This window comes from Diabrotica virgifera, chromosome 5 (assembly GCF_917563875.1).
Source record: "Diabrotica virgifera virgifera chromosome 5, PGI_DIABVI_V3a".
NCBI lineage: Eukaryota > Metazoa > Arthropoda > Insecta > Coleoptera > Chrysomelidae > Diabrotica > Diabrotica virgifera.
Window position 1 is genome coordinate 21101651 of NC_065447.1, and position 72089 is coordinate 21173739.

General features: G+C 33.2%; 1 protein-coding gene across 1 annotated transcript; it reads left to right on the plus strand.

The window, feature by feature from the left end:
• The first annotated feature begins 20433 nt into the window (after positions 1 to 20433).
• LOC114326922 (early growth response protein 1-B) lies at positions 20434 to 59145 on the plus strand. Its single transcript, XM_028275385.2, has 3 exons — positions 20434 to 21017; positions 36865 to 38012; positions 45294 to 59145. The coding sequence occupies exons 1-3, from the start codon at positions 20690 to 20692 to the stop codon at positions 45504 to 45506; spliced, it is 1689 nt and encodes a 562-aa protein (XP_028131186.1). The 5' UTR covers positions 20434 to 20689; the 3' UTR covers positions 45507 to 59145.
• Positions 59146 to 72089: the final 12944 nt, after the last annotated feature.

Below are 72089 nucleotides of genomic sequence, written 5' to 3' on the forward strand. Positions count from 1 at the left end.
TCTCTCTTCGTCTCCTCTATTTGTAACTGTTACTCCAAGGTACTCAAATTGAGACCTTCTCAAATTTATAATCTTTGTCATTTGCCCTTAGAGTAATCCACTTTTTTTCGTCAGCATTTTCTCCTCTCATTTCCATATACTTGGTTTTTCCTTGGTTTATAGTCAGGCCATATTTTTTGCTTCTTCTTCAAATTGCTTGAACATTTTTTGAAGTTCTACTCTTAAACGTGTCAGAAACACCAGGTCATCTGCAAAACCTACACACTGTTGTCTTCTGTTAAGAATCGTGCCGATTGTCTGGATATTGGCTCCTCTAATTATCTTTTCTAGTACTAGATTGAATAAGTCTGTTGACAGGGGGTCCCCTTGTTTTAATCCTCTGTTGACGTTAAACTGATTTGAAAAACTGCCTTCTATCATGACTTTATTGACTGTGTTGGTTAACGTCATTTTAACTAATCGTATCAGTTTCTCTGATATTCCTAGTGCTCTCATTGCTTCGTATAGCCGGTTTGGTGAGATGCAGTCGTAAGCCTGTTTAAAATCGATAAAGAGCATATTATGCAAGCCTAGATTTTGTTCATAACTATTGTTTTGTAATAATTTTAGCAAAAAAAATTGATCGGTTGTTCCTCTTCCCTGTCTGAAAGCAGCCTGGTGCAACTGTATTTCTATTAAATAATTAATTCATTTAAAAAAGCTATTATTTTTATTATTAAATCATATTTAGGGGCCCGAAAATTGTGTAGTGCCTCGGGCCTGATTTGAAGTAAAATAGTCTTTGCAGATAGAGTAGTAAAGGCGACGAGAGATGGTTCCCCAATAGGAAGACGATCAGTGTGTAGACCACGAAAACGATGAACGATAATTTACTGGATGTCCATTTTAAAATAGACAGAGTAATGCCTACATAAATAAAAAAAAGAAGAACATGATATCCAACGACCGATAATGGTCATACCATTATCGGTCGTTTTTACTCTGGTGAGATCATAGATGTATATTAACATAGATCGAGCATAGGTACTGGTCGAGCGCCAGAACTCGTGTCTGAAAGACCTGAGAAGATGGTTTGACCGCTCATCCGCAGAAATTTTTCGTGCAGCAGTTTCCATACAGTTGCCATTTGGATCGCCAACAGGAAGAAGGGCATACTGTCCGTGCGTGCTGATGACAAGATCTCTAGCGTCTAATAGTGCATTGAAACGAATAACGAAAAAAAGATGGTGTCGTCACTTAGCTCTACAAACTATTCAGTATAATATGCTAATATACAGATCTACGGATAAGATCATCACAAAGGAAGGAAAAAAAATTAGGTTAAGATCAGTATAGTGCTTGATCAGTGGTACCCCCAACGGGAAAATTATAAAGTAAAACAATCGCTAACTTAGTCGAAACGTTGTGACGCGTGTTTCTCTCGTTGATAAAAATCTGTATGGAAAACAATATAAAACACTTATATTCTGAAACAATGGTACTGAATAAGCGAAATTATAGTTATTGGGTATTGTTTTTAGATTAAAAACTTTTCAAACTGAAAAATACGATGTATTTTATTGGCCCTATAAAAAGTTGATCACAATAAAATTATATGAATGCGATAACATAAAGTTTTATTTCTTAATTTACATGTACCAGTCTACACCTACAAGTTGCTGCTTCTACATTAACTGATTTGTGTGAGTACCAAACTATTTTTTAATTGCACTAGAAGTTAATAGAACGTTATTCCTACTGTTGATCCACTTATGAGTTATATCAAAGTGTAGGTACAGGTAATATATTATAATTTAAGAATATATTCTATAATTTTAATCTCGTATCAATGATGGAGGACGATAATAATTGTCAACATAAATCTGTTTAAAAATAATTTATTTTAAAATATTAATAATATAAATTTATTAATTAATAATTATTGTGATCTTAGTAATACCGTATTGGTCGTCATATAAAGTATCGATTTAGATATTAATTAGTAGGTGCCTATATTTAATGCTAAATTTGTCTTCTTCTTTTGACATCATAATTCTGGATGGGTATTTGCTTATCTGGCTATATAGTTCCACTCAGACCTCTCCTGTGCCTTTCTCTTCCATTGCATTACGTTTATAGCGTTCAGATCATCTTCCACGTCATCTACCCATCTTGTTCTGGATCTTTCTTTCCTCCTGTCCTCCTGTCCTGTCGGCTTCAACAATTTCATTTAATTAATCTTGTAATTGTTCCTTCTGATTCTCCAAGTCCTTCCTTCCTCTTACACCGGCCATATAATTTTTTTAAGTACAAGAAAAAGATTTTATTACATACATAGTTCAGAGAAATAAGGAAAAAAATATTCTGTTGGCGACACAACTCCCTCCAGGCCGAAACCAAATTTTTTGAGTAGTATGGACATCTATATTAATAACCTATATGTTTCCTGCAGCCGATTTTGATGATATATACAGTTATAAACAAATAAAGATCAAAAAGCGGTAAATTTTCGCTTTTTCGTCAATTACCAAAAAGCTGAACATTTTAAACAAATTTGAGAGTAAGAAACTCATAAATCGTATAAGAAACTTCAATATGGCGTTGGCTGAATATGTCTATCCTTATTGGTTACTTAGAACATTGCAAAATAAATCATAAAATTTGAGTTTTTGTAAATATTCATTACTTATGTAAAAATTAACTTAAAACCTTCTTATTACACGGAATTCTGAGACTTCTGGTGCTTTAATCATACCCTAAATTTTAAAACAATTGGTCAAATAGTTTAAAAGTTATTTAATTTGTTTATCCCAAATTAATTTTTTTTGCAACACTATAAGTCGGAAAATTATGAAGTTACAGTAATACTTTGGATAGTTTATGAAAGAAGAAGATTTACACTATTAATTTAATTAAAAAAAAAAGACAAAAAATAATTCTAAATATTGCAAAATTATTTTGCAATAACATGTGAATTAAAAAAAGGGGGGGTTAACTTCGTCCCTAATTGTCCTAGGACAAATGTTTTCCTTTTTAAAGGTATACAAAAATTCAGTCTTTCTAAATATGAAAAAATAGTTGTTCAAAGGGTAACGGTTAAAAAGATATTCTAATTGTTTATAAGTAAGCAAAAAAGAATGTGTGTGTACTTTGTACGCACGTAAGAAGTTATACTTCTACTACATATTATGTGATTTTTAAGACAATATCAAAAATTAAAAAAAAAATAAAAGAATAAAACGCACACAAACACATTGAAAAATGCCACAAAGAAAAAATGATTTCTGAACGATAATAATTGTTGGCAAAAATTTTAAATACGCATTTTCTGAAAAAAAAAATTATATAACAAATATACTTACAATCATAAAATGCATAAAAAAATAAAAAAATAAAAACTTGCATCGTGAATCGAACCCGTGAATTTCGGGGAGCTTTGATTCGTAATCGAAGCCTAGACTCACTCGTCCAATTCCACATTATTTGTCATGTGGAAAAATAGGGTAACTGAACGTTTTACTCTTTGACAGTTGTTTTGAATATAATTAAATTATGTAGTTTAAATTTTGTGGAAGAGAATATTAAAATATAACAAAACAGTAAGAAAACAATATATTAGATGAAGATTGGTAGAACTTTTGTTGGTAATCAAATTAATTATGTAAATCAAAGCATTACATACCTACTGGATAAATAAATCTACGCCAAAAAATCATAATTTAAAAATAAAAATCGGACCTAATTTGGGATTTCTCTCTAAAATCCCCATTCTTGAGAAAATAAATGTACAGCAGAGCGTCGATTATCCGAACGTCGATCAACCGAACGACCGCTTATTCGAACTATCGACTCCCGCGTCCCGCACTCGAATACCGAGCAATCGTTAGTAATTGACGCTTAAAATATCTTCAATTTTCTTCAATATTGTATCCAAAAATAATTATGTTGTTGCAAAGACTGCATTTTTTTGTTTAGTTGCTAGTTGTCATTATCAAGATATAAATAAATATGTAGGTATTATAAATATGGCTTTTATTCACTTGTGGATAAATATGTATAACTATAAATATGTATCAATATATTGTAGTTCGATTATCCGAACAAATCGGTTTTCCGAACACCTATGTCCCCCAATTAGTTCGGATAATCGACGCTCTACTGTATTTCAACCTAATCCAAATGTATAATTACAATATGATTATAATAAAAACTACTTACCAAATTAGAATGAGTTTTCCTTGTCCAAAATAGTCAAAAAGTCCAAAAATATAGCTATATGAAAACTATTTAAAAAGGCAGTATAACTATTAACTAACTTTTGTTTGTTGTTTCTTTTCACACAAATTTTAAAACGCAACAACCATAAATAATCTAACTACAGCTGTGCCACAGCCGCCATATTGAATAATTTTTGACATGTCATTTGAACATCCAATCAGAACAAAGTAATAATGCGCATGCGCCCGGATCATAGGTTTTAACATATAAAAATTCACCCTCATATCGCCGGTAAAGAAGTATAACTTCAAAAAACCGACATGTTTTCGCAAAATAATTTTACAGTGTTTAAAATTACTTTTTGTCATTTTTTTTTTTAATTAAGTTAATAGTATAAATGTTCTTCTTTCATAAACTGTCCGAAGTGTTACTGTAACCTCGTAATGTTCTGACTTATAGTGTTGCAAAAAAATGAATTTGGGATAACCAAATTAAATAACTTTTAAACTATTTGACCAATTGCCCTGAAATTTAAAATATAATTTAAGCACAAGAAGTCTCAGCACTCCGTGTAATAAGAAGGTTCTAACTTAATTTTTACATAAGTTGTGAACATTTATAAAATCTCAAAATTTATGACTTATTTTGCAATTTTCGAAGCAAGAAATAAAGATAGACATATTCAGCGAAGCCATATTGAAGCTTTTTATATGATTTATGAGTTTCTTATTCTCAAATTTGTTTAGAATGCTTTCCTTTTTATAGTAATAGACGAAAAAAGCGAAAATTTACCGTTTTTTTGATCTTCATTTGTTTATAACTATGTATATCATCAAAATCGGCTGCAGGAAACATAAACGTTATTACTATAGATGTCCATACTACTCAAAAAATTTGGTTTCGGCTTGGAGGGGGATGTCACGAGAAAAATCTTATTTCTCTGGACCAACATTGCTACAGTTAATCCATTTATGAGTAGGTACCTATATTTCAAAGTGTAGGTACAGGTAATTTACATATAATTTAAGAATATATTCCATAATTTGAAGTTCGTAAAATGTTGGAGGATGATAATTACTGTCAACACAAAACTATTCGAAAATTTATTTTAAAAGAGTTACAATACATATTAATAGATTATTTAATTTGGAACTTAATACTTAATACCGTATCTGTCGTAATAAGAAGTGTCAATGAATCAATGTATATGTATATTAATTAGTACATTCAGTTCTAAATTCTTCGTCTTCTTCGTTTGACATCATAACCATAAATGGGTCTTTTCTTTGTGTGTCTTGAAATGTCCATTCACACTTTGTCGCACCCATCTTGTGTTATTCTCCTCCATTGTCTGACGTTCATAGATTTCATATCGTCTCCGACGTCATCAAACCACCTCGTTTTGGGTCTTCCTTTCTTTAGTCTTCCTGTCTTCCTGGTTTTTGGTTTCTTCTGCATTATTATATTTTTTCAAGAAATAAGCAGTATCACTTGCTAAGTAGTTTTTCAATGTGTTGTAGCAAATTTCTGTTCTCAGATAATTTTCTTTACTTTTTGCAATTAATCTAAAAACTCTTATGTTTCCGAAACATTTAAAGACAGTTAGAACAACTTCCTATTTTGCTTAGCAATTGAGGAGTTTGCTGTAAGAAGGATGCAGCTCCATATTTGGTAATTGTTGGGAAATTGAAAAAAACTGTTTTTTAATAAAAGTTTTTATTTTAACCCGAAAGACATAATATCAATCGATGACAAACAGATTTAGTCAATACTTAAGACTATTTTGAAGTAAATAGCTTTTGAAAAAATAAGAAAAAAATTGAAAAAAGTTGGACCTGCATCTTTCTTGCACCAAACGCGTGAAATAATGCTTCTTTACCACAGTTTTTGAGAAAAAAAAACAAATTCCCAACAAAAACTCTTTTATTCTGTTACAACAATCAAACGACTATGGTTTGCCTACTAAACAAATAAGAAAAAATCAGTAAAAAGAAACAGGTTGGTGTCAAAAAATAGCATTCAAACAAAAATAAAACATTAAACACACGGGCAAACACATCCTTCATTCATCTACCTTAAAGCCACGCAGTAATGATAGCGACAAACAAGTCAAAACAAATCAGCTGCCCTGCCGGCCCAGCGCCAACAGAAAAAGACCTTGCATTTCACGAAAATCACCGAACATTCACAATCGTTTGGTGCAAAAAGGATGCAGGTCCGGAGCTGCACCCTTCTTGCACCAAATGACTGAGGAGGCAGATTCATAAAGACGTATAATTCCTTTATTTATTATCGGATCTGCATCGTTCTTATACCAGTCAATCCGCCAATTTATTTTAATTATGGCATAAGTTTTCACCCATAATGGTCTAAATATGGAGCTGCATCCTTCTTACAGCAAACTCCTCAATTTTGCTTGTTTATTGGCGAATTGATACCTCCACGGAAGGATGGAAGGTTGTCACTCCATCTTTTGCGCTGCCGCCCGATACTTCTGCCGATTGGTGATTTATCTCTTGCTATTTAGTGTACATTCGTTTTTACACTGTACGTTACTTTTCTTATAATGTATTCGCTCCTCTTTCGATCTCTCAGAGTATTTCCTGTTATTCTTCTCAGTACTCTCATTTCTGTCGTTTCTAGTAGATAGTCTTTGTGTTGTGGCTGCCACACGTCACACACTTAGTTGGGGTTTTCAAAAAATATTTTTTATAGGTCCGTGGTTTGAGTGTATAGTGTATGTAGGAAACAGAGGTTGAACCTCTCAAAATGGACACAAGTCCGGTTTTGCAGTAGCCAAGGGGGTAGCCCTTCCTGTACGTTTTGCAAAAAATTTATTTAATAGTAAAATGAAGAGGACTATATTTTCTACTATTTATTTTCCGACAGCATATGTATATCACCCACCGTTTAGCGGGGGTGGTGCCCCAAAGTTGACAAGTTTTTAAAAAAGATGTTTTTAAAAAAAATTATTTTTCCCTAACTGTAATGAAAATTGAGTAGAAACCCTGCGGAAATTAATTACAAATAAGTGGCTGGTTTTTTGGTATAGGTTTCATTTAAGGGCAATTGCAAATTGACAGTGATACATTTTAAAAAACCCCTTTTTATACCATCTGAACCGCCTATGCTAGAGTAAAAAAACTTTCAGCGAATATCCATGTACTGGTGTTATTTACAAATTTCTATAATGCACTCCCATTTTTTTCCGGAACCACCTGAAAAAAAGGAGAATTAATAAAGGAAGTGATTTTCTTGGAATCCTTCAAACACCATGCCCTTTATTAAAATGCTTCATATATCATTTTGTGCACGATCTTATTACCCATGCATGGACACCAAAAGCGATTTCTTAATGCAACCTCTGTAGCCAAAAAAAATAAAGGGGGGTTGAAAAAAAATTTTTTTTTGCTTTCTGACCAATATAGACATATGCTCCATCAATAGGGTTTTTCATAAATATATATGATTATTGTAACATCCCTGCGGAAACTACCTATATCCTTGAAAATAAACTACCCTATCCCTTGGAGAGCATGTTTTGACGATTTTCTCATTACCTATATATTTTTTTAAAATAAATCTTATACAGAATTAAAGACCACTATTATCTCTACAAATAAGGTTCTATGCATTTTTTTCGTATATAAGCAACCGTTACGGCACAGTGGCGCCGTAATCCTCAGAAATGCTATGGCGGGCTCCAGTTTTTTTTTTTTTTTTCGTCACCTATTCATTTTATGGATAACGTACTTATGGAAAATAAAAAAACACACTGTCTGCTACACATTATGACCTATACATATTTTATTTTCTTTGCACCCTAAAGCCACAGTGGTGGCCCAAAATCAATGTTTGATTATTTTCTTTATTAATTCTCCTTTTTTTTTGGGTGGTTCCGGGAAAAATATAGGGGTGCATTATACAAGTTTGTAAATAACACTAGTACATGGATAATCGCTGAAAGTTTTTTTACTCTATCATAGCCGGTTCAGATGGTATAAAAATGGGGCTTTTAAAATGTAACACCCTGTAATTAAAAAATTTGCAATTGCCCTTAAATGAAACCAATACTAAAAAATCAGCCAGTTATTTGTGATTAATTGCCGCAGGGTTTCTTCTTAATTTTAATCTAACATATTTTTTAAAATTTTGTCAACTTTGGGGCGCCACCCCCGCACCGGTGGGTGATAGACATATGCTGTCGGGAAATTAAGAGTAATAAAGTCCTCTTCGTTTAACTATTAAGTAAATTTTTTGCAAAAAGTTCAGCAAGGGCTACGTTTCGCAAAAACCACAAATTACCCCCTTTAAAGGGATGAAATGGGATAAATAGAGATTTAAAATAGATGAAATATTTTATATACCAGAAAAAAAATAAAACCGGACTTGTGTCCATTTTGCGAAGTTCAACCTCTGTTTCCTACACTAGTAGGTATGTACCTATCTACATAAACAAAATGCATTTTTTGGGAAAACTGAGGTGTATTTTATCAAAAACCATATTTCTTATTTTTTTATATTTCTCCGTAGGGTGCCATTTTCAAAATCAAAAAACTTGTTTTTTAGGGGTTTTGGGGGATTTTACCCATTTTATAGACTTCAAAATATATCAAATCAAGGTTTTTATATAGGTTATGTATATTTTGAAGTAATTGAGTTCTTTAGGATCTTAGAAAAGAGGAGCAACACGTCCAAACCCCTTAAAACCGTGGATTTTTTTGTTTTTTTGGTTTAAATGTGCTTTGCCCAAGTTTTGAATATCCTAAAACACTCAGTTACTTCGAATTAGATATATAATATAACCTATAAAAAAAATCTTGATTTGATCTATTATGAAACTATAAAATGTGGAAATCCCTAAAAATCTCTAGAAAAACAGTTTATTGGGTTTTTGACAGTGGTCAACGTCAACCTTATGGAAAAATCTAAAAAAAATAGTTAAAAATATACCTAGTTTTTGATAAAATATACAAAATGAAAAAATGGACCTGCAGCCAGTCATAAAAAAAATATATAGATGCGCTTTTTTCGAAAAAAAATGCATTTTGAGATTATTGTATATGTACACTCAACCTACTAATACGAGTACATTTTCTAAAAGCCTCAAATATGCGTGTGAATATTTTTAAATTTTTAAAGTGTTTGCATCTCACCAAAAAGAAAAATAAAACGAAAAAATTACGTGAAAATAGTGTTAAGAATTATTTTTTAATCACATTTAACGTAAAAAAAATGAAAAAAAATTAATGCTGGGAGTGAGGACATTTTGTCTATCAACAAGGGGTACCCTTTATTCCATTTGGATGTTTCACTATGTATACATATTATAGTCCTGTCGCCAGGGGGGGTACAACGGCCTCCTTAATTCAGATGGACTTACCCAAGTTTTTTTTATTTATTTTGACCCGTAGAATACGAATTTTTTGGGTAACAGTTGATCCGGATGTCGATAAGATTGTTATAGACAAAGAACTTGAGGATTTACATAACAGTGATTTCTCGCAAAACAAAACATCTTTTTGTATTTTTTGGGTCATTCTAGGCAAAATTTGACAAGTTTTTTCGTAGGATGCATAGTTTTCGAGATAACCGCGATTGAACTTTCAAAAAATCGAAAAATTGCAATTTTTGAACCCGAATAACTTTTGATTCAAAAATAAAGTAGCAATTCTGAGTCAAGTAGCAGTTTTGATTATTTTCATTGCTAAAAATTTATTATTTTATTGGTAAACAAAGCTATAAACACCTAGTGCGTGAGTGATGTTTTCAATGATTTCTCATTTAAAATCTAACGAGTAGGTAGAGTAGCTACAAGTGCAAGCGAGGCAATTTCTACGTAGCATGCGTTAAAACGCATGTATTAGGCACGGGAAACACTATGTGTTTATAGCTTTGTTCAGCAGTAAAAATAATAATTTTTAGCAATGCAAATAATCAAAACCGATATAATTTGACTTAGACTTTCAAATGCGGTAAGCAGAATTGCTACTTTATTTTTTAATCAAAAGTTATTCGGGTTCAAAAATTGCAATTTTTCGATTTTTTGAAAGTTCAACCGCGGTTATCTCGAAAACTATGCATTCTACGAAAAAACTTGTAGGAATATTTTTTGCTTAAAATGACCCAAAAAATACAAAAATATGTTTTGTTTTGCAAGAAATATCTGTTATGTAATTCCTCAAGTTCTTTGTCTATAACAATCTTACCGACATCCGGATCAACTGTTACCCAAAAAATTCGTATTCTACGGGTCAAAATAATTAAAAAAAACTTGGGTAAGTCCATCTGAATTAAGGAGGCCGTTGTACCCCCCCTGGCGACAGGACTATTATGAATACGCAGTTAATTGAAAAAAATTTCTAGCCGAATAAATGATAGTTTTAGTAAAGTAAAGCTTAAGTAGTGTATCTTTAATCTACAATAAATAACTAAGTATATCTGAATAAGATTAAGTAATATTAGATAAGTAAAAAACTAATGTAAATAAAAACATCCGCTTACTTTTATATGAAACAAGATTTTAACAAAATTAACTTTAACGTTTACGTAAAAAATTTGTTTGGCGAAGAACAGAAAATATCTGAAAACTGGAATATAACCTACATATTTTTTTCTTTTTCAACGTGGGCACCTAATTGCATGATCTTGACTTTATCCAATATTATAATATGTACACGGATGTATTTGATCCACGTGCCCACGTGCGGATTTAATATATTTACCAGCTTATAACCCCCTTACCATGATTACCTATTAGATTGTTTGTTATTATTTTGTTTTTATTTTGTTTTATTACATATTATGCGTTTTTCTAGTTTGATTTATAAGGAAGCTATCTACAACAATGTCGTAGTTTTTTGGTAAAACAAGAAAGAGTTTATTTCCAGCTCCCAGTTTAATGGAAGTCAAAAATTTTCACGATTGAACGGAGGTCTGTCATTTTAATACACCGTGACGGAATCGCAGAAAAATCTATACTAAATTTACAATCAAGATGCAGTTGAAATAAACAAACCAAGACACGTTAAATACTACTAGGAGCACTCCCGACCATTATTATCATAGTCGTCATTAACCAACTAATAGTAAATTTGTTAACCACTGGATATCAGCCTTTCTTGAATAGGTACTTCCACAGTTATCTGTCTTCCGATGATGTCTTCCATTTCTAACAGCCTTTTTTGTGGGTCCCCGCTCGAGGAGACCCAGTGAAAAGGCTTTTTATTTTAGTTCACATATTGGCATTCATTCTTGATGCGACATGTTATGCCCAATTACACTTTAGGGCAGCTATTCTTTTCACAGCATCTTTCCCGATCTTACTTTCAAGAAGGGCTTTCCCAACTTACGTTTCAATAGTAAATGGTAACACAGTCAGTCAATAAAAAGCAAGGATCCTTAGCGGTAATGTTCTTTAATATTTATAAATATTCAAAGTGAAAACTAAGCAGACTTTCAAACGATTAAGAATCTTTAGATACAAATTAGTAAGAAATATATTTGGCCTCACCCCGTTACAAAACCAGAACATGAGTACATGAATAATAACAATGAACCACAAAGTAATCCAGCTAATTATACAGTGCATACATCATTAGGTTTGACAATTCACGAATGCTAAACTGGCGTGACCTTTTACGAAGAATAATCTCGTTTTAAAAGTAAGTACCTAATAAAAAATGGAAGCTTTAAGAAAGAAAAAGCAAGGAAAATCCGTAAAGGATGGATGCATGATGTAGAGTAAAAGGTACTTTACAACATGAAAATCAGGTAATGGAGAAAGAAAGTAACTGAGAGAGCAGATTGGAAGAACATTAGGAAGTATTGGAAGAAGACCAGACCTTTCTGAAGCTAAGGCTGAACTATATGGAAAGGTTAGTCTTGACTAACATGACATATTGCTAGAGACTTGTAAGACTGGTATGGAAGGAGACTCCTATAGGCAAAAGACCACCCGGACATCCCAGAATGCGATGGAGAGATACCACCCAAGCAGATCTCCGAAAAATGAACATTCCATTTGACCTTAGGTTGATGGAAAACCGAACAAATTGGAAAAAGTTGTACAGTCAGTCAGGACCCACCCAGAGTTGTAGCGCTACATGATATGATGATGAACATGACATATTATATTATAAACTTCAACTCTCATAAACAATACTTGCGCCCAATTAATGTGTAACTGATCCCGTAGATTCCTTCTGCTTTTTTGTGGACAAAAAAAAATAACGAGATAGTGAATTGTACAAATAAAAATTCTGAGCAGGTCCTGTAATTCCTGGAATTAGACAGAGCTATATGCCGAGCTATACAGCTGTATTAATGTATATTGTCCTTGTGATGATATTGTCCTTCAAAACTTCAATGTAGCGTTTAGAAAGATCTCATAAAAAGTATTGAAATCAAATAATGAAAAAATAATTAAGAATATTGATAAAAAACTCTCGAATAGTTTGATGAACCTCAATAAACGAGAGATCAAAACGGTCACTGAAATGGTGACTGGACATTGCCGTTTAAGAAATCACCTATACAAGCTAGGTAAGGTGAATGAACCATGGTGCAGAAAGTGCGAAATGAAAGAAAAGACTGCCATACACATCCTATGCCATTGCAGTGTGCTAGGTGATGTAAGGCAGGACTTCACTGGTCAAATGAGGTTGGAACCAGAAGAGATCCTAAAACTGCGAATAAGAAAACTGTTGGCCATGGTTGAGGTCACAGGACTTATTAAAGTTTAAGGTGAAGAACAGGGTTTAGTACAAAGGTCTTATGACCAAGTGCCAGAGACTAACGAGTCTCGCCTGAGTTCAGAAGAAGAAGAAGAAGATGCATTGCTAATACTTTTGATGCAAGTAAATATCAAAGGTATGAAAAATGTTGGGCGAATGAGGATTTCCTTGCAGCTCAGTAGACCTCTTCAGAGCAGCTGCAAAAAAAGTATGGATAGTAATGGATACCTATGAGGATAACCGATATAGGTGAAGACACGACAAGAAGAAGAAGAAAAAAAAGAGGCTTATTTTTCAGTAATAATTGCACGTTTTAACACCCCATTTTTCTGTTAAGATCATTCAGTTTTATATATTATTGAAATTGAATCATTTCTGTTAGTCAAGAAACAACAAAAATACAATAGGTAATACTTATGTAAAACCATAAGCACAATTATAGCGAAAAGAGATCAGTAACTAACCAAAACATTCTTGATTGTGTAATCAGTAGCAGGGCTGCGTTTAAGTCAAATGACGCCCTAGGCAATTCTCTAGTAGCCGCCCTTCAAACAAGTACCATTTTTGCGAAAAAAAAAAATGCAAACAGAATTTTTTATTTAAATAAGAATATTAGGTTCTGCAAATAATGTTTGGAAATGTGTTAAAAATTGTCTTTATTTTTACATCAGGCGTAATGTTACATATTACTATTATAAGTATGTTTGAGCGTTTTGGCCTGTGCCCAATGCATGCGTTTTAACGCATGATACCTAGAAATTGCCTGTTTGTAGGCGCGCCTACTCGTTCGATTTTAAATGAGAGATGCATTGAAAACATTACTCAAGCACTAAATATGTGTTTGTAGAGGAACTGGTCCGAATATGGGCTATGTATTTAATATGGGCCACCACACTACCTAGGAAACAAGTCTATCTATCTGTTAGAAAATGCCCAAATATACTAGAGGGCCCTCTCTTGTCATATATTTACAGATTCCTCCACCAGTGCATATGTTGTTGTTACACAGTGTAGACCGTTTGATTTTGACTCTTGAAAAAATTTTATTGGGTAAGTTTATATAAAGTGATATTTGTGTTTATGGACATTATTTCGGAATTGATATATTTTGCTTGTGCGACAGAAAGAGGGAAGAAAAGGGTGTTAATGTAGATTATGACCAAAAAGTAATTACAAAATCATAAGCTAATATTTTTCTTGAACGTACATATTTTGAAATATGGGCCCCTTGCGTGACGTAAATATGGGCTAGGGGCTCATATTCAGACCGCCCGCATTGATCTAGAAGAACTATTGGAAAAAGCCTTTATGAAATGCCAGACAGCAGAAATACCTAAGAATGGGTTTAAAGTAACAGGACCAGGGCCAATAAATATAACCATTTTTTCTGATGCTGAGAAACTTGAATCTGAGAAAACTTGTAACTCGACTGGAATTTATTTGGAAGGATTGACAGATCACCTTGCGCAGAAACTATTTCTTTAGAAAATATAACAGTTCGTTCAGAAGATCAAGGACCAAGTTATTCTAAAGACCCAGATCGACCATTAAGGAACACAGCGAACGCAACAACTAAATATGCCAGAACATTGTTCAAAAATGTTCATCAGTCCATTCGTTCATTCACCTGCCCCATCAGTTACGAACCGAGCGTTTTTAAGAGGAAGGAAAACTTCTTGGTTCTCATGTTATAACTTTATCTCCGTATAAATTGGTTCGTAAATTATCAATTGAGAATATAAGACAATCAAAAGAAGGGAAGGAAAAAAGAACAGTATTTTCAGTTGAATTAAAAGAAAATGTAAAGATAAAGGAAGGAAAGGGGAAGCTAATAGGGGAAAAATATAAAGAAATCCAAGAGAAAAAACAAAACCAAATTCAGTTCGGATGAAGAAGATAAAGAGGAATTTTTGCCCGCTGATGAAGACCTTGACATAGCGCAGATAGGACAGTAATCTCCTGAAAGCAGTGGAGCCACATGTCTATTATGTATGTAAAAAACAGTTTTCTGATGATACTAGATAATGGAGAAGAAACTGGTTCAATGTTTAATGTGCAATCTCTGGGCACATGAATAGTGTTCCGGAGCAGAAAGAGACTCTTATCTACGTTTGCGATTTTTGTAGATAATTTTATTTTATTTTTCAGAGATATTTATTATTCCTTAATCATGAATAATTGTTGGCTAAGTTATGTCGTATTTTTATTGTCAAAAGAAAATTTTGATAGTTTTTTAATGGGGCCCATATTTCAGACAGTCTGGCCTGGTTAGAAAAATATGCCACACTTCATATTATTACCTGTAAAATAAATAAGCTTTATAATAAAAAATACATAGTTAGCAGTTTTATTTCTAAGGTCTTATAGCATGTATACATGACATTTAAACAGTATTATCAAAATATAATAAGCAAGTTTCAATAAAAAAACAAACGGGGGGCCCATATTCGGACCAGTTCCTCTAGCTTTGTTTAACAATAAAAAAATTAATTTTTAGCAATGCAAATAATCAAAACCGGTATAATTTGACATGAACTTTCAAATGAGGTAAACAGAATTGCTATGTTATTTTTTAATCAAAAGTTATTCGGGTTCAAAAAATGCAATTTGTCGATATTTTGAAAGTTTAACCGCGTTTATGTCGAATACATGCATCCTACGAAAAAACTTGTAACAACATTTTTTGCTTAGAATGACCCAAAAAATAGAAAAAAAGTTTGTTTTGCTAAGAATCGCTGTTAAGTAATTCCTCAAGATCTTTGTTTATAACAATCTTATCGACATCCGGATCAACTATTAACCAAAAAATTCGTGGTCTATGGGACAAAATACATAAAAAAACTTGGGTAAGTCCATCTGAAGTCCACTTTTCAATAACAATTTTCAATTATCGATATTGTGAAATATAAAGGTACCTACTTGTGAAATATAAAGGTATAAAATAAATAAAATGTGTGATATCTGATGCTTGCATCTTAGATTCTATACGATGCAGAGCATCTAATAAAGAATAGCTTTTTTTCTTAAATATATCCGTTTAAGCTTGAGTAATATCCTCTAAAAGTGGTAGTAATTCTGTAAAACTACGAAGTTTTCAAAACTTATATCTTTTGAGACATAATCAGGGCCGTAACCACAATGTTGGGGGCCCCGGGGCAAATGTGATCTGGGGGCCCCCTACCGGGAGGTCTGGGGAATTTACCCCCAGCGCAAGGGGGGATCAGGAAAAATTTTTGATATTTAACCCTTTGAAAGCGCATTTTCTCTCCTATGTGAACACCACACTCTCTTCTTTTTTCCAGCATGTCCTGCAACAACTATAAAATTAGCAGCGCTAATGATTACAGCTTCATCTGTATGTGACATTGCGGACGGATTATCAACGAATGCGTTCGTTCGCTACAATGTAAATGGTCTTACTTTGTACCGAACGAATAACCAAGCGAACACCTACGAATTCGTTCCTTCGTTCGTGTTCACTCTGATTTAAAAGCACCTTAAGGTGGCTTAAGCTACTGCAGTATGAGCCAGTGGCGTGCTGGAACTTTTCAAGCGGCGCCCGGTGATTTTATAGAAAAGCGGCCTCCCAGCCTTCTTCTTCTTCTTATATTTATATAAATATGACTGTCTGTTTTTTCAATGTGCCTCTAGTAAGTTGTCGTTCCATCGTTTTCATGGTCTTCCCACTGATCGTCTTCCTATTGGGGAACTGTCTCTCAACTGTTTCTCGCTATCCTTACTACTCTATTTGTTGTCATTTGCCTTATGTGGTCATTCCATTCTATTCTTCTGTTTCTTATTCAGTTATTAATATTGTCCACCTTGAATCTCCGTTGTACATCTGTACTTCTAGCTCTGTGTCCCATGAAGTCTTACCATCGATTTTTCGAAGGGTTTTCATCTCCGCTGTTTCGATCCATTTTTTGTCCTCTCCGTGTCGGGTCGTGTTTCTGCATTGTTCTGATGACTATTTTGTAAATTCTGCCTTTCATTTCTTTTCCGATATTTTTATTCACCTGATCTTCCACTTCTGTTTCGAGCCTTCCGTAGCTAGATGATTTGATGCCTAAATATTAAAACTCCATCACTTGTTCTATTAGCCCTCCAGCTCCAATTTACATCTTAATGGATTTGCTGTTATAACCATAAGTTTTGTCTTTTTGGGGGAAATTAACATGTTAAATATTCTGGCGTATGTTAAATTGGTGCAGCATACGTTGTTAGAAATGTTTGATCTCCTGCGAAGAGTTGAGTACGCAAGCAATAAAGTTGGTGTGAAAATCAATAAAGGTAAGACATATTCGACACTATTAAACTTACTAACATTGTTACAGGAATACCAGATAGTAAACACCTTTGTCTATCTCGGGTCTAGTATAACTGACGATGGTAACTGTGAAGAAGGAGTTCGTAGACGTATTGGTATGGCAAAAAAATACGATGAGTCGCCTAACTAAAGTTTGGAAAGACAGATTTATCTCTCAAATTATCAAGATGAGACTGGTGAATGCCCTTGTATTCTCAATATTTCAATACGGGGCAGATACTTGGATTCTTTGAGTCCAAGTGTGGTGCTTTTGAGAGCGGATGCCTTTCAGATGTGTTGCTGGAGAAGAATGCTGTGCATAACTTGGACACCTCATAGGATAAACTTTTCCATTCTAAACGAACTCGAAATTAAAAAAAAAAGACTCTCCACAATATATTTTCAACGAATTCTGCAATTCTTCGGTTACGTGGTTCGCGTAGGTGACGATAGTTTGGAGATATTAATTGTTTCCGGAAAATTAAGAGGAGGACCACCAACTAGATGGTCCGGTCAAATTAAGAATTCAGCTGGAAAGTCATTCTGCGAAGCTCTTAGAGCAGCTAAATATAGAGAGTAATTGAATAAAATTGTTAGGAATATTGGAGGAAATTACGATCCTCAGTAATGGGGAAACGACAAGCGAGAGAAATACGTTGAAAATCATCTTCACTTTGAGACATTAGTATTGCATCGTCTGCATAGCAGATTTATTTAAGTTGTTTTTCCATTTATAAAAAATATTATAAAATCTATATTATACATACATATTTATATGTTTCTAATGGATCTATCTTCGCTAATTTCAAGATAACCGTTATACACCGCCTGGTTCTGTCCACTCAGCAAAACCGAAAACATCCAAAAATACTTAACGAATTTTTCCCAGAAACACATATCTGAACAAAATATATAGGTACAATTGCTGAGTCGTATTTTGTGTAAAAGTTTGTGTTTATATTATCCGCCGAATAATGCCTATTCATGACTCAATTGAACGTCTTAATTTAACCGTTTTGAAATACAGGGTGTGTATAAAACAGACAACTGGAATTAAAGCAATATTTTTCAAATGCCTCGAACACTATGTATGGAAATAAAATATTTTTGAAATGTTTTAATATCATTCAATTAGAAATTAAAAAAAAATTTTGTTACATCTAAATCAAACTTATTTGACCGGCCTCAAGAGGCCGCGGCCTCTCGGTAACTGCACCGATTCGTTTATATGGCCAGCACGCCACTGGTATGAGCCAAGCACACTCAGTGAAGCTGGTCAGTGTACTGGTGGGACTGATCCTAATGTACCCATTTTATCTTATGTATACCTTTCTTTTCAATATGTGGTTCCTTTCACGTACCAAGATATGGTCTGGGGTAAATTGATTAAGACAAAGTAGCTGGGACCTGGGGCCCCTATTCCGGTTGCATTTTAGTTTTTATTTCGCCAAAATAACTAATTTCCTCAGTCACAATTAATATGTTTACGAAAGGTCTCGGGGGCCCCAGCTTAGCCCGGGCCCCCCTCTTCCAATGGCATTTTCCAATAACTAAAAAAGTAATCAGCTACCTCGATATTTCAGTGTCCCGAACATGGTCTATTTCTTGCTTATTTCCCTGGAGTATATCTGTGCGACGACCCGAACCTTATCTACTTGTAATAATACAGTTTGAAAATCCCAACTCTAACTCGATGTCCTACTGAAGACAAGTAAAATCTTTAGCTTCTGCAAAATGTGCAATATTGAAGTGTCCAATGGCCCACCGCCTTTGCCCAGCTGCCGGCGGCCTAATAATCACTCAATTTATGACCTCCGTACTTTTTGAATGAATAGTGTTAAGATAACAGAATGCTACGTTTGTTTTATTTTTGTTATGAATGCAATGTGTTTTATTCTATTTAGAAATGAATGCCCACTTCTATTTCATTGATGGATGAACATACATACTTGTTATTCGATTTTAATTTTTATATACAAATATTTTTTTGTACAGTATTTTTGCCGCCCTCTCACAGTTTGCCGCCCTAGACAACTGCCTATATTGCGTAATGGATAAATCAGCCCTGATCAGTAGAATGAGAAAGGTCTCGAAAAAAGTTAAACGGCTAAAATTTAGAGCCTTATTAAACAAAAAGATCCATGTAGGCAAACAGAAAAGAAATAGATCTAGTTTATTAGTACCTATTCTGTTTAGTCAAAAAAATGCTAAAATATAATAAACAAATTTAAGGCACCTAAGTACCTAAGTACCTAAGTACCTAAGTACCTAGGTACCTAGGTACCTAGTACCTAAGGTACTTAGTACACTTTAAAAGACCAAAAATGAGCATTTTTTCAAGAATTTTTTTTTCAGAACTTTTATTAAAAATGAAAATAAAACTTTTTACATATTAATACCTATGTACTCTCTTAGAGAGTACAAAAATATATCTTTTTTCATTTATGCACGTACACTAATATTGTAGAGGGCGCCAAAGTCGAGACCTCGAACATTGTTTAATTTTTTAATGTTTTGTATTTTGAGAACGATGTCCGAAGTGGAAATCGAAACGTCAAATAAACTTATTTTTAAATAAAATTGTGGCTTATTCCAAAAAAAAATTAGTAAACTGCAGAAAATAATTTGCTTTCTATAAATAAGTATTTATTTAATAGCAAGAGCAAGTGGCATGTTGCCTAAAAGTCGAAAAATTAATGTTTTTTTAAATTTTGTACTGAATTTAACTCAAAACAGAAATGTATACGAATATTTAAATGAAATATTCTAGATATTCTAAGTGAGTATAATTTTCCGGACGGTAGTTAAAATATGACCATAATTTTCAGAATAAAATGTCCATTTTGTTAATTTATTTAACATTTAAGTAACATTTCGATGCGTTTTACGGCCAAACACTAAATTTCAATTAAGAAAATGTCATCGGAGTTATGTCCACTGACAATTACACCTATCCATCTGTTCCGAAAAACCGAAATAACATCAAAGCGGTAGCACCTACGATCATTTCGCCTAGTGTAATGAACCCCTCGAATAAAAATACAACCTGTGGCAGCCCACCCAGCTGTTCGGACTACTAAAAACACCTCAAAACCCCCAATTAGTTGTTAAAATACTTGCACGCTCCCCGTAGCACGAGCAAGCGCCAGTGTTACGTCACGCCGACGTCACGAAGTGGGGAGGTAACCGGTGGAGGGGTGAGCACACTGCCTCTCTCTGTTATTGGCCAACCCCTTACTTACGACTTCCTAATATGGAACAGTGACTTCATTCATAAAAGTAAAGTCGTCGCGTTCGCCGATCAGTTCCCGATATCAGTTCGGTGCGAGTAGGTGCGCGATTCGTAACTAGACAGCAGACAGAGCGTTATTTCTTATAGTTCAGTGCGCGGATATTCGCGCTTTCGTTGAAAGTGCCCGGGTGGCGTAAAAACCAACCAAAAAGTGGCAAAATGATCATGGACACTTTAGACACGCTGCCTAATCAGCACCACCACCACCATCATCACCATTCTTCTGCATTTTTACTGACGGAAAGTGCCGCGGCTGCAGCCGCTGGACATCACTTTAACGTGCTCAGTTTTGACACATGCTTATACAAAACAGGAACTAGCAGTAACAGTGGAGGTAGTCCGATACCCGCTTCGATTTGTTCCCCGTGCGAGGACCCTTCTCCTTCGGAAGCGCAACCTGGCGATCTAAACACCCCCGTCACGACTTCCAGCGACGCTCCTTCCTTCTTCGGACCTAGTACTGTCGTGGAACCACCACCTATAACAGGTTAGTCCTCAAAATGTAACAGGTGCAAAATATATACTTTGCTCTGGGCTATATTTACATCGACCGCAAACCGTGGCATGCATACAAGTGGATAAAAATAACTCTTGCCGGTTATAATGTTATGTCTATAGTCTTGGAATCGCACAAACAGACCAATATTGAGTTACGGAATTTAGGAACACGTTCCACTTCGACGTACGAGTCTCTCCTACAATTTATTAGCACTTAAAAGATGAAATATAAGTGCTTGAGTTTCTGATTTTTACGATCTCGTCAGCAATAATGCCGAAGTTAGCATACATACGTTCACGGCCGTGTCTTTTATTGCTTATTAACAAGCGTTTTACATCACTTTTATAGACTCGTTGTTTGTAGTTTAAAGATTATTGTTTTCTTAAAATTTACTACGGCCTTTCAATAAAAACAATATTCTCTTTCTCTGATTCATTTTCGATCTAACCAAACATACTCCCGTATCTTTGTTTACTTCCCAAGCATTAGTCACAAAATCTACAGAACTATGTGCTAAAAACTTATGTCCACTTAACACTATCATCAATGAGCTTAAATAAAGAATTTAATTTGATTAGCAAAGCCGTTGGAGTAAGTACTAAATATAGACGCAAACGTGAGAAACTTTGTCCATTCATTAAATTAATATCAGAGTCGATAATAAATATCGCTACAGTCGAATTGTTTTACTTCCTCTCTTCCAAGAAAAAAATATTGATCTTGAATTGCTCTGCAAAGCGCACGAAATTTGAGAACAGCTGAGTGACAAATTATTGACATGTAGTTTTATATAACAGGGTGTAATCTTTGCCGAACTGTTTTGTTATTATTGTTATCTCTCTGGTATTATACTTATCGGATTGGGTATTATGATCTAATAAGTGATGTAATGTGGCATTATTTCATTTTATTTCTCACGCTACCGAATAATATTAGCGTCTGTATTTTTAAACGGCCAAAAAATACGAAAAGTTGACTTTTGAGATTAATTGCGTGTTTTGTTATTCAATTGGAATGGAGTTTTCTTTATTCACTTCTCTTCCTCTTCTTGTATTGCCTATTCGTTTCGGATATTGGCCACCGTCATAGAAATCTGTACTTTGTACACTGCTACTCTGAAAAGATTTGAGGTTGTTGTGTTGAACCACATAAGCAGATTTTTCACAGAAGCACATACGCAGATTTTTCAGCCTGGAAATCCTGAGCCTTCCTGCTCCTCGTTTTCCTTCTAATTTTTCCTGCAAAATTAGTTGCAGCAGTCCATATATATTGCTGTTCCTCATCATGTGACCAAGGTATTCTATTGTGGCAGTGGCGTGCTGGCCATATAAATGAATCGGTGCAATCACCGAGAGGCCGCGGCCTATTGAGGCCGGTCAGATAAGTTTTTTTCAAAAAAATTTTGGATGTAACAAAATTATTTTTAATTTCTAATCGAATGATATTAACAAAACATTTCAAAAATATTTTATTTCCATACATAGTGTTCGAGCCATTTGAATAATATTGCATTCATTCCAGTTGTCTGTTTTATACACATCCTGTATTTCAAAACGGTTAAAATTAAGACGTTCAATTGAGCCATGAATAGGTATTATTCGGCTGATAATATAAACACAGACTTTTACACAAAATACGACTCAGCAATTGTATATATTTTTTTAGATAATATGTGTTTCTGGGAAAAGTTCGTTAAGTATTTTTGGATGTTTTCGGTTTTGCTGAGTGGACAGAACCAGGCGATGTATGGCGGTTATCTTGAAATTAGCGAGGATAGATCCATTAGAAATGTATTTATGTTTAATATAGATTTTATAATATTTTCTATAAATGGAAAAACAACGTAAACCAATCTGCTATGCAGACGATGCAATACTAATGTCTCAAAATGAAGATGATTTACAACGTATCTATCTCTCTCCCTCTCTTGTCGTTTCCCCATTACTGAGGATCGTGATTTCTTCCAATATTCCTAACAATTTTATTCCATTGGTCTCAATCTTCAGCTGCTCTAAGTGCTTTGCAGAATGAGTTTCCAGCTGAATTCTTAATTTGGTCGGACCATCTAGTTGGTGATCGTCCTCTTGATCTTCTGCCCGGAACGTTTCCAGAAACAATTAATATCTCCAAACTATCGTCACCTCTGTGAACAATGTGACATAAGAATTGCAGAATTCGTTACAGAAATATTTTGGACAGACTTTTGTTTAATTTAGAGTTGGTTTAGAATGGAAACGTTTGTCCTATGAGCTGTCCAAGGTATGCGCAGCATTCTTCTCCAGCACCGCATCTCAAAGGCATCCGCTCTCAAAAGCACCACACTTGAACTCAAAGAGTCCAAGTCTCTGCCCCGTATAGAAGTATTGAGAATACAAGGGCATTCACCAGTCTCATCTTGATATTTTGAGTCTTTACAAACTTTAGTTAGGCGACTCATCGCATTTTTTGCAATACCAATACGTCTCCTAACTTTTGCTTCACAGTTACCATCGTTAGTTGTACTAGACACGAGATAGACAAAGGTGTTTACTATTTGGTATTCCTGTAACATGTTAGTCAGTTGAATAGTGTCGAATCTGTCGACCACCATTATTTTTGTTTTAGCTTTACTGATTTTCAGACCAACTTTATACTGCTTTCGTACTCAACTCTTCGCAGGAGATCAAACATTTCTTACAACATATGCTGCACCAATTTAACATAACCACCAGAAAATTTAACATGTTAATTTCTCCAAAAAAAAAAAATGCGTGGTTATAACAGCAAATTCAATAATATGTAAATTGGAGCTGGAGGGCTAATAGAACAAGTGATAGAGTTTTAATAACTAGACATCACACTAGCTACGAAAGGGTCTAAACGGAAGTGGAAGATCAAGTGAATAGAATAAACAGAGCAGCAGGTTGTCTGAATGACACAATATGGAGAAATAAAAATATCGGAAAAGAAATGAAAGGCAGAATTTACAAAACAGTCATAAGACCAATAGTGACATAAGCGGCAGAAACACGACCCGACACAGAGAGGACAAAAAACCGTTCGAAAAATCGATGGTAAAACTCTATGGGACACAGAGCTAGAAGTACAGATATACAGCGGAAACTCAAGGTGGGCAATACTAATAACTGCATAAGAAACAGAAGAATAGAATGGAATGACCACATACGCCGAATGACAACAAATAAAATAGTAAGGACAGCGAGAGACGGTTCCCTAATAGGAAGACGATCAGTGGGAAGACCAAGAAAACGATGGAATGACAACTTACTAGAGTCACATTGAGAAAACAGACAGAGTCATGTTTATACAAATAGAAGAAGTATTTTTGTCTTATAAATAAGAGATAAAAATTCTGATAATATAAGATAAAATAAGGATGGGAGGCCGTTTTTCTATAAAATCACCGGGCCGCTTGAAAAGTCCCAGCACGCCACTGTATTGTGGCTGTTTTTATTGTGGTTAACAACTCTTTTTGTTTTTGTATCCTTAATAAAACACCCTGATTAGTAACGTGGTCGGTATGAGATATCTTCAGGATTCGACGATAAAGCCACATTTCGAAAGCCTCAATTTTCTTGCAGGTGACGTCTATGAAAGTGGATTCAACTCCGTATTGTTTTTGTTTTATTTCAATATGTTTTATTTTATAATATTAATGATTTGTGTAATTTCAGTAAATTGTAGTTATTATTGTTTTTTCTCTTATACTCCTTGTAAGCTTTCTCCATAAAATTGTAAAATTTTCAGTGACAATAAAGCATATATTATGTTATATACAACAGTATCGGAAAGATATCTATTTTTATTAGAACACTCTTCATTAACTCTATGAAACTATTTATTTATTTTTAATGGTACTGCAGCTGAATAGCATTGCTATTGATAAATTACAATAGGTATCTAATATCACAACATCCAAGGATCAATATTATCAAATCTAAAACACGTATATTTCAAAATATTAAGGAAAAAGTCCACTACAAGGTGGCATTTCCTTTTTTTATGTTTTTTAGACAAAAAAGTTAATTGTTTTTGTGTTTACAAACATTTTTTACCGAAATGTAAAAGGTACCTATCCTTCGCACTGCACATCATTGTATCATATACATTTAGTTAGTTTTTTGTATTGATTCTTAATTATAGGATGAATGAATAATTACGTCAGATCTAGAAGGCCGAAACGCATGTTTAATATAGGTACATAATGATATTAGTAATACTTAATATCATATTATTGAGAATGTCTGAAAGAGACAACTTAAATATTACGAAATTTTGTGTTCAAGGAAGACAGTAAAAAAACAACTAATCTCTGCTCTGCTCTCCTGCTATTCCTCCCAAGGGCGGAATCAGGGAGGGGGCCATGGCCTCCTCCGAGAATTTAAAAAAATCTAAATTTAAAAATTTGCAGACTGAGCTAGAAAATAAAAATACTTTAATAACGATAAGTTTTGAATGCCTTTATGGCACTCAAAAGTGTATGAAAAGTGACTTAAAACACCATTTAAACCCAATTTTTAAAAATTGTCCTCAGACCCACGGTATCTCTCCCAAAGAAAGTTCATGGCCCCTCCCGAAAATCTGTCCTAGATCCACCCTTGGTTCCTCCCCTAACTATACCTACTAATTTACTATTATTATTTGTATGTATTTACCTATAGGTCAAATAAAGCAGAAACACACTGTTTTTACATTGGAAAATCAGTTGGTAGCTTTGTGCATAATTCAAATTATATTAAAACATATTTCAATGCGCTGATGTAAACAGCTGTTACCAACTACTGCCCACACGTTTATACAATTTATCAATTAGGTGTTTCATAATCATGATTTTAGTAATACGGAAATGATTCCAACTGACATATCCTTATGATTGCCACGGTAATTAAAAATGTATGCGGGTGTTTTGGTTAATTGAAGTAGATGGAAGTTGAAAAAGATGCTGCCTTTTTAGTATTGGTATATTTTAACAAAAAAAAATATTAAAAATGTTGGTCTAGGGCAGCGGTTTCCAACTTTTTTTTTATCTTGAGCCACACTAACTTAAAAACTGGTTCAGCCACGGCACACTTGGGTAAATAATCTCTATAATCATAATGAGTATAATCAAATTTCGAGGCACACCTACAGGCACTTCAGGGTACACCAGTGTGCCGCTCCACACTGGTTGGGAACCTCTGATCTAGGGACATATCAAGAATCAAGAACCGCACAGAGAAGAGATTTGCAATTTGATGATTGCCTACTTTTTGTGTGAATGATTAAACCAAGAGACACTTGTCATTTTTGATGATTACCTACTGCTAAAGTTGTATATTTCTTTTTTTTTTTATTTAGGATGATTTCGTAGTCATTTTTCAAAGATTTGTTAAAGAATAACACCTAGCGCTTAATATTTTAATTTTTAATCTCAAATTTAATAAATGACAAACAAAAATATGTTGAATTTAATTTTTGCTGTCATTTACGCCTTCTGTTTTTAAAATCATTCCATTAAAAAATTTGAGTTATTAACTCGATAATGACAGAATATTCTATATACCCCAACGAACGAGTCCAAAAGAGCACTAGAACTGCGTTCCCTCTCTTCATTTCTTAAGCCCTTGTTAGGGTTTTTAACTTTCTACCTTCATTGGCCGCGATTCTGTGCCATATGTTGCCAGTTGTTACCGAATAGGTAGGTAGGTATACAAGAACATTAAGAAACAAGCTGAAAATGCGAGCATTATCATAACAAAAGCTTTGTTTATATACGTATTTAAATTCATAATATAGAAAATTGCTATTACGAAAAGCTGTTTAGAATTAAAAATTATGTTTTAATGTGCAAATATATCATCCTAATTTAAATTTTGTGAACTATAAAGATACTTTACTCGAAATTCATATTTTTTACATAGGTACCTCGTATAAAATTAATAAAATTTGGTTCATGATGGTTGCATAAATCTTAGACCAAGAAGAGATTTTTATGAAGAATAACTTTTCTTCGTCAAATTAAAAATACAAGAGTTATAAATGAAAATGGTGTTGGTATCGATAATTTGAGAAAATTCGTCAAATATTTTTTTCCATTAGAAGGATGTAATTTCATATATCAGAACATACTTTTTTATTCCAAACCACATTTTAAATACCAATTTTCCAATATTGTAAAATAAATAATACATACATGATGATAAAGATACTTTTTACTGATGAACTTTACTTGGATCTACAGACCGAGCGAGTCTCGTAAATTCCACGGGTTTGCGCCACGCTTCACGCAACCGTATTTACGTACTTGTATTTTGAGTTGTGTGGTCGTGCGCTGGTCGAGTGGAGTTATAATAATTATTTACCAAATTTAAATATAATCGTTTCTACTGATTCATTATTAATATAGTATAATATGTATTATTGCTTTCAAAATATACTCAAATTGTATTTTTATACATTTATTACACATATTATTTTATATAATAATTAAATTCACTATAAAATGTCATTTATATTTTATTAATAGCTAAATAATTTAAAATTTAATTTGACATTCACGAAGTGTCAAACTCAAATGTAAATAATAACATTTGCTTTGCTTAACAAATTCAGATTAAAAAAGTAGCCTACTTCCTAATCAAAGATTTCAGCTGACGTTTAGTGCGTGGTAGGAAATAACCGGATTGTGACGTCACATTTTAGAGTTTGAGGTCGATTATTTCGAAGACGGTTAGAGATATCGAAATGCCGTTTTCAGATTTGGATTCAGAAGACAAAACTGCATAAGAATCCATCGATACATCTGCTCTAAGTATTGCAGGAGCGGCAACGCAATAACACACAGACTTTTGCAAATTTATAAACGAAAAGTTTTCGTTGAAAACAGTTTGATTCTATAATAACATAGTACAAACACAAACTGTAAAATATCGTGACGTATGCAACAGGAAAATATTATCAACAAACATGAAAATAGTCGTGATCTACAAATAAAAAAAGTAGGTAGGTATTTTCTGAAATTCGATATACAATAATTGAATCGTTTATTTCAGAAAGGGGTCAAGTGACTAATTTTGACAAAATGAGCTTTTGGTGAATTTTTTTAATTTAAACGTAAATACAGCTTTTGTTGCAGAAAGGAATCAATTGCTGCCATAGTATTGCTTTGGCAGCGCAGAGAAATTAGCGTTTAGTGCATAAAGGGGCCATGCAACGCATGATTCCTTGTTTAAAAATTGTGTAACCACCAACTTTATTTCAGAAAGGGGCCAAGTGCAAAAAATTATTTATTTTTTTCTTAAACAAATTAACAAGATAAATTTTTGAAAAATACAATACTTTTTGACAAACACTACAGGTTATTAGTGAGAATTTTTATTTTATATAAATAAAATTTTTGTTGAATGTAAACACGTTTTTTTTTTTGTTTTTCTCAAAAGCAGGTTTTTGTGACTTGACCCCTTTCTGAAATAAACGATTCAATTATACCACATAAATATTTTTGAATAATCGTTTAAATCAACAAATAACAAAAAATATTTTCAGTAAGCAAAATAACTTAAAAACTTAACAAAGATTTATATATAAACTTACCAACAGAGGCACATCTGCACATGAAAAACTTCCAAACCTTAAAGTTGACCAGGACACCTGCAAAATAATAATGTCCTGTAAATTTGTCTGTATGAAAAAGAAGAGGAAGACATAAAGAAAGTAGAAATGTTATGAATTTGGTTAATAAATCTAGAATAAACAAAATTTTATCAATATACTGAATCATAAGCGTAACCAGGGAGCCCATTTGGTTGTAATTTGAGCTCTATACGCTTAACACCATTACTATCCCATACTCCCAGAGACCATCCAGTAGTTGTAACGCCCCCTTAGGATCATCCTGCTTACACCGTTGTACTGAATCAAATTGGTTGTTTTTTGTTTTTCATACAAAAACGTTTTGAGATATATTATTTACAGAAAATTCACCATTCCAACCTGAAAATAGGCTGAGGAATGAAATATTTATCTTATTTTATTCTTGTCATAAAAAATATGTGAATTCAATCTCAAATTGTATAGACGAAAATAAATATATTACATACTGCTTAATAGTTCGGTGATATCATCTAGCAAAAATGTATTGACAATGTAAGTCTTACTTAACTTAGTCGAATCAACAATAAATTATACATGCGCTGGAGCATTAAGTGTTTTCCCATGCATTCGATCAACTAAACATTCGTACTGCTACTGTAAAATAACAAATAAATAACAGGCTATCTTCCGCATTAAAAATCAGCGACTCAGGCAAAAATGTTGGTGATGAGATAACTATTTGAGATGATCAGTTTAGGGCTCCCCAAAAAATGCCGGTGCCCAGTTTGCTATATCTCGGAGATTTAATAATTTTTAAACAGGTGTAAACAAGAAAATAATAGGTATAAATCAATACATTTGGAGCTTAATGTCATTTTTTTCCGAATTCTGAGAAAACTAATATGTAAGTATTTTTGAAAAATTTAAACGCATTCAAAAAATCAATTTTACATTATTACCGAGTGCCGAAAGTGCCTCAAATCTTCTGTAATGTTTATTTTAATAAGTTACAGGGAAAAAAAGAGAAAATTTAATGTCATTTTTAATGTCAAATTTTTCATTCAAATGAAACTTTTTGGTTATTCTAAGGGACTTTCGGCCCTCGGTAATAATGTAATCTTGCATTCTGCGTTTAAATTTTTCAAAAATATTAATTTTCTCAGGATTCGAAAAAAATTGATGCATTTAAATAACATTGCACCAAAATTTTGCACCTACCCCCTTAAGATGATAATCCAACATATATTTGTCATATTTCGTAACAGTATCACAGAAATAATGACGCTATTTCTATGGAAATCGAATGATCAAAAAAGACAACCATATAGTAGAAAGAAAATGAGATAAGTGACGAGTGTGTTCCATTAGATTCAGTGTCGGCAATGACGGACAAAAAATTCACTTAACAATTTCTAGAATGAAGAGTGAGGTACAACTTTGCAGACTGTATAGAGAAAAACATGTAGGAAACTGAATAAAGATGTAAAATTGTTCTGAAACTGCTTTCTTTATCGCATCTCCATATTTAGCAAAATATTGTTATGATTAAATTAAAACACAATTTATAAAAATAAACTCTTTGATAAACATTTCGGCTCTTAAGTTTTATTAATGTTTTCAGTAGTAATTGCACAAGAGCTCTAAAATTATCGAATTTTTCCCGAGTGAAACTTTGACAGTTTTAATTTAACGACCCGAAGGGGAGTGAAATTATGTCAAAGTGTCACGAGGGCAAAAATTCGATAATAATTTTAGAGATTGAGTGCAATTTGTAGCGATTATTTCATGAATAAAACTGCTCTTAACGAAAATTTTATTGTAATTTATTTATGTAAGTACAAATTAGTACAATTAAACACACAGTTGTTATAAATATTTTTTCTACGGCCGTGCTTAAACATCCACTTTCTAGCACACATTTCATTTCCGAAAGTTGCACTTTCCCGCACGGCGTGCGTGAAAGTAAATTTTCCCGCACGGCGTGCGGGAAAGTAGAATACCTTCTAATATGGCATTATAATATAGGTAGGTACATACGACAACCCATTATTTAGATATTATTTACTAATTTATTTCAAATTTATCTTATTGTGTTCATGTTTTAATGAAATTAACGCAATAATTCGATGAAATAAAATTATTTTGACATATTAATTAAAAGTCAAATCAGTAGAAAATTACAATGGTTTTAAATCGTCGTCATGGAAACCATTATCGTCGTTGTGGTAACCCATTATATTGAAAGTTTGGTTTTGACAACCTTGTCAAAGAATTAATTTGTGTATTTTCACTCCTAAATAAAAATTGATATGACTATTTTTTGTGGCTTTTTTCCAAACGTACGGCCCTAGAAAAAATATTGTTCCTAACTCATGCGGAAAGTGTCTTCCCCGCACTCGACTGCTTGCCCGAACTCCGCTATCGCGTCGCTCTGGTCAACGGCAGACTCGTGCGTGAAAGTATCACTTTCCCCACTAGTTAGGAAAATAACTATGACGGTTTAAATTAAAACATTAATTGTCATTAATGTCACTGAATGTATTTTTTCGTAGCAACGAAGGGCATCTCACGTAATATACTTGACGATGGGATATTATCAAAAATTATCGGGTATAATATCACAAGAGAGTGAGAATAAATTGAAAATAATGCGACAGTTTTTAGAAAATTTGTTGTCTGGCAATAGACACGACATGCGACAGCCCGCAGGGCTCGAGTGGCTATTGCCCAATGACAACAAATTTGAGTAAAAATGAAGCATTATTTTCTTATTTATTCTTACTGTCGTGTGATATTCGTAAGATTATTTTTTAATACGTATATTATGGATATTTTCTTAAATGTGACAGTTGTCAAAACTAGGAAACTGGTTGCCAATAAACAGAAACAATCTACTTAAAAAAATTCTATCGCTAATTTTCTACAGTAGATAATTCTTAGTATAATTTTAATCTGATTGGACAGAATTAAACACGTGATCAAATATCTTACTATACGATTGGAAGTTAAAATCATTAAAAAATAATCAGTTTAATTTTTATTTCTGTAGCTTTCTATTGGTCAGAATCTCCTATGAATGAAATAATAAAAAAAATGTCCTATTTACAAGCCAAAACGTCAAACTAATTTTGTAGGTTTATTTTAGAATTTGTAGTTGTAGATTTCCAAAATTAAACATATAGATAATGATAATCATTCTGCTCAATTTTAAAGTAAATTTTTTCATTACTGAAGTGTTAATATTTCGGTCTTTAGTAGATGCATAAAACAATTAGCCTAGTCCCCTCCTCGTTCGTGTTTTACTGACTACATTTGGCCATTAAATTCAATTAGTTCACCGAATAGACCAGATCCTAGCGAATTTCGTGTAACTCTCCCAATAAATTCCTGCAACAAGTGTCACCATCTGCGAAAATGTGGGTCTAGCCCAAGCCCAAGCATGGTGCTGAGCGACGGCGCAACCTCATCGGATATGATCAATACTGCGGCAGGCCATTGATAGAGTTTGAGCGCTGAGGATTTCATTCAAGAAAATTTTACTATGATGTAACGCCATCATGGCGGGTCTGTTAATGTCAAGTGCATGGTTCATTGTCGGTTTTAATCGATAGAGTAAACTGCATTGCGAGAATCAATTGGGGAATGTATGCCGAATGATATAGTTGCCCTCATTTTCTATTATTCTAGCTAAAATTAAAAAAAATTTGGTGCAGTATGTTTTCTGAATTTTAAAAATTGAAATAAATTGAATCTTAATATTTATTTGTTTATTTATAGATTTTAATAAAATTGAAAAAGTTTACATGTTGTATTGTATAACGGACTCCCATTGTCGCGTAAATGGACACTTCCAACTATTTACTGTGACTGCAAATCACGAGCCACTATGTCGTAACGCTACTTTCGTGACGCTCGTCTCAGCATTTTACTATAGAGAAAAATGAATACAACGCCAGTACCTATAGAAGGTTCGCTTGAAACATGTGTAAAGGTATAGATTATACTCCATTCAAAAATTATCGATAGTATAGTTTTTATGATACGACATAAAAACCAGTGACAAATAAATGTTCTTTGATTAAACTGAACAGAAAAAACTGATTATAAAAAACGCAATGACTCGCTAGGAAAGATTATGCACCAAGAACTATCCAACACTCTGGGACTTCTTCAAACCAACGATCTCCCCTATTATCAATTCGTCCCTGACAGAATCCTTGAAAACGATAACTATAAAATATATCGGGACCGCACTGTACTTGCAAATCAACCAATGGCAGATAATAGACCGGTTCCCAGTTCCCATCATCATCTTCCAGTCTTCTGCATCCACACTGTTACACATACCATGCTAGAGTGCAACAGATGGATAGTAGAAAGAAATAGAATGGAAAGAGAGACAGGTGTGAATTTTTTGACAGTGCGAGAAATGATTGAGAGAATGATTGAAAATAAAACTGGTTGGACTAGCATACACAACTATATCCGTGTAGTGATCAAGAAGAAAGAAGAGGAGGAAAAACAGCTGTACCAACGATACGGGTGAAATATATGGCGAGTAGAAGGCAGAGGGAATAAGTTTTGACGAGAGGCGAATAAGTGAGATATATTGTATGAGACAGATTGTGGGAAAGAAGCTCAAAAAAAAAAAAAAAAAACCCAATCTTGGGACCAAAAAAGGGGGAACGGGGAAAATGAAGGGCCTCCTTGCTTACAGTCTGTGGATAAATGAAGGTAAAGTGCTTCGGAAGCGATGTCGACCTTGCAGCGGCCATTCCGTTTTCGGAGCGCTGGATGACAGAGGAGGGTCTGGTTTAGCAGGTAGGCATTCGGCGTAGCCTCGGCGACGAGAGCGTTTTAAAGCACCTCGGGAACTATCGCTGGTACTACGAAGAATGAATCCTGCACTAAGGTCAGTCAGGCGGCGTTCTGGACTGAGGTGTCTTTTGAAGATTCCAGACCCCCCCTCTTTAAAGACGAAAAAAAAAAAGTCTTCTGCATCCAAAGTTGCATAATTTCTTCCAGTTCTGTTGGTCATGAGCTTCCTGCAACCAATTCCCAGCGTTTCTGTTGATGTCGTCTGTCCATGATGTAGGTATATGAGTCTACCTTCGCTTCCACTGTTGGCTTGTAGCCGGATTCCATACCAACTTAATCTTTTTAACACCTTAGGTATCTGGGATGACTAAGTTTTCTCCTTAAAATGAGTGGGATCCTTTTATCTACATCCAGATTTAAGCCATTACCCTATATGGCTTAAATATGGATAGTAAAAGGTAAAGCAATCACCGTCAGCTATTATGTAGATGTAGATACCTAATTATTAAAAGATTTGGCACAAATAAAGCACGGTTAACATGGATTTGAACCATGTATTTTTTAAAGCAGAGCAATGAGAAATGGAATATGAAAGGAGTAGGTTATTTCTAAGTGGATACGTAGTATTTTTTCTGTGTTAAGCTCTATTGAAAGTGTGATTTTTTTATATTTTTTGGTAAGAAACCAAGATTAATCGTATTCAAATCCGCTTATCTAAGCCTGGTTTTCTTTCAATTTTATCTTAATAGTCTTTAACTAGTTCTTTGATAGATCCTAGATCTCTCCCCTCAAATAGCGTGTAGAAACAGATTTTTTGTTCAAATCAGGCATACCGTCTTTGTTTTTCTATCTAAAAATTTCTGTGTTATATTTCAACTAAAACTGATATCTAAATATCTAATATCCTGTTGATATTGTTTATTTTGTACCATTATCGATGGCTTAAATAGAACTATGTTAGGACTCTATCAAAGGGGAAATTATGCGCAAGATATCGGAGCTTCTAAAAATAAATAACAATGAAACGAATAACGAATAGAAATCAAGTTAACATACAGGGTGTAACAAAAATTCAGGTCATAAATTAAATCACATATTCTGGAACCAAAGATAGTTCGATTGAACCTAACTTACCTTAGTACAAATGTGCATATAAAAAAAGTTACAGCCCTTTGAAGTTACAAAGTGAAAATCGATTTTTTTCGATATATCGAAAACTATTAGAGATTTTTTATTGAAAATAGACATGTTAAATTCTTATGGCAAGAATATCTTAAAAAAACTAACACTGAAATTTGTACACCCCATAAAAATTTTATGGGGTTTTTGTTCCCTTAAACCCCCCCAAACTTTTGTGTACGTTCCAATTAAATTATTATTGTGGTACGATTTGTTAAACAATGTTTTTAAAACTTTTTTGCCTGTTAGTATTTTTTCGATACGCCACTTTTTATCGATATGTATTTAATTTAGTTTTGTTTGTACCTAAAAATGTAAATTTAATTGTAAATAAATTTTCAGATTATTATAATCGTACTTAACCATATACAAATATGCGGTGGATTCGACATATATTCCAAATATCTCGATAAACACTGGCTTATCGAAAAAGTACTAAGAGGCAAAAACGTTTTAAAAACATTGTGTTCAACTAATGGTACCACAATAATAATTTAATTGGAACGTACACAAAAGTTTCTGAGGTTTAAAGGGTTTACAGGGGAGGTTTAAGGGAAAAAACCCCCTATAACATTTTTATGGGGTGCATAAATGTCACTTTTATTTTTTTAAGATGTTCCTGCCATAATAATGCCACATGTCCGTTTTCAATAAAAAATCTAATAGTTTTATTTGAAAAAAATCAATTTTCATTTTGTAACTTCAAATTGCTGAAACTTCGTTTATGTGCATATTTGTACTAAGGTAAGTTAGGTTAATTCGAACTATTTGTCGTCCCAGAATATGTGATTTAATTTATAACCTGCAAACAGTTGGGAGTCTTTGGGCATGATCTCTTGTATTTAACATTTTTGGATGTTTTTCAACTTCTATTGATTCTCTGATTACAAGTTTGATCCTGTTTTTAATGTTAGCTGGCATCGCTGTTTCATTTAAGTTTATGTCCGGTGTTTATGACATGTTGTGCTAGGGTAGGGATGACGTCTTCTATTCTTTCGATGGCATTTCTGCCAAACTTTCTTTTCTTCGTAATACGATTGTAGTGATGCTTTTCTCGTCTAACATGTATTCTTCGATTGATCTATGCGATGCACGATTTGTCGCAGTCCTTACATGGGATCTTGTGTATTCCGGTATTTTCCTGTCCATGCTTGAGCTTTTCCTGTCGGTTTTAAATATAGTCCTTATTCTGGTTGTCCTTAAAAATATGTTGCTATTATTTGTCGTGCCCTTTGTAGGTATATGGAGACGAGGTATATAGCATGGTTTTTCCAATCTGTTTTTCTTTTTCTACCGGATCTCTGATTTTGTTTCGGAATTTCTGTGCCTTTTCAATTATAGACGTGGAGAAGCCATTTTTTCTTAAAGCTGTTTTATCTTTGTGCATTTTTTCGTTCTTATGGTGCTCATCTGCCAGTTTTCTGGATCTTAAGATTAGGGTTTTCCTCTGGAAAGTTTGAAAAATCTCTATTTTATTAATATAAATTTCAGAAAAATTATTTAAGTCAAAAGTTACTTAGATTTGAGGAAATCTTATCAACATATCAACTTACATAGTTTACTTTTTTGGCGTCTTGCCATAATAACAAACTTCAAACTCACTACTGGTTTCCATTTAGATGATATTTTATTGCAGCACGACAAAAATGTCCGATTTATCAACAAAAGTCATTAACTTGTCTGATTAATAAAGTATTGTTCTTTAAGAACGTGTTCCTAAAATTAATTATTAATTATTTCTTATTTTTGACTGAAAAACATAAATTTAAATAAATAATCGATGATTTATGCTTCCTCTACTACTTTATATCTACAAAATATCCATGATTATAACATTTTTAAGATGTTTTTAGTCGATTATATATTAGAAAATAGCTTTCAACTGTTAATTTTGCCAAATCCATTGACAAAACATATTATGCGCATAAGTTTCTAATTTAAAAATCTGATATGCCTATTAACATTTAAAATATAACTTGTTTTTACTCGAGCCTAATGCGACTTTGAAAAATAATTTGAATATTCCATTCATTATAAAAAACGAATAAAATATCCTAGTAAAATGTAGGTTAAGTTAATTCTACGAGGCAAAAACAAGTCGTATAAATAGAAATTCTTTATCTGAAAAAGTATCAAATTCACAATAAAAATTCATTCACAAAACACAAGATGAATGAAATCTCGATATCAGCATCAGCAGTCTGTCGTTTTATGTTACCCAAGTTGCTTTTTACACTCATTATAAATTTAATCTCGTTTATTACAGGTTCCTTGGATCCCGAAGAATTGTCAATCGAGCAACAACATACCAGCCCACACCATTCGCCTAGCAGTCATATCACGGAGCGTGCGACGCCTCAAGATTCCGCTTTATCGCCGAGTTTGAGGGAAGAAGAAAACACGAATCACAGTACTTTAAGTATGTATCCGCATTCGAGTAACAACAACATGGCAAAATTACAACACCGCACCATCTATACATCAGCTGGCAGTCCGAACATGTCGGGTAGTATACAGATGCAGAGTGGTAGTCCATTAGGAATGCCCAACCAGGGTATGGCTCATTCACCGTCCGCAGTTAACCAATGGTTATTGTCTTCAGGTGATAAACCTATGTACCCGTCGATGTTTGGTCTACTACAAGGTTCATCGCAAAGCCCTCAACAGCAGTATCCTTCCGCTACACCCAGTCCGGCAGGACCACAATACGATGACAGGTCGCAAACAGATCAACTCATGTTCAGTACGGATTGCGGCAGTAACTTGGCGCTCAAACAACCACCATCTTATCCAAGTTGTTCGGGTGCCAGTACCAATATCCAGCTGGATATGCAGCAAGATCTAGTATACTCAAGGGTGGGCCAGCCAATGGGCACGCCCAAGTACCAGTGGGAAAGTCAGGACTATGGCGGCCAAAGTTCTAGTGCATTAGTGATCCCAGGGCCATCTTCTCTCATTCCGAAACAAGAACCTTTTAGTGGCTCGTGTAGTGACCTTGGACAGAGTTCTAGTTCGAATTACAACGTGCAATTAGCCGAATACAACCCTTCGACGAGCAAGGGTCACGAGATTCTTAGTCAAGTTTACCAACAGAGTCCGATTCCTCTGAAACTCGTACCGGTGAAACCCCGGAAGTATCCTAATAGGCCTAGCAAAACCCCGGTGCACGAGCGGCCGTATGCGTGCCCCGTAGAAAACTGTGATCGAAGATTCTCGAGGTCGGATGAACTCACGAGACATATCAGAATACATACGGGACAGAAACCGTTCCAGTGTAGGATCTGTATGAGGAGTTTTTCGAGGTCGGACCACCTGACGACGCATATAAGGACACATACGGGTGAAAAACCCTTCTCGTGTGATATCTGTGGCAGAAAGTTTGCGAGGAGCGACGAGAAGAAACGACACGCAAAGGTAATATTCTATAATTTACATTTTTTCTTCCCTCTCCTTCTTCTTAGGGTTTTTTCTACTATGATTTCGCCATTTTCGTCCTCCACGTCACTCTATTCTGCCAATCATCTTCTCAAAGATCTGTACTCTATCATAGCATTTACCTATGTACGCAGGTCTTCCTCTCCGTCTTGTTTCCGATGGATCCTAGTTCAATATTCTTTTCGGTCACCTGTGCTCTTAAATTCTTTTGTACATGCCCATAGATACCACTGCAGGACTCTATTTTCCATTTTTTTTTTGTAATTGAGCATTCTGCTTCCATTCTGTTCCATATTTCATCTGTTCTTATTCTATCCTTTCTGGCGACTTATAGACATCTCCGCATAAAGTCCAATTCAACTGTTCGTATTTTATTTCATATTGTTGTTGTCATTAGCCATAGTTCAGCCCCGTACTGGGTAATATTCAGCACTATGCTCTTAAAAATCCTTTTTGTGTTTTTTTTGTTAGAGTGTTGTTCCATATCACTCCATGGAGTGCTTTCGTGGCTTGTTTTACACTATTTTCATGCACATAATATATATATCTTTCTTTTAGTACCATCTCGGCTTATCATTGAGCGTAATTACTTAAAAGTCATACAATTCTTCTCTCGGATCGAATACATAAATATTCGCTCTTACACATATTTATCTTAAGTCCCCATCATAGCTCATACGGGATAATTTATTTATCAAATATTCCATATCATCCCTGCCAGCTACAGCTTTTGAACTGAGTAGAGAGCTGTGGAAGAGTTTGCTATGAAACTCTAAGGACCTCATTGCATTCTTTATGTATGAATAGGAAAAAAAAGTTGTGACTGGTTAATTGATACCCAAGTCTATGCCATAAAACCAAAAAAAAATCCCTGCCTTGTACAAAAAATACTTGATCATCAGCGAAAAGCAGTGAATGTAATATATTCTCTTGTAGGTACCTACTGGTATACCCATTGTTCCACATTTTTTACATCATCTTTTCAAAGCCTGATTTATGTAGATAAATTATGTTAAAAAGTGTAGGTGATAAGCAAAATCCCTGTTTGAGGCCCTTTGTTGCGATTATTGTTTTTGTTATTTCATGCCTAACTTTATTTGCACCTATGTTTCTTTATACAGTCTGTGTGTTACATTCGCCCATTTCTCTCTAACGTGCATTCTTCTCATTGCTTCTCATAGTTGTTAACTGGGAACGCTATCGTATGCTTTCTCCAAGTCGATATAGGTCATATGATGTGTTTCAATATGTTTCTTTTATATGTTCCTTTATATCACTTATCTCATGAAGAATACAATATTATGTAGACATGATCTGGCTTTTCTGAATTTTGGATTCCTCTCATCTGTAATCTCCTTCCCTGCTTCAATTTTTTAACTCACTTTAAAAAAATTGCTAGAAATACAACAAACTATTTTCAAACAACAAAGTACTCAGACTCCAAGAAGGTATTACAAAGTTTTTTTATTAAAATGTAAAATATTAAAAATGGACGCGTTTCGGCCCAACATGAGCCATCATCAGCAAATACAGGAATAATCACCAAAATAACTGACTTAGTATCAATTTTAAATACTATCGGAGAAAGTCATAAGTTTCTTAAAAGTATAACTAGCAAAACTATGTTTAGATGCCAATTTTTAAACAACAAACCAATCTTAAATTCCATCTTTGCACTACACTATTGTGCGCAATCTTAACATCTCATTTCATATTCCTAAGGAGTTAATTTGCCATCAGTTGTAGCTGTTCTGCTTTCTTGTACGGATCTTGTATTGTAATTTCAATTTTTATATCTGTCAATCAGTTTCTTGTGTTCAGAGAAACAATGGCATTTGTGATTGAAGTATACAAGATTAAAATCACAGAAAAGGGTGAAAGATCTATTTGATAAAAAATAAAAATAGAGTGTGAATTGTAAGTTCTATAACTATTGGAAAAATTTATTCAAACAGCAAAAAACAATAAATCTTGTTACGCACGGGGAGCTATACTATATTATTATAAATTATTTCTCATTATAACATCTCATATCGCTCACTAGAGTAATGGGTAATGAGTGAGCCTTCATACACGGAATTATGTAATATATTAAAAAACAATAAAAATAACAATAAAATGTGATATACAAAAGGGATAAATCACAAAAATACACTATTAGTACCTACTACACTCACCGGTACAAAATTCCGCCACACAAAATTTTTGATTAAGTTTGACAATTTATAACTTTATTATTTTTGCTCCGATTTTTAAGATTCTTGCACCAGTTTGTAGGTACATGTATTGATATTGTTTGGTATTATTCCGGTAACACAAAAATTTTGCTTGCATGGCATTATACAGGGGTGAATGGAAACGTTGTATTTTCTCCTATCTTTAAAACATTCTGTGGAATAATGGAAGAGCTGATTTTGTTTCATAGTCCTGTCATATTATCCCAGAGGCGTCGCTAAAGATTGTTTTTTGAATTATCCGAATATCTCTTTTCTTGTAAGAGCTGCACCATTTTTTGTAAATAAAAACACTGATGGACTAATAAAAATAGAGGTGGGATTGATAAGATTAGAATGGCCCGCATGCAGCCCAGATCTCAATCGTATTGAGGATTTATGGTATGAATTAAAAAAAAAGAATGTGTGTGTACTTTGTACGCACGTAAGAAGGTATACTCCTATTATGTGATTTCAACGAAATTGATATATGTACTTTAAACAGTTTATTTATATTTTATTTAAATATTAAAACTAATTTTAATACTTACTACTTTCCAAAAAAATTTATTAAAACAATACCAAAAATTAAAAAAATAAAAGAATAAAACACACACAAACACATTGAAAAATGCCACAAAAGTATGATTTCTGAAATCATATAATTATAAATTGTTGGCAAAAATTTTAACTAAATACGCATTTTCTGAAAAAAAATTATATAATAAATATACTTACAATCATAAAATGTATAAAAACAATAAAAAAAATAAAAACTTGCATTGGGGATCGAACCCGCACATGTTAATGTGCTTAGATTTGTAATCGAAGCCTCTACTCATTTACCCACTTACACATAATATCCGTCATGTGGGAAGATAGGCCAACTGAACGTTTTACTGTTTGACAGTTCTGAATTTAATCAAATTAGTTTGATTTTTGTGGAATTAAAATATTAAAATACAACAAAGCATAGAGTAAGAAAACAATATATTAGATGAAGATTGGTAGAAATTTTGTTGGTAATCGAATTATGTAAATCAAAGTATTCCCTACTGCTACTAGGTAGGTACATTTTCCAATTTCCAAATAGGTAAGTACCTACCTATGTAATTTTTTATTACAATACTGAAACATTTACAATTATGTACCTGTTGCTTTTAAAAACTATTTAAAAAGTCACTACAATTATAAACTTGCTTTTGTCTGTGTCCTCACAACAATAAAAACTAATATACACAACATTTGTTTACCCATAACCATTGACGTATTAATAAAATACCCGACATTTGAACAATTGTTGACAGGTCATTGTAATTACCCAATCAGAGCTCGTATAACGTTTGAGCTGCGCTCAGGACCAAGACTTTTGATGAATTTGCGCACATATAAATTCGCATCCTAGGCCTAAAGAAAATTTGGTACAGTTATGTTCCTGTTAGAGGAATGTCGGGCTATTCCTCAGGCAAGGATAACACATCTTTATTGGATGCCAAACAGATTGCGAGCAGTCGTTGCTGCGAGAGGTGGACATACCCGCTATTGAATTGTTTTGTTTTGTTGGTAATTTTGTTTTGTGTGGTTAATTTTAGTGCGTTTGATATTTTTAATTAAAAAAACCTTCAAATCAGTGTTTTTATTTAGAGCTCTTACAAGAAAAGAGATATTCGGATAATTCAAAAACCAAAACCTTAGTGATGCCTCCAGAATAATACAAAAGGAGTATGAAACAAAATCAGCCCTTCCATTTTCCACAGAATTTTTTTATAATTAGGAGAAAATACAATGCTTCCATTCACCCCCGTATAATGCTATCTAAACAAACATTTTTTGTTACCGAAATAATAACAAACGACATCAATACTCTTCTTCTTCTTGTGCCACTCCTATCGGAGATTGGAAATCATCAAAGCTACCCAGACTTAGTTTACAGCTGACCTGAAAAGTTCATTAGTGGTGCAGCCAAACCACTCTCTCGAATTCCGCAACCATGACATTCTTCTACGACCTGGATTCCGTTTTTCTTCTATTTTTCCTTGCATTATATTTTGAAGTAATGCGTATTCACGACCTCTCATAAGGTGACCCAAATACTCGAGTTTTCTTCGTTTTATCGTTAACAAAATTTCTCGGTCTCTTCCTATCCTTCGTATTACTTCAAGATTTGTGATTTTTTCAACCCAACTTATCTTCAGCATTCGACGGTACGACGGTAGTACCACATCTCGAAACTTTCAATATTTTTTATGTTGTTCTGTTTGAGAGTCCAGGCCTCTACACCGTATAATAGCGTGTTAAATACGTAGCCTCTTAGCATTCTTAATCGTAGAGGGATGCTTATATCTCTGTTGCAGAAGAATTTTCTCATCTTTATGATGGTGGCCCTGGCAATTTCGATACGTCTTTTTATTTCATTGTTTTGGTCTCCAGTTTCGTTTATTAAAGTTCCCAAGTACATATTTGTAACTTGATACTTTTTCAACTTGAATGCCGTTTATACTAATATGTGCTGGTTGTGTCATGATTTTACTGAAGACCATATACTTGGTTTTTTAATATTAATGTTTATGCCATAATTGTTGCAAGCAATATTTATGTTTGTAAGTAATCGTTGTAATTCTTCTACTGTTCTTGCAACTAGTACAGTGTCGTCTGCGTATCGAATATTAATTACAACCTCTCCATTGATTACGATTCCTTCATTTGCTTGCAAAAGGGCTTGCTGACAGATGCTTTCACTATATACATTAAATAGCAGTGGTGACAAAATGCATCCCTGTCTTACTCCTCTACGTATTTCTATTGCTTTTGATATCTCATTTTCTATTTTGATGTTAGCTTTCTGATTCCAATATAAGTTGAGAATTATTCGCAGATCTTTATTATCTATGTCTTTTCTTTCAAGAATGTCTCTTAGCCTATCGTGGCGTACTCTGTCAAACGCTTTTTCATCAATACATGTACCTACAAACTGATGCAAGAATCTTGAAAATCGGAGTACCAATAAGAAAGTTATAGATTGTCAGATCAAAAATTTTGGGTGGCGGAATTTTGTGCCGGTGAGTGTTGTAAAATATGCAGTACTGAAACAGAATAAGCACAAAAACCAAGCAATACGTTTGTCACTTTGCATAGCAACTGAAAGTGGTTAGAAAGGAGAGGGGAAACATCACTAAAATAAAAATAGAAAAAAATTTGGAAGAACAATTTTTTTGGCTAAAGAAACATTTGAATGGCATCAGTGACAGAGCGACTATAACGTGGTTAAAAGCATGTTAGTTCATGAATAAGCTTTCTCATTTGTATTATACAAACTAGACCTGTTAATTCATTTTATTTATAAAATTAATTGGTTCCAGCTAATTTAATGTTATAAATCATATTAGTCATCAATCAGTGAGTCAAACTTCTACTGTCTAATGAACATGTCAACTTTTACCTGGCAGTTTAACAAAAATTCCAAGAACTATGATTATAAAACCTGTTGGCTGTTGAGGCGAGATCTCGTCTCGAAGTTTCGTTACATATTATCAGTTACCTATAAAAATGACTTTTTTTATTTACACCTTTCGATTGGATTGATTGTAGTGCGTTTGAATATAAAGTCAAAGTGGATAAATATACGATTGTAATAAAAATATTTTATAGAGAACGGGACAATGGATTTAATTTAGATTCAATATTGTATAGTGAGTACCTACTTCAGTGGATTTCGTAAGCTGGATATTGAAGTCTGATAGCGGTCACGTGCGTACGTCAATAAATTTAAAGGGGGGGTTTCTTTTTTCGACAAACATTTATTGTTCTTCCAGTCAGTTTATCAGTGCATTGATTATTGTAGCATTCGTTATTTGCTCTTAATTTTGGTCTCGGACCTGGTCTGACCAGATGGACTACTTCATGTAGAGTTTCCCAGAAGAGCCTTCATTTGACTTGGATTTTATTACAATTTCCTTCCACCCATTTCTATTTGTGCATAGTTCCCTCCAGTTTCTTACTTCCATGATTTTGACAGCTCTCATGACCTGGTCCTCACTTCTCCCTCTGGGTTCCCCTTGCTCTTTCAGTTTCTGGCTTCCATCTGGTAACTTTCTTATTCAGTAGGTCGTTTTTCCTTCTTTAATCTTCTCCTTTCATTATGTCTCTTATTTCATGGTTCATTCTTCTTCTCATTTCCCCGTTTTCCATTACTATCGGGCCCATAATTTTTTTGAATATTGTTATTTCGAACATTCTTATTTTTTTTTTCATATTTATCTCTGAGGCACATTGTCCCAGCTACGTATGTTAGTACTGGTCTGATTGCAACTCTTTATATATTCAGTTTTGTATTTCTGAGTAAGTTCTTGTCCTTCATTAGCCTATGGTATCTTCCGTATATTTTATTGCCTGCTACTATTTGCTCTTGCTCCGTTACTTCTTCACTTCTCTTATTTTTACCATTCACAATTACTACCAAATATTTAAATCATTGAATTCTTTCAAAAGGGTAATTTTCTGTCTTGTTATCTTCTCTTCTAGAGCCGATTAGATATTTTGTTTTTCCTTCGTTACTTTCTAGACCTCTTTTTCGTGCTTCATTTGCCAGGATTGTTATTGCTTCTTTTAATGTTTCCTTCTCTCTCCCCATAAGAAGTATATCATTAACTACATATGCTACTATTTTTGTTGAAGAGTGTATTAATTCCGGTGACCTTGACTGCTCCTTCCACTGCTATATTTAACAGTGTGGTTGACAGTGAATCGCATTGTCGCACTCCTATTGGTAATTAGAAATAAACTTTTTTATTACTTTTGCAAATACTTCTTTCGCTTTTATTATGTTTTTGCTCAATATACGAGTATTCCAAGATTATCTTCATTGACTGTGCTCCTTATTTCTGGGGGGTTTGATGTGTTCTGTTTTTTTTCTCTCTCTCTCTCTAGTGTATCTTCTTAAATACGTCTTGTATATTATCAAATAAATGGTTAAATGTACTTTACGTATCTCTTATATAAGAAAGTTACAATTTAAACTGATTTATAATATGGTTTTTTGTTGTTCCAGGTGCATCTAAAGCAGAGGATGAAAAAGGAAAGCAAGCTTGGTAGCAGCTCGTCCCAAACCTCGTCCTCGGTTCAACAGCAGACCTCGCAACAGACCTCCCACCACCACCACCTTCACCCGCACCAGCAGGTGGCGCCGCATCTACACCAAAGCCACACGGTGACCAGCGAGGACCCCATGAGCCTTCCCCCTGTCGTCACGACGACGCTTTGAGAAGGCGAAACCGGGCCACGGCCCGGAGAATGTGTACTACTCATTCAAGATTACTGTGATTTAGAAATCGAAGAGACCAGGATCATTATCGTTCAACTCGAGTAGGATCCAGGGTAAATTTTGTCGAGGCCAACACGTGACACATTGGTGGTTCAAGATCTTCACTTAGGTACGCTCAGCAATGTCTACGTTGGTTCATTGAAGATTATTTTAACCCTAAATTGCAAACTGTAAGATCAGATTTTATCTTTGTACATCCTAATATTACCAAACGGTAAGAGTTGTTTTTTAATAGACATACCTACATAAGATAAATCCAGTAGGTACTACTTTTCAATGAAAGACTTGCCCAAATATTTTTTCTTATAAATCTAAATAAATCACATATACTAAATAAGTTATTTTTCACCGTGAATTCATTATTTAAATTCAGCAATATATCTATGTTATTTTCTTAAATTGTGCCATAAGTATTATCTTAGTTTTGCATTTTAATAACTTTTACAGGCTTTCAATTAATGATATTTCTATGATTTGCTACATTAGTGTCCTTTTTCCATGAAAAATTTCTTTAGCCATTATCCCTAGTCCTACTAGAAACTCAAAGACTATTCGTATTAGTGATTATATGATTTGTTACATACGTCTATTAGCAAAACAACTCTTATATCAAATCTGCTGAGATAGTAAAAGGGCTACGAGAGTTCTAGCTATTTTCCCATGTAAAATCCCATAAGAAATCGCTAAGGTCCGTTCTGGTCATTTTTGACGCTTTTGACCTGACTACAGGCTGACTCGATCTGACTCGATGCTGAGTCGAGTTAGCGGTGAGTCGGCGTCGAGTCAGCCTGTAGTCAGGTCGAGTCAGCTTTGCGCAAAAACCGTCACAATGACCAGAATGGACCTTAGCGATTTCTTATGGAATTTTACATGGGAAAATAGCTAGAACTATCCTAGCCCTTTTACTTGAGATCTAGGATTTTTCGTGAAAAGCGAAGATGCACTGAAGATACCTGATTATTTTGATCTCTAGAGGCCTATTATATAGAGCCGAAGTATGTCTTTTAAGTCTGTGCCATTTTTTCTTTTAAAAACAGTTACAGGGTGTTTACCTACATAAAGGTCTAAAAGAGGCCTTAAACACGAGAGATATTCTTAATAACTGCTTTTACTAAAACTATTTTTATTAGATTGACTTCTACTACATGTGTAAGTGTGTTGCCATTGTATCGTACACCCTGTATACTAATTATTATCAATAAAGTTAAAATTGGCTATTTGATAATAGTAAAACTATGGAAGACAAAATTATAAAGAAAAAACGACTGATAGAAAATAGATTCAAAGATGTTATCAAAAACTTTTCAACTATTTTTAAAAAAGTAGTTGGATACATTATGAAATCGGCGTCCAAATATCTTTTCCCCCTTTTTTAGCTGTCTTTTGCCAACTTATTCAGTTCTATGAATAATTTTTTATACTTGAAACGTATTTGGACGATGCTGTATCACTAGAAAAATGAAATGTCACAGTATTTTGTTCCCAGTTCTGTGAAACACAGACTGATAAAAACGCTCTAAATAGGAAGGTTGTTAATAATTGAAAAAAAACTTATTTTTGTAATTTTGGAAACTGGTTGTTGATATTGTATATTTTATTTTAAGTAGTGTTCTAAACACACGATCATAGATTTTTTAACATTATAGAAACAAAGTAACAAAGAGCTTTAATTATTAATATAGGTTAAATTTCAAAGTTCACTTTTAAAATAATTTTTGCCAAATAACAAAAAATGTTGACGTTACATTTCAAAACATTCCGTACTATTTTTATCCATTTCGTCTTTTTTGTTCTTGTTCGTAGGTATTCTATTTATTTTTGTGTAGCTTTTAAGAGAATGAACTAAAAAACACGTCAATATCTTTATGCAGTTTATAGACAAGTTGTTTTCCAACGCACATTTGTAGAGGTACCACAAAAAATTCTTACCAAAGAACAAGAACTTCTGAAACACTTAAGAAGTGTTTTATCTGTTTTAACAGATCTGTTTACAATATTTTCACTTGTACAGGGTTTGGTCTTAAGGTGTATTAGTATAAACTGAAGTTTTTCATTGCTCATTTTACATATTTTGTATATTTTTATGTAACAATTATTGCTTTAAACAAACATTGTACATAAAAGTGACAAAAAATTTTCAAACACCCTGTATAATATATTCAGATTTTGGTTACAAACAAATAGTTTATTTATCATAAAATCCTTAAACCCATGATAAACTATAATTTAGGGGCATTTATAAAGAAGGATTTGTTCGAAAATCGCTACTTTACGGGGACATAGCCCATAAAAAAACTATAACACTGCACTGCACTGGGTACATATGAAAGAAAATAAAAGTAACTGACGAAACGACCTGTTCAAGATCTCCAGCGGGGATTAATTCATTTCTCACGCATGTATGTTTTTCGCTGGTAAAACAAAACTCCCTCCTCGTGACAACTTCCTATCTAGAGAAATCTGACATAAGGCATCTGCCAAATGACTACAACCACTCTTAACTCTGTTAGCGGCAATTTCCTATGCAAATAAATGATTCGATTTTGTTTATTCCAATAGACGCTTTCAAGACCCAGGTATTACAGAGAAAGCATTATTTGATGGAATTAAGATCGTATAGCGAGAGATCTACCGAGAGGAAGACCACAGATGAGATGGGTTGATGATATTAAAAGAATAGCGGGAACAAATTGGAAATATGTTGCTCAGAATAGATACCGATGGAAGGAGTTGGGAGAGGCCTATGTCCAAACGTGGACGATAGAAGGCTAAGAAGAAGAAGAAGACCGACATTCATTGTATGATCGAGGCGAAGATCGGTGGGATATGCGCATTTTATCAATGAAATTCGATATTTTTAAGACATTCCAGAAGCCGCTACAGATAAAATGTTTTAACAACCCATTAATCATTCAGAATTAGTCGACGGATATTAGTACAGTTAAAATAATTAAGACAATAACTGGACCATAATGATTTAATGAGTGAAATTTAAAGTTTTTTCTACTTTAATGACAAAAAAACAAGCTCATTAACAGAACCCAATTAAAAATTATTTTGCACATCATATTTGAAACATTATTTGGTTGAAAAGTCTCATTTTTGTTGGCAAACAAATATATTAATTTGTCTGGACTAAATTACAGTTCTGTTTATCTTAAAAGGGATATGTTACTATCAACATTCACACAGTGTTGCCAAACTGAATTTTATTATTTTGAGTGTAAATTTTCCCAGCGATCTCCGAGGGTCTTTGCACTCAAGAAGAAAGCAGTTCGTATGAGTTTCTTCACTTATTTTGGAAGTACAAGAAAAATTATACACGCATGTGTCAAATATGAAATTTTCTTCTAATTTTCCTGTATTTATTGATTTTTGATCAAATCCTTCTGTATAACTGACCTCAACAAAATATTGTTGCCATAAATGTTGCCATAAATGCTAAAATATATAAGAATTTTTTGAATGTCCTCATAAACCAGCCTGGAAATAAGGAAAATATCAAGATTGCCTTAAGAAGTGTCTTTAATATAGTAAGATTTCAACACAATGCTGTGCGAGTACTATTCTAGTTACCATTTACTAAAGTCACTTCATCCTAAAAGCGATGTAAAATTTCAAAATCATTGGTCAAAAAAATTAAAAATGTCATTTTTTATTTTATGGTTTAAATGCTCATAATTTTCTTTGTCTCAACTTTTCCACACTTTTACCTAATAAAACATTTGTCCTACTTCTTGGTTTTAGTTTCTGACCATGACTTCTCAACATGACTTTATAAAAGAGCACAGCACACATCTTATGGAAAATATAATGTCACTCAAATGCAACAAAATTAACATGAATAGATTCGTCTCGAAATTTCAATCATTTCATTTTTTGCGCCAACTCATAATTTTGGTTATCAACGGCATAAATTGATAGAAATAAATCTAAAATCAAATGGGTATGTACGTGAGGGGATTTCGTAAATCGGCAGTTCATAAATCTTTCTGTAGGTATTAAGGCAGAGGTTTACTCTTATTTTATAGATAATAAAGTAGATATAATTTGGTCAGTCGTACCAAAGTATATAGTTCCTCTAATCGGCTTAGCTCACGCTGGGTTAAGCTGTTTGCAATACGAAGCTAGGAGAAATAATCCCCGGGCAAATAATCCCGGACAAAAAATCCACTCAAATTATCCCTGGACAAAAAATCCCCGGACAAAAAATCCCCACAGAAAATCCCGGACAAAAAATCCCCAAGACATACTTGCTGTCGAATAGTTCTCTAAAAGTTTTCCTGAAATTTTAACAAATTTCGAATTCCAATTCCATGCTGAAAACTTTAAATTATGCATGACAAAAAAGTGAGTTTTTTCAAAAATTGTGGAAAATATGGCGAATGAGCTAAGACCCCGTTTTCATGACTGGCGCTTAACACGTGATTACAACTACTACATACATTTTACTTGAGACCGTTCACATGCCAACACGCGTCTTAATGACCTAAAACGCGAGTTAGCATGTGAACGGTCTTCAGTAAAATGTATATAGTTGTAATCGCGCGTTCTAAAAACGCGCGTTAAGCGCCAGTCATGAAAACGGGGCCTTAGCTCATTCCGCATATCTTTCACGATTTTAGAAAAACCTCACACTCTCTTGTCATGTAAAATTTGAAGTTTTCAGCATGGAATTGAAATTCGAAATTTGTTAAAATTTCAGGAAAACTTTTAGAGAACTATTCGACAGCATATATTTCTTGGGGATTTTTTGTCCGGAATTTGTGTGGGGATATTTTGTCCAAAAAAATTTGTGGGGATTATTTGTCCGGGATTTTTTGTGGGGATTTTTTGCCCGGGGATTTTTTGTCCGGGGATTTTTTGTCCAGGGATAATTTGTGAGGATTTTTTGTCCGGGATTATTTGTCCGGGGATTATTTGTCCGGACCCCTTGCAATTAGGGCTTACAATACCGAGCCAAAATCTCAATACCGGTATTTGGTATTTAAAATTTCAAATACCGGGATCCCGGTATTAAAACCGGTATTATGAATAAAAAATATACACGTTATATTTATACTATCCTCCAAAATATATTGATACAAAGATTAAGTTACTGTGACATAATATATTCAATATAGATTACTCTGTATGTAGACTGCTATATATTTTGAATTATAAATAATTCAGAAAATAAGTGAGCCTAATTTATACACCACAATACACAAAAAAATGAAAAATAGATCTAAAAATTTAAAACAATTCTGATTATCTTACGGCTTATTTATAAAATAAAGTAGTCTAATTTTAAAAATTTAAGAATTTTTATATAACTCATTTCAGTGGCGGCTCGTATAACTTTAGGAAGGTAGTGCCAGAATCCGGGCAGCTGCCTAAATTTTTTGTGGCGGTTTTACGATATGGTCAAAAAGGATATAAAAAATAAATAGAGTATCACGATAAGCTGAATTTAATTGGGTTTTTATATTTAACTTACCAAGCATTGAAAAGCTAAAAACGTTATTCATGTGCACTTTAGATTTTTCATTGGATTTCAATTTCTCCCATATATGTACAAGATCATCGGTGCCTTTGTTTGACCAAGTCTCGTCACCTCCAAACAAAACGCATACAAAACAGAAGAGTTTATTAGTTTGTTCGCAACCACACAACCAGCTATTTTTATCATAAATAATTTTATTAAACTTACGACAGCGAAGTTTTTGTCCATTTCCACTTTGTTTTTCAATTTTTAAATCGGGTAAAGGCCGACCGAGTTCTTTAATATGTAGTTTTTTTTTCTAACGAAAAACCACCAAAAGAGTTTTTTAATATACTAATTTGATTCATTGTCAATAAATAAATTAAACGTAGAAAATAATCAAAATATTATTTTTATACCTACGACACCCACGATCACAACGCACTAACTAATAATTACAAATTAAAAAATATAGTAGAGTATAAACACAAATATACAATACAGTAGTAGACAATAAACACAATAGCGTCAAGCGAACGCGTAAAGAAACTAGAAATATGTAGATCTAAAACATTGTATCTTAAGATCCACTAACTTCCTTTTCGAGATTTCGAGCCTGGCACGGAGACTCCAATTTAAACGTATGTTAAAAGTGCAATACCGCTCTCTCTCTGTCACTTACACAGGATGCTCATACAATCTTTCTCTTTTCTCACGAGCCACTATGCCGTTCGGCACTGGGATTTTTATGATTTTCATCCTTTATCCGGTCAGCTGTGGGTGGCCAGAGTCGGTAGATTTGCATTGCGCTACACAGTTGCCAGATTTGATATAATTTATAAAAATAAAGAGAAATATTCACAAAAAAAATAAACAGGCATTAAAATGTTTTTAAGATAAAAAATATGTTTCTGCATAGTTAGCAAGGTAGTGCCATGGCTCTATGGCACTACCTCACGGGCCGCCACTGACTCATTTTATGTATTTGTATAGACGAGATTTAATAATTTGCTTGTAGAAACTGGTACAACCCTTCGCCTGAAATTAACGACATTCACGCTTTTAGAAAGCGCTATACTTGACTTGTATATGTGTAATAAACGTGTTTTATCTTCAAAAATAATGTCTTGTTATAGCAAAATAGTTATTTATGCAACAGTTCGTGAAGTATGCTTTTTGCGAACGCACGCGATTTTTAGAACATGAGCGACAACGGAGCGAGTGCTATAAATCGCGTAAGTTCGCAAAAAGTACTTCACGCACAGTTTCAAACAATATTTTATCTACGATAAACAAATAAAAAAGCTGTACCTAACTCTTCGTCACTGTAATTCATTTCTATTCTACAATTTTTAGAACTGTGACATTTAAAAATTCTATCTACCTTCAAACCACAAAACTGTCAAAACTTTTGTTCTAATTCATTGCTCATATTGTCATCACCATGACAACGCGAAAGTTAAGGATTTTCACCATGACAACGCGAAAGTTAAAAACAGTGCGAAAAAGTAAATCCCGTTTAAAATACATTGTTACTTCACGCACACTTTAAATTCTTCACGGACTGCTATCTATAATGACAGTTTTCACAAACTAAAAACTTATACATAATATGCCATAGAGTAGATAAAATATTTTAGAAGAAAGTTTATTGTGCATCAATTCACTTTTTATAAATTAAGCTAGTACCGAAATACCGGTATTTTTTATTATAAATACCGGTATCGAATACCGAACAAAAATCGTCCGGGATTCCGGTATTCGGGATCCCGGAATCCCGGTATTGTAAGCCCTACTTGCAATACCGAGTAGACTAATAGTATTTATAAATGACTATTTTATGAACTTCAAAAATGTGATTTCCATAAACTTTAATTATAATCTACGCAGTTATTAATCAAAATTCAGAGTTAGCGCAATTATATATATGACTGTAATTTTGAGACGAATCTAATGTAAAATTTATTGAATTTGAGTGACATTATATTTTCCATAAGATGTGTGTGGTGTCCTTTGTGAAGATTTTTTTACAAATACATTAAAACAGAGACACAACAAGCCAAATGCTTTGAAAGCTGCTTTTCCCTAAATTATCAATTTAAATAAAATGATTTCCAAATACCTTTACTTGTGAATATATTCTTCCTGGTTGTCGTCACATGTTTTCATTCAAATGATGGTAACTACCGAAAAGTTGAAATACACTCAAAGCCTTTACAAAACATTCTTAAAAACTGCCATTTTGGACGTTTATTTATGTTTACGTTCCAATTTACACGTTTCATCCATTTAATACCAAAACTTTTGTAGATTTTTGCCACACGCGTACGTTGTGACAGATTTAATAATTGCGACAATCATTTTTGTAATAAAATTGTTTTTACGTAATTTTCCACGTGACTTTTACTAAATGGCGGTCTGTACTCTTTATAAAAAACTATGAGTAGAAAAATCATACTGTATACTGTGGTGCTATCCACCCAAAAAATAGCTGAAAACAATATTATAGATCTAACAGTTTCGTTCAAAGTATTTTATAAATGTGTATATTGTAAATTGTGTACATAGAAGAATAATTTAAATTAAATAACATTATTAAGTTTGTAAATATTGAAGATTATAATTATTAAAAATTGTTAAGAAAGTCGGCTGTTGTAAAAATAACTGTTGTTGAAAGAGCTCATTCACACACACTGCTCGAAATAATTAGGGGAACAACGAGTCTCTCAAACGTTTAATAGTTGCACTATGCTAATCCATTCATCAAGATCTGACAAACTTTTCCTCTTTTCATTTTACTCATTTTACTATCATTTCCTCTTTCCCTGTTGCTGGGCACTTGCAAATAATCTTATATACACGTACCAATGTGATATAAAGTTGGTAACATTGTGTTCTACTATATTTTATACAATGGAGATATTTTTACAAAATCTAAATGTTGGCACCTCTGCTTCCACATTTATTCGTTAGCCAGCATTGGCGTTCTGACAATGATGAATTTATTTGTTACTGCTTTAAAAATCTCGTCTTTGGTGTTGCAAACAAGTCCATATCTTCACAGCACAAACATCTCCACCATCCAAAAAGAAAAAAAAAGGCAAAAAATCCTCGGACAAAACTTTTTCATCCTCCAACGTCTGAAATGGTGAATAATGCTATAAAATTCCCAAGGAAAGAGGTGTTCTTCTCTTTCACCAAAGAAGCTGTGAAAATAATTCATCATTCATCCAACAATGGTAGCGTCAGGATATTTCAATGTAGCATCTACCTCATCGTCGTCTCCTGGATCTGCAAAGCCTAGTGCAGGAAAAAAAAAGAAAGCTGAAGGAAATACTAAACCCAAAAAAAGCCGCCGCTACCAAACGTTCTGCTACTAGGAAAAAGCCAAAATCTGCAAAGAAAATGACAAACCTATAAAAGCCGCATCATAAACAGGGCAAAAACCGGCCAAGACAAAGAGAGTTGAAAATAAGTCAGCAGCTAAAACTGCGTCATCTTCATTCGCAGTTCTGCCTTCTGTACAAGCGAAAGTAAAAACACCAATTAAAGCGAAGAAATCAAATAAAGGCAGTCCCACGAAAATAGGCACCAAAACCAAAGACCGTCAAGGCGACAAGTACACCAAAAGCTAAAAACGCTGCTCTAATATCTCCAAATTATTAAAAACTCATGTGTTTGGTCTTAATTTCCATGCTATATTAGAATAATCGTTACCTCATTTTCCTCGATTTCGATTTAAGCTGTTTGACTAAATGCCTGTATTAGTATATCTCATAGCAAATCATCATCATCATTGGCTCTACAACCCATAATGGGTCTTTGTATGTTCTAGGATCAGCTTCTACTCCTTCCTGTTGGAAGGATGGAAGATTTTCCTTGGTTCATTCCTTTATTTTCCAATTTCGTACTCTTAAAACTTGTAAGTAGTCTTCCACCTGGTCCTTAAATCGTCCTCTGGGGCTGCCTCTTCTCCTTACTCTAGCCGGTCTTTGGTTATAAATGTGTTTCGACGTTCCCATCAGCCCCATCTCGCTCGTTCTCTGCAAGTGGCCTAGCCACCGCAACCTGTTTATTTTGGTGGACCTACCAATACTACAGTACCATTATAGGTTCCCTATAAAGGCGGGAAAGCTCAAAATTATAGCGCCTTTATAGCGCCTATGCCATAACTTGTTTTCCTGCATGCCTTAAATATGTCTGAAGATCTCGTAGCAAATACATTAAATCTCAAGTAAATCAACCTGATTTTTCCCTCACCTGAATATTTTTTTAAATTTTTTAGTTGTGAAAATTAGAGGTTTAAAGTAAATATTTGGGTCTGCTTATATGAGCTTTATTTTTGATCGTTTGACGATAAAAATGTGTTTTTTTATTATTTGATACTTCGACATTTGGATTCGATTAGTATTATTTATTAAACAACGTCCTGAGAAACCCACTAGGACTTCCTCAATTTTTTCGAGCACTGTATATCGGGAGACCATTGAACGATCTCACAATTCACACAAAAATCATCTTGCCAAGTAAAAATTTTTAAAATTATTATCAAACAAGTAAAGACGTGAAATTTTTCAATGGATGTCCTGAATTTTATCTCTTCCCTCATTTTGCACATACCTGTCTAACTTTAAGTATATTTTTATATACAAAATATTTGGCTGAAAGGTACAGCTGTAAGATCATTGTTAATTAGAGTTTTATAATGGTTTCTAAAACATGGATTTAATCAGAAAGAACCGAAGTGAAAGTTTACTCAACATTAGAAATCAAAAATGTTAATAGGTACCTTTAAATTTTGGTTCTTTTAACTACCCAATATGGTTTTTATACTAAAAATTGATACAACTTACACAATGTTTTTGTTTCAGTTTATAAAAATATGTCAGGATTAACAGTTTCAACATAGGGTTTACATTTTTGTTTCAGATTTTAACCAGAGGATTCCGAATATAAATTTGTTTGTCCAATATTGTGTTTTTAATTTTCTGTATCATCTTACATACACACTCAAGCACACTGCATTAATAAAGGATTTTCTTCTGCCAGATGTCTTAAATATATTTTGTTAAGTTAAAGAATCCTATATTGTTTCGTACATATTTTTTATTATTCTTTTGTCAGCTCAACCTTTATGGCTGCAAGTATTATTTTTATCTTCATAAGTTTTCTTCAATACTGTATGTCCATGTTATCACAACATATTGTTGTGATATTGTTGATTCCTGTTGTGGAATTGTTTAAGTTATACTTAGAAAAACCATTCGCAGAAGCATTAGCAGACTCTAATAAGAGTATGATAACCAAACGATAGTTGAGACCTTGAGATTAAAAGCAAGGCCAGAGTAGAACAAGCCAGAAATGCTTTTTTGAATTTTTGAAACTTCGTAAATTTCTGACTGATCACAAGTTGGATTTCAACCTAAGATACAAGATGCTAAGGTGTTACGTTTTTTCTGTTCTCTTATACGGAATTGAAGTATGGACTTTAAAGGCCAGATCAATGCTTAGACTATCATGGAAGGACAGTCAGAAATGAGAAAGTATCAATAATAATAGTGGGACTCCAGAATAGGGAACTTTTTGATTATGGGACACAAATCTGCTTATTAGGACCCATATTACTTTTCAGCAACTAATACTGGAAAGAAAGATAAAAGGTAAGTGAGGTCTAAGACGTAAGAAGACTGACTATATCTAACAGATATTAGGTAGTAGGTATTAAATTCCTGACAAGACAATGTACGGCAGACGCCATAGCAGAAATGCACAATATCTTAAGAAGCAGAGTTGTATTTACCATTATGTGATGTACTTTATATGGTTTAAAATGTATGTAGATGCTCTCTTTCCAGCTTGCCCTATTTTCCCTTTTCTTTGTCTTTCTCTAGAAATGCACGGTGGAACATAAAAGTTCATTAATATACGGCCAAGTGTTTATGGTAGTAACCTAAATGGTTTTTACGATTATCTCTCGAACGGTCTATAGTTGAGCCATTTCATTTCAGTTTAAGCTACCCCAAGTGCCTGTAATGAGAGGTGAATACTTCAAAACACGTGTAGAGCAATGGAGCTTGAATTGAACAGAAAGGCTTATACTTTCATTTTAAGTAATTATGTTTCCTTTGCTATAAATATAGTATACAAATCGACAAAATACACAACTTCAAATCATAAATACATTTTAATATGTTAAAATAACAAAAAGGAATATTCCAAAAACTTCTATACGTTTTATATTCTCCTATTAAATTTTTATTAAACCATATTTTAGTGTTAAGTGAACTTTTCTCCAGTTTTCTACTTCTAAAACGATATTGGGTCAACTTTCGCATAAGCTCGAGCAAAAAATGTCACGTCATTTACCTTTTGGTGTAGGTCAATAGTTGACCTTTTGCCATTTTCTGCTAATAAACTATCTCGTCCGACTAATAGAAAGCAATTTCAGACCTGGTGAAACAAAACGCAAACGCTAAGTGTGTTCTACTTTTTTGTGCTGTTGTTGTTAACGTTGTTGTTGATCGGTTTCGTTGTTATGTCTCGATGAAAACCTTATTTTTTTTCTTTTACAACTAAATTGATTATAGTTACTTTCATTACTTTATATTTGTGTTAGTAAGAATATACAGGGTGTTTCAAAAAAGATAACACCGTCTCTAGGATAGCTAAAAAACTGAAAAATAAGTTTTCACGATACAGGACGTTGAAGAACAACATTTTACATCTTTTTTACAACTTTGCCGAAACTACTGTCAATATTTTAATACAATTTGGTGGAATTTAAGAGGTAGTTATTGTGCTTTTTTCGACTTACAATTAAGAATTTTATATTCATCATTGGACCGCATACGGATAATGGTCTGAATTCTTGAAAGAAAAAATTGGTATGCCACTGAGATATTTCAAATTAAAAATTATTTTTCAATTCCTCGTTCAATTTATTACAAAAAATCTATCTTGTCTTTTTCATACGCGTTATAGGTAAACGTTAAGATATTTTATTTTTTTGCATGAAAATGGCGAGTCGTATGAAAAAAGGAAAGATAGATTTTTGTCACAAATTGAACGAGGAATTCGAAAATGATTTTTAAATTTAAATATCTCAGTGGCGTAAAATTTTTTTTATTTAAAATATTCAGACCATTCTTCGTATGCGCGCCGATAATGAATATAAAATTCTTAACTGTATGTTGAAAAATGAACAATTACCTCTTAACACCCACCAAATGTCATTACAATGTTGTCAGTAGTTTCGACACAATCGTAAAAAATGTGAAATTATTTTTTCTTCAACGCCCTGTATCATGAAAAGGAATGGCGTTATACATTTTTTTTTAAATCAAACCCCAATTATTTTTCAGTTTTTTACCTATCCTAGAGAACGTGTTACCTTTTTTTGACATACCCTGTATAGTAAAAAAAAACAATTTGTCATTTTTAACTGAACAAATGCAGTCAAATTATTTTTTGCCTATAACTTTTATCTTCGGTTCTTTCTGATTATGAAAAAATTTTTTACTACGTTGAAAAAAGCAAATGAATTACAGCGAATAAAATTTTAATTATTGTTTATCACTTTTATTGTTCTTTGGTCTCGCACTACGGTTAAATTTTTGAATTTTTGAATTTTCATCAATCAAGGAGGCTGTTGTTTCATTATTAATGTGATATTTGACTACATATTTCGATATTAAAACTGTTGTCACCCCCACCCAATAAAGAAAACCCTAATATGAGTGACAATGAGGTGGTTCCGAAATTTTTAATTCCACCAAAAGGAAAAAATCAATGGCCCTTTTATTCCACCAAAAATTACCATCTTAAAGTAGTATTTAGCTTCACTAAGATAAACGAAAAGAAGTATTAAAATTTCATTGAATGATGCTTTCAAATTGATTTTCTATTCGCTCTAATATTTTGTCAGAACTTGTGCTTTTGGTGGAATTAAAAATTCTGAGCTACACTGTCACTTTATTATCAATTGTACATGTTAATTGTTAAATCTTAAGAAACTTTACTAAAACCATAAAAACAACGTTGATGTGTAATACATGGTTGTGTCAGCTATATAAATCTTACCGAATCAGAAAATAAAAAACTGCTGATTGAAATATTTTTTTGTTTTTTATTTAGAAGTCCCCTACCCTTTTAATATAGGAGTAAACCCAAAGCAAAGATATATTTAAATTCAATCGACATATCCATTTAGAATTCTAAATAGATGAAAAGGAAAAGTATTTTGCTGATTACGTTAAAAAAGCTAAGTGATTGATGATGATAGGAAGCACCGTTGTACAATGCATCGCAGTCCAATTCACAGAGAAACAAATTGAGGACTACCAGCAAGGATTCAGGAAAGACAGATCCACTACAGATGCATGCACACAAACAATCGAGAAATGCTGGTCAAAACCTTTTGACTGCATTGAAAGAAATAAATCATTTAATGACATGAAAAATCTAGATTAACAAAAATGCATGGATCCCGAGCTGAAATAACAACAGAAGAAATACAATTACAAAAGAAACATTAGTGCGACAAGGCGATTATTGTCAAACCATACTCCACAGTATTCATCATAACACTAAAAGAAACAGTCAGAGGAATTATAGGAACTATAGGTACCTAGGTAGCCGGTGAATTGCTCGACATGAAAATTGATCGAAATACAATTTGCTCGAATAAAAAAAATTTATAAATATCTAAATATTTATTCACAATAATAAAAAAATATAGACATAAGAAAGATATTTTAAATAAGACAAACTACGTGGTTTTCCACGTATAATATAATCGTATATTATTAAATGCTGAAAAAATATTTATTACAAATCTAACATACCTTTGAACTTTATAAATAATAAGAAAAATAACGGTTTTGATTTATTCTCATAATTTAGGAATTATGATAATTTCCGGGTATTAGGGAAGGATCTAAGTAGATTCTAACGAAAGTGGAAGGATTCTAAGTGAATTGAGAGATTGATTAGTATCATGGTCTCCATTCCATAGGTCATGACGGGAAGAATACAGTCTTATCAAAAACTATTTATTACAAATCTAAAATATCTTTGAACTTTATAAATAATCAGAAAAATAACGGTTTTAATTTATTCTCATAATTTAGGAATTATGATAATTTCCAGGTATTAGGGAAGGATCTAAGTGGATTCTAAGGAAAGTGGAAGGATTCTAAGTGAAACGAGAGATTAATTAAGTAGTATCATGGTCTCCATTCCATAGGTCATGACGGGAAGAATACAGTCTTATCAAAAACTTTCGTTTTAATTAACTGGGATTTTTGGATGGTTTATAATAAAGCTTAGTTTACCTCCTACTGTCCAAGCCATTCTTAGTCCTTAGTTTTCTTAATATTCATTTTTAGTCCTACTCTCTTCGATGCTGGATTTAAGTATATTAACCTTTAACTACCCGCGCATCAAGTTATAACATATCTACACGCGTGGCGTACTTTGTACGCCACAAGAAAATACACTTAAAAACAGCGGATTTGTTTAATTTTTTTGAAAAAATACACTTAGTTGTTTGTTATAAACTTTATTCGGCATCAGTGAATACTTGGAGTTCCTTTTCAGTACGCCAATTGGGATTTATAACTGGAATCATGGAATAACTGGATTCCATGATAAATAAAATTACTAATAAAAAATTTTTTTAAATGTGATTTTTTACAGGAGAAAAAGTATTGTTTATAAAGAAAAATATATTTTTTGCCATAATGACTAAAAAACAATTAAAATATGTACTTATATTACGACTTATAGTAATATAATCCTGGGGTATATTGTCCACCACCGGAAACAACAAATAATAAAATGTAAATTACGATCTTTCCAGAACGCCGATTATAACGAAACTAAAACCAAATTATAAAGCACATTCCAGTGATAGGTTAGAAAAATAAGCAAAGTCAAAAATTAAATTTTTAAATATATTTCCAGTAGAATTCTTATATCTGGCGTACAAAGTACGCCAGCGCGTATAGTTAAAGGTTAACGCAAGTATATAGTGCGCAAGTGCTGATTAGCACAATATCTGCAAATCGCAACTGATTTAAGTAGCGTCCATCAATGTTAATGGTACATACCTTTATATTCCCGTTCCCTAAGAGCGTCGGAGCAAAATTTCGTTCCCATGCTTTTTAAATGCATTCATTTTTTTCGAATCCTGAGAAAACTAATAAGTATTTTTGAAAAATTTAAACACAGAATGAAAGATTACACTATTACCCAGGACCGAAAGTCCCTGAAAACTTCTATAATGTTTATTTTAATAAGTTAGTGGGGTGAAAAAAAAAGAGAAAATTAAGTGTGATTTTTAATTGCAAAAGAGTCTTTTTGTTTATAAGGGACTTTCGGCCCTCAGTAATAATGTTCTCTTTCATTATGCGTTTAAATTAAAAAAAAATGTATTATTTTTTTCAGGATTAGAAAAAAATGAATACATTTAAAAAGCATTGGTCCAAACCTTTTGAGCCTACGTTCGCAATATAATAAAATTTACATAAAATTTAGTTTTAAAGCTCTATCTTTGATAAATTGGCAAAATTTAGACACGCCATCGAGATTATTTTTAAGCGAAAAGTAAAACTTGGTTATTATTTTAAAGCGGTGCGATGCTCGAAGCGCGAAAACTGCTATTGGCTAATGAAACTTTCTCTCAAAAATAAAAATATAAAATCTTCAAAGGTGAAGAGGTGAATGAATTCATGAATGAGTTACTGATCTTGTATAACTACGCTTATAAGGTAATAAGTAAGGGGAAAATGAAAAATAGTTTTGAAATAAACAGTCTCATGACAGTGACGTCTAGCTCAATTACGAATAAATTAATTTTTTTACATGTTTGTAAATGCAACATGGTTCGGTTTTACTGAACTGACATTAAACCTGTTATAGGTCTGGATCTCGCGTATGAAAAAAAAGTTGATTAATAGCTAGCTGAAAATTTGTTATTAGCTTAAGGGTGTCTAGTCGGATAAACTTCGATATATGGGAACACTGGAACAAGGTCAGTTTTAATTGTGGACAGGTTAAAAATTTGAAACGGTCAGACCACGAAAACGGCACATTTATTTTGTCCGACAGAATAGACTAAACTCTCCGAACAGAGATTAAACTCTCATGCAAAAATCAGACTGCTATTTATCACCTGTCATAATTCCTGTCATTTGACATATTCTACATGTTCCACTCATTAAAACGCCCATTTGGTGATAAATAGCAGTCTGATTTTTGCATGAGAGTTTAATCTCTGTTCGGAGAGTTTAAGTCTGTTCTGTCGGACAAAATACATGTGCCGTTTTCGTGGTCTGACAGTTCCAAATTTTTAACCTGTTCCACAATTAAAACTTCCCCTGTTCCAGTGTTCCCATATATCAAAGTTTGTCCGACTAGACACCCTTAAGCTATTAACAAATTTTTAGCTTGCTATTTATCAACTTTTTTTCATACGCGGGATCCAGACCTATTACGAAAACTGGAAAGTGTGAAATGTGAATCTTCCGATCTACAGGGTGTCCAGAAACTCTACCGACAAATGAAGACAGGAGATTTCTCAGATAATTTTAAGACAATTTAACCCAATTCACCTAGTGCGAAAATGCTTCTTAAGGGAGCTAGAGCTCTTTGAAATTAGCTTTTCATGAAATTAGTTTTTCTTAAATACCTCCAGAACGATTATATTTATAAAAACGAAAATTGGTATGCATATTTACTTTTCAGAGATGAATCGATTCCATCCATTGCAAATTTCTAGTATTGGTCATAGACGTGCGTTTTGGGTGGAGCAACGGGTATTTTATCGCATAACTTTTTTGTCCTTAACTTTTATGTATTGTTGACACCGGATTATTAAATCGTGAGGTATTCTAGTACTAAAAGGTACTCTTGATTTAAGTCGGTAGGACACACCGTTTTCTAGATAAATCGATTTGAAAGTTGTTCGTTTTTGGAATTTGAAAAAAAAATTGAAAGAAGTTTTCAACAAAAAACGAAGTATTTTACCAACATAAAGTAAGAGTAACTTTTAGTACTCGAATACTTCATAATTTAATAATCTAGTGTCAAAAATGCTCAAAAATTCAAGACAAAAAAGTTATGCTATAAAATAACTTTTGACCTACCCAAAACGGACGCCTATGACCAGTACTAGAAATTTGCAATTAATGAAATCGATTTATCCTTGGAATATAAATGAATGTACCACTTTTCATCATTCTAAACAGTTTTCTTTTTGAATTTTTTTTAATTCAAAAAGCGAAAAGTTTTCAAATCGATTTTTCTAGACAACGGTGTGTCCTACCGATTTAAAACAAGAGTACCTTTTAGTACTAAAATACTTCCCAATTTAATAATCCAGTATCAGAAATGCATAAAAGTTAAATATAAAAAAGATATTTATGCGATAAAATAACCGTTGCCCTACCCAAAACGGACGCCTGTGATCGGTACTAGAAATTTGCAATGGATGGATTAGATTTATACCTTGAAGATAAATACGCGTACCAATTTTTGTTTTTCTAAATAGAAGCGTTCTGGAGGTATTTAAGAAAAACTAATTAGTTTGGACTTCCTTAGGAAGCATTTTCGGACTAAGTGAATTGGGTTAAATTATCTTAAAATTATCTGAAGAATCTCCTGTCTTCGTTTGTCGGTAGAGTTTCTGGACACCCTGTATATAAGTATTAAAAATATCATGACATAAAATACAAAAATGAATGTAGTCGAATACACTAGTGGGTGTTCCACGATGTTTTTAGCGGTCTGTAACTGAAAAAGTAATGAATACTTTTAACTTAAAATTAGGAAATGTCAATAAGACCTATAATACTATCACTTGAGGTATACTTGAGATCTGGGATGTCATCACAGACGCTGTGAAGTCATCACACTGAAAACATTGATCAGGGTGATAAAAGTCAGCTAAAATGAAAAGGTTTTTATTCCAAATTTAACAGTGTACCACAATGAGGATGAGGGTATTAATATAAATCATTCTTTTTGCGTTTATCCATATTCGGGGTTGACGTCCAGAATTACAGTACTCCAATCTTCAAAAGGTTCTCATTTGCGTATTATACCTACCAATATCAATCTCCTTTATCCAGGTGTTCTGTGTAAGAGTCTCACCCCAAGTCTTCTTTGGTCTTCCATTCCTATTCCTCCCATCTCACAGCAACTTGCAAATCAGCAATTCTTGGTATTGGGTAATTAAAGTCTCGATTTGAACATTTTGGCATCAATTGATTACACTCTCAGACATTCTTTTTTGTGACTCCGCTCATCGATCTTTTTATTTCTGTCGCATGCATTCGTCGTTGTTCTTCTCTTTTAACTGTCCAATATTCAGTTCCGTACATCATAGCGGGTTTATGGCCATTTTATAAATTTTCCCTCCAGTTTCATAGGAATAAGTATTTATATCACACACACCACTTCCTACCGTCCACTCCATGCATCCCAACCGAATTCAACTACATTCATCTACATGTATTTCCCCATTACTCTACTGTAATGTGGATCCTAAAACTATTATTTTTCAAAATCGTTTTAACATCCAAAGTTATCATTTTATTTGTCGTAAACTAACTTACTAACTAACGTAAAACTTTTTCCTTAACAGCTTGTCTCCAGTGTTCCAGTTTTTGTTTGAAACCATTGTTGCTATTTCCTACTACCACTACATCATCAGCATACATTAAGCACCGAGAAATGTTACTCTGTAGAGTCGCTGTTTTCTGATTTAACACTAATAAAAATAAATAAGAAGTAAGCATCGAGTACTGGTGCAATCCTACTTTCACGTGAAATATAGCAGTCTCTCTCACACCTGTCACAAAACTAGTTCTTACCTCTTTCATATGTGTCTCACATTCTTCATATACTCAACGGAAACTTTTTTTTTATTGAGCGCCCACCACAGAATCTCTCGAGGAACTATATCATCTGCTTTATAAAAATCAATGAATACCATGTGAGCGTTTGTTTCTTTATTCCTGTATTTTTTCATCTTCTTCTTCTAGAGCCGGTTTGCACCAACTCCTGGACAATAACATCCCTATGAGTTCCCCCCTGGTCTGTTTTGTTTTTATTCAGTTTGTTTGGTATCAGTTTGGTTGTTAGTTTTAGTGCCGTGTTTATTAAATTAATTCATCTGCAATTATCCAGTCTTAAAGTATTTTGTTTTGATCCATTATTTTTTTAATTAGTTGTTTAAATGCCCTAATAAATTAAGAGTTGACGAACTCTCAAGAAACATATGGCAAGTTAGAAGATCGGCTTAGACTAGACACCAAAAAACAAGGGTGAATTGCTCTCACGGTAGTGACGGTACTATGGGAGATAAAGAGTAGAATGCAGGCCCGGTGATTAGACGTGCAAAAAACCCGTTAACAATAGAAAATTTAATAGAATATTTAAATGATGTAGAACAATAATTCAAGACTTACCAACGCGTGGAGTTTTGTTTTTCACTAGTCAAAAAACTTATAAATTTACATCACCAGCCATCTTAACGATAAACTGAAAAATCGGTATGCCTAAATCATTGCGTGTGCCTATTATATAGCTTCAGCTAGTAATTGACAAGCATTATGAACATTCCAAGAGGACGCTTAGAATAAGTATCACAGCTCGACATAATTAACCAGAAATTTTTAATTCTAAAGGGCAGATTTGAAAATATTGTGTGTCTAGGCAAAAAAGCTGTCTATATACTTGAAAAAATATAGATATCGGGTGTAAGTACACCATTCTTCCTATTACTCTAAATAAAACTCAAAGACTATCGCAGCTGTGTACAGGTATGACCAGAACTTTAATCCTAAGGAAAATAACATGCTAAATATATAAAGAGTCGTCTACAGCTAATGCCGTTTCCCTTCCGTCAACCAGGACTTCCCATTTTTTTCGATCTTTCCAGTCTCCGTCTTCCAATCCTTTCTTTGACATCGCTAAGTCGACTTCATTTTTCCAAGATCTTCTCGGTCGTTCTCTCCTTCTTGTTCCTGTTGGGCACCATTCTGCAACCTTTTTTAATTTTTTATCCATGTGTTTTCTGCTCTGCGTACCTGGCCGTACCATTTTAGTCTTCTCTCGTCTATATTGTTGTAAAATTTGTATGGGAAAATTTTAGGAAATAAATTTATATCAGAGACCACGAGATCATAAATTTTCATCGCCCTGTATATGACCAAAAATTGTAAATATTATAATTTAGTTAGTAGACAGTGTTTTCGCGGAAAGTGAAGTTGTTAAGTGATGTGTTAATGGTTCTTTGAACGGATATAAAATTATGCGGTAAAAATTAGAAAGTACATTTATTTTGCGTTGGAATCGACAATAGGACATTTGTAAATGATTCGTAGAAGGAGAGACCGTAAACAAACTCATTGAGTTTAGAATATACGGTTTTTTGTTTAGCATATTGAAACAACAAAAAGTAATTTGGTATCTCCTAGAATTTAACAAAATGGAAAAGTTATACAAAATAAATGGGTTCTTAAGAAATGAAACTATGGATGTAGTGGGTAGGGAGGATTTTTGTGATTGCCAGAGAAAGATGGATGGAAGGGATGAGAGTGTGAAGTCTGAATTTGAGGAGAGAAAAAATGGCCACTGTGTAATTAATATCTGGAGAGGACAGTCCAGTTTTTAAAAAGTGAGAAGTCGGTGTAAGTGGTGAAATTGGCCTTTGCGAGCAGATCGTGGTGAAACGAAATTGTTGACCGAGTTGAGAAGTTAATTTTCCTTGTGTCCGAGGAGATTCCTGTGTTCTGTCTAGAACGAGTAGCCGGTGGGTATCAATTTGCACAAGATATCGAGCAGAGAGAAAACCGAATATAGATTTCGAGCGAGTCCCGTTGTTTGTTTGTTGGTGAAGCAGTTTGGACGAAAAGGACCTTTCGCTACATCCTAGGAGCAAGTGTGAGAGAATCGAAGGCTGCGCAATCCAGGAAGAAGAAGTAAAGACGAAACAAAAAGGTTAGTCAGATTTTTTGTGAAACGGAGAGAGTTTGTTTTATATCCACAACATATTTGTTTATTTTTGTATTGAGCATTTCTGTAGCATAATTTAGTCATTCCAAAATTTAAAGAAGAGATAAGTAATTAATTCAAAAGGAGAAAAGTAAAGTTTAGTATTTTTGTAAGAATAGTCTAACAAATTATTTAAATAAAATTGTTGTTAAAACAAAGGAGATATCAGAATTAAAGCTTAATTTATTAGATGAGAAAAAGTGTAACAGAATTAAATTTTAGTATAATTTTTAAATCGTATATTTATGGTATATTGGATAAATAAAAAATATTTATAACATTTATATGACATCGAGTGTGTTTAATTTCCCTGTTTTGTCCCTGGATGAAGTAAGCAACTAGAGATACTAGAAGCCACAAACCGAAGGTAAGGCATTAAAATTAAAATAGCCCTGAGAATAAAATTTATTAGATAATTCAATTTAATTTTGGTTTTGTTTTAAATAAGTAATAATTAAAATAATTAAGAAATTAATCAAAATAAGAATTTGCTGATCAATCTCATAACAAGAGAGAAATACAGAGCATAACAATATATTGCACGGCATCTTTTTCCACTTGCATTCTTTTCCTTATCTCTTCATTTGGTATTTTATCTCTTCTGGTGAGACCACAGCTAACAATAAGCAATAACATAATAACATGTACACTATCTACATTTCTATATTATGGTTCTGCGGGACAAACCATTAAACATATAATAGAAGAGTACTACAGTGATCATACAAAAGCAGTCCCCAAGATTTCCTGTTTGCGACGACAGAATCTGTAAAGCAGTGACGGTCTAGAGTTTCAAGATATTCGATAAAAATATCGATATTGTATTGATATCGTATCGAAAACCAATACGATACCGATACAATACATACCTTAGCAATATTAATGTCAATGTCGATACGATACTCATTATCTGAAATCAATACAATACTCTTGTATTGTCGATACTCTTGCCTCGATATTATTGAAAATATCGATATCGAGAAAAAAAACGCTACACTTGTTTGGATTAAGTATATTTTGTGGAATATTTAGATCATAAGTAATTATTTATGTATATGAAATGAAACTATAAGTGATCTGCAACCCAAGCATCAGCTGTTGTAATATTTTACACTTAAGTGTCTGAACTTGAAACTCTTGAGAGTGTGTAAATGACTGTGTGATTAAACTGTTTATATCATGTGGCATTTGTGACAATATTATGGAAGTTATTGATGATGACGCAAAAATAATTTTCAACAAAAATATTGAATTGTGATTTATTCCGAATCTCCGGGATTTACCTATCTTTTCAAAAGCAGTTTTTAAACAATACCTACCTAATTAGTAAGTATTAGTTGACCTTCAAAGAAGCATTAAGCATTCATCCATATTGAATTTTTATAAAAATCTATAAGTTATAAGAAATATTCGTAGTATAGAATAATGTCCATTTGCTAAGCATGCAAAAGTGGGCACAATTCTTTTTATGTCGATATTTTATCGAGTATTGTATCGATATCGTATCGAAATCAATATCAATACGATATTTTTATAAGAAAGTACTGCCGATATCGATACTCGATACGATACTTCATTGGCATAACCAATACAATACTCAATACTTAGAAAGTATCGATATTGTATCGTATCGTGAAGCTCTAGTGACGGTTTAAGGCATCATGGGGTCATAGGCGGCAATAAGAAGTAGGCCCCTTTATAGCGACCATTTACTTAAAACAAGTTTACAGATATTTATGTTGTTTTGGGAAGTAGTTACTCCAAAAATAAATTACGACAATGTAAAAAAGATCATTTTTCTTTTTTTTACATTTCGCAACAACTTCTCATTAATATTCCATAGCTAATATGCCAAAGAAAAAAATGGATATTGTGTCGATATGTGATTTTGCCCTGGGTATGAGTGCCACCCCTTCGGGGGTGAAAAAACATACATTCAAAATAATGGATAACTGATTAATTCTAAGTAACTTTTGTTCTATCGAGTTTTTTCGCTAAATCAGTACTTTTTGAATTATTTGCGAGTGAATGTGTTCATTTTTCAACAAAAAAAAAACACCTTTTTAGACGGTTTTTCGCAAATAACTCCAAAATCTAGTATTTTATCGAAAAAATATTCGTAGAAAAAATATAGCGTATACAAAATTTAAAAAAATGGTGTATGTATGAAGTATGTAGACCCAGTATAAGCAGAACTGGAGCTAATAAAAAGTAAATTCTTATTCGACAAATTCCAAATTAAATATTTCAACGTAAATTACCAAAAAATGAAGCACTTTTCGGTGAAAAATCATCGCAACTTTTTTAAACTGTTAAAAATGTTTTATTTTTGTTTTTTTTTAAACAAGTTTCAAGTATCAAAATTAAGCAAGTAAAGCTTAAAATAATGTTGATTCCTTTTTTTGGCACAAAAATCTTGAAAATTGATGAAAATCTTGAAAAAAATTATAAGTATATTATTTATATGATCTGTACGTTTCACCGGTTCACAGTGCTTATATTTCAAAACATTGGGATTTAAATTAAAACAAAATTTTTTGAAATTTTGAAAAAAAATGTGTTTTTTTCAAAATAATTTAAAAATTATAAGTGGTACCAAAAATCTTAAAGCTAAAAAATATAGGTTTTGATTTTCTGAATATTTCAGATTTTTGCTTTTTTGGAAGATAAAACTGGTTAAGATATATGACTGGTCAAAATTTGCATACCCTGGGTAAAGAATTTTCATTTATTAAAAATTAATAAATGAAAATAGTTTCTATCCTTGAAATACTTCTAACAATGACGATTTTGCTAAGTAACAAGACATTTACTCAACACACACAGTACCCACTACACTAGGTACCTGATTGGAAAAATTCACTGTACCATATCAATGGCCATTAGTTGTCGAGGCATTAAGCCAAATAAAAAAATGCATACACTCGTGATTAGTGACGTGTTCAAGCCCTTTCTACTATAGCCCTTTTATAAATAAGCACTTTATACCGATAAAACTTACAGAGCATATAAACAATACATAAATAAAGTAGTTTGTGAAGCGGTAAGGATTAATTTCATTTGGGATGCTAATTAGGGGGTTATTTTCACCAGTTTTTTTACCCAAAAAAGGGGATTAACTTTATTCTGAGCGTATCTTGCTTACTTTTTATGATAGAAATTTTTTTAAAGAACAAGAATACTTAATGCTTTTTAGAACATTTAAACAAGTTATGATAAGTTTTCCATGAAAAGTGCTTAATTTTTTGATTATTTCACGTTGAAATATTCGATTTGGAATTTGACGAATAAGAACCTAATTTTCATTAGCTACAACTCTGCTTCTACTGGGTCTACAGACTGCACACATACACCATTTTTTCGATAAAATACTTACTTTTTGAGTTATTTGCGAGAAACCGTCTAAAAACATGTTATTTTTTGTTGAAAAATGAAGATATTCACTTGCAAATAACTCGAAATATATTGACTTGATGAAAAAACTCTATTGAACAAAAGTTGCTTAGAATTAGTCAGTATATACACTTTCGAACGTATTTTGACGGTATATTTTTTCACCCCCAAGATGGGGTGGACTCATCCGTAGAGCAAAAACACACATTGGCACAATATCACTTTTTTATTTGACATGTTGGCTATGCTTATACACCATATTTCATGTCAATCCAAGCTCTTGTTTCAAATCCAAAGGTTCTTTAAAATCCGGAGGTTTTGCAATATTTTACCGTGAGTGAATGGATTATAAGGCCCATCGGTGGGTAGAAATTGAAAAAAAACGTACCATACCAAAATAATGACCAGCTTTTATCAAAATTTGCTTGCAAAATTGATTACCAAATTGAGGGAATGATTAGAACATGGAATATAAAAATGCCTTTGAAGATAACTGCTTAATTTGTCTTGAAGTCGGTTGTATTTTTCTGATATTTGACAAAAGACAAAGCAAAAAACTGAGTTTGATTGGAAATCATAAATTAAAAATTTTCTTTTTTTTTTTGTCTAAGTTAGCCCTATTTGATTTTTTTAACATTTTAATTTTTTTTTAAAATGCTTAAATAATTAAATATTAATTAATGCATTTGTGTGGGATGCGGGCCCCATCAAGTGCCCGGGACCTAGGCGGCCGTCTAGTCCGCCTAATGGTTAATCCGGCACTGCTGTAAAGTATCTAAATAAACTCTGATATTAAATGACTTTAATGTTAAATTAACTAGGAATTAGATTAGAAAAAAGAAAAATAAAAATAAATCTGACACACAACTCCACGTCAAATTTCACCTATACGCAGAAATAATATTTTGTCCGTGTTTTTTTAATGAATTCTATTCACCTGAAATAACTATTTAACCTTTCCATTGTCGATATAAAATTCAATATAATCCAGATAAAGGGCCTGCTCATCCAATTTATGCATTCGTCATTGTGTTGTCGATAGAAATATTGAATGATTTAGTCAAAATAGTAGAAACGATTCACTTCACCACTTCAGGTGTTTGAAAAGAAAAGAATGCTGCTGAGTCAATGTTCGAGTTCGAGACGAGATTCAAGTATCAAGATCTTGGTCCAGCGAAGGACGCGAGTCAATTGGACCGAATAGTTTTAAAAACACTTGAAACATTGCATGCACAACGAGAATGAAATTGAAATGAATGTTTTAAAATATTTTGGGTAATTCTTCGGCATACAGAGTAATATGTCCACAAATGACCTTCACAAGAGAAAATTATAAATTCTGGAACTCTTTTTATGTCGGTTTGAAATAAAACATCTTATGGAAAAATGCTAAGGGAGTTTAAGGATGTAAACTAATAGTTCGGGATCCGAATATAGGTCGATCTGTGCCTATCTGCTTGCCGGATGAAGCATGGTTTTTATTAAATTTCATACATAGACAAATATTTCTAGTATGGGTTGCCTAACAAAATCGTATTGTAGCTATCCTTAAGGGGGGTCGTAGGGGTTGAAATCAATATTTCAAGCACATTTTTTGTTGAAAGTAT

What these genes read in the sequence shown, in the direction of transcription:
- LOC114326922 (XM_028275385.2), top strand. Translation starts at nt 20,690, where the DNA reads ATGATCATGGACACTTTAGACACGCTGCCTAATCAGCACCACCACCAC. An exon ending in GGAACCACCACCTATAACAG is followed by an intron (nt 21,018 to 36,864) that starts GTTAGTCCTCAA and finishes CGTTTATTACAG; the next exon opens with GTTCCTTGGATCCCGAAGAA. An exon ending in AGAAGAAACGACACGCAAAG is followed by an intron (nt 38,013 to 45,293) that starts GTAATATTCTAT and finishes TTGTTGTTCCAG; the next exon opens with GTGCATCTAAAGCAGAGGAT.